The sequence below is a fragment of the Podarcis pityusensis genome, assembly GCF_964106645.2.
Source record: "Podarcis pityusensis genome assembly, chromosome: 11".
Lineage (NCBI taxonomy): Eukaryota > Metazoa > Chordata > Lepidosauria > Squamata > Lacertidae > Podarcis > Podarcis pityusensis.
Genome location: NC_138036.1, coordinates 5,076,666 through 5,148,754, shown reverse-complemented (window position 1 = coordinate 5,148,754; position 72,089 = coordinate 5,076,666).

Sequence of the window (72,089 nt, the reverse complement as noted above, 5' to 3'; positions counted from 1 at the left end):
TGACACCAATTGGTCTCTCAACCTAAGGCACCTCACAGTGATGTTGAAAGGATAAAATGGAAAGGAGGACCACGTATGATACCTTGAGCTCCTTGTAGAGTATATATGTAAAATTATTATTATTACTATTATTATTTGGTAGCTGATGGGTCTCAAACCCTTGGTGAGTTAGGGACTTCCCCTGTATGTAAAGACAGACTCTGGTAGATTGAGTAGAGTTCACCTCCAGAGGCACACTCCATTGTCTCTCCAGATGCCATCACAAGCCATTCACCTTAAGGTCCCTGGGCAGATTACAATACTAAAACACATTATTAAAAACAGTTCAAAATAACTAAATTGCATGGAATGCTTTCCACAGGATGGGATGGACAGAATAGGACTGGCCAGACCTATGATTGAATGCTAATAGGTCACAACAGGACAGACAGGTGTCCAGCTCACCTCTGCACACTTTCACTTCCAGCTCTCATCCTTAAATTTACACCAAAGGCACACAGAAATGTGTGGACCCTTTTCCTTAGATCAGCTTTCTCAACCTGTGGGTCCCCAGATGTTGTTGAACTACAACTCCCATCACCCCTACCTAGCAAGGCCAGAGCTCAGGGATGATGGGAGTTGTAGTCCAACAACATCTGGGGACCCACAGGTTGAGAACCACTGCCTTAGATGAAGGAATGAGTGGAACAGGCTGGGGTGTGGAACACAGGAAGCAGCCTTATGCCTAGTCAAACCATTGGTCCATGTTGCTCAACAGAGTCTGCACTGACAATCAGCAGCTCTCCAAAGAGTCAGGCAGATTATTTCCCCATCCCAGCTGGAAATATTAGGGCTTAAACCTGTGGCCTTCTTTGTGGACAATATATTCCCTGCTACAGAGCCGCTGCCCCTCTTGGCCACAGCACCTGGTTGGCAGTATTGTTATCTGAAACTTAGGAACCCTTTCCTATATGCACAAACATCTCTGCAAAACTATCTTTCTCTATCTCTATTCTATGTTTCAAAGTTGGAAACTCTAGTAAAATATTTAGGGACTCTGCCATTGTACCGACACATCCCAGCTCTGAGAATCTGACGGATAGCATCTAAATACATCAGTGTCAAACTTCCCGATACTTTCCCTTTCTTTATCTTGCTAGAACAACTTTCACTTCAGTTGGCCCATCTGGCAGTGCCACATCCTGTACCTTCTGTGATGGAAAGTTTTCCTTATCATTCAGGGTGGGGAGCAGGCACAAGGGGGATTTCTCTACAGACGTAGCATTTGGCTTTTCATTTCCTTCCTTCATTAGGAAAATTAAATGAGTATGAAAGAGTGATGTATAAAGACTCTGTGACAGATCAGAAACCTCTGATGAAATATGAGCACCCGTAATGACCTACACACATGGAAATCTGGCAGAACTGTCAATCACGGGGAGACAAAGGAATTCTTCATCCACCTAATCATGTATCTCTCGTCTAAATAAGGAGGAGGCAAAACAGAAAAAATATGATTAAGAGTCACTTTCACTCCTCCCTCCCACAAAAAATGTAGCTTTATCAAAGGTAAAAAAAATCAAGAATATACAATATATGCATTATTCAACACAGATATAAACTATATAAGTTTGGTAGTGAAATAATAATAATAAAGGTTTCTTACCTGATGACAGTTCTTCTGAAGTTGACAACTTTTGTATTCTGGCAGATCTTTGACTTGCCAGAGGTATGAGCTTTATTTTCCTGGTTGACTTTTGCTCATGGGTGATACCCGACCCTTAAAAAAATGCTATTCTATATATCTATTTTTTTTCATGGCATCCTTATGGCCATGCCTATTGAATATGTTTTTAACTCTTCTTGTTAGTTGATTGTTTAAATATTTTCTGTAAGTTGCCTTGGACATCTTTCAGGTGGAAAAAAATATTGAGCATTAATACCTAAAATATCTAAAAAAATAAACAACAACTTGGTGATTAAAAATGAGCTGTTTTCCACAAGTGTTGACTTTGTGTCGTCATTTTTGGCTTATAGCACCCAAGTTTTCAAATAATTAGACATTTGCTATTTGTGGCTGCTATTGTCTGTTTCTTTCTCACCTTATCCTATTTCTTATTATTTATTATATTTTCAAATCATATTACAGAAGCCAAAGTACAGAAGCTGTATATACATTACTGCAAGAGTTCAATATTCATATACATATTTATAAGCATTTGACTTAACTCAGTGGATATATTTCATTTCCCCCTATAAAGCCTCAAGAAAGAAAAGATACAGAAGAGAAATCAGAGGAAGTAAGAAGATAAAATGTATGGAGAATCGTTATGCTATCCCTGGATGCAGACAATGGAAGGATTTGACAATATGCAGCCGAAAGCCAAGGAGCAGCAGTTATGAGGTTGGAGCGAGGAACTGTCCATGGTGCTGTGGGATTGTGTTGAAAAGCTGGAAGGCGATAATGACAGAAGGAAGTATAAACTAGACCTCTAAGAATCTAGAGAGGTATTATGGATGAAAGCCAGATTATCTGAATAGTTCTACAGGTGTTTATAAGATGGCATTTCTCCTACTTGTAACATTTGGCAGGTTGAATGATCGTGGAGGTCTGAGTACAGATTCTGTGGGCAAAACGGCAAATTACAAAATAGTTAGGACTGGAAAAGATGCGCTGTTAACAAATATAAACATCACATGCTTCAAGCTTCGGTAGGTAGAAGCAGTTCTGGGGGCAATGCTAGCTGGGATTTGGCTTCTTAAAGACATTTTTTGTAATGCTCTACCTACAAATCGGGGCAGGGGGAGTTTATGTAAAAACAAGCAGAATTCTCACTCCAGGCAGAATGTCTTCATGAAACCTTCACACTACATCAGCCCTCTTCTATCAGACAGCAGGGGTGTGGGTGTGGGTGTGTTTGCAGAAGTGTCACCTGCCCAAATACTAACAACTTACCCATTCCCAACATTCCATAGACACCTCTGCATCAAGAAAACATCTTCAAACAAGTAGATTTCCAAATGGGTATTCACTGGCTATCCTAACCCATTAAAGGACACCAGCATCCTTTTGACAAATTCCAGGTTTAAGACCAGCCATAGCTGTAAGGTGAAACCACAGTGACAAACTGATTCACTGTAATCGGATAGCAGGCTCACAACTGTGTTTCAGGTACAGAATAAATGCCAACCATTGATTTGTACAGGCTGCCAAGCTCAGTTGGTTCTGAATTCCTTTAGCACTGATCAGCACTCGTCTCCAGGTTACAAAGAGCAGGTACATAGGACCATAGAGACCTGTCTTATGCTGAGTCAGAACTTTGGTCCATTTCACTCTGTGTTGTCTACAATGACTGGCAGAGGCTCTCCAAGCTTTCAGACTGGGATGGATCCCAGGCTTACCTGGAAATGCCAGGGACTGAACCTGGGACCAACTGCGTGCAAAACAAACACTCTATGGCAGTGTTGGCCAAACTTGGGTCTCCAGCTGCTTTTGGACTACAACTCCCATCATCCCTAGCTTACAGGACCAGTGGTCAGTGATGATGGGAATTGTAGTCCCAAAACAGCTGGAGACCCAAGTTTGGCCAACCCTGCTCTATGGGCATTCCCTAGCAGGCAAAGCTGATGTTTGTAGGACCTTGCAGAGCTTCCTTGTGTAAGATAGATAATACTTTGTCGGTGGTCTGACTTCAGCTGATCATCTAGACAGGGAAAGAGGCCTACCTAGTGCCCCAAGCCCCCCTCTCTTAGCTTGCTAGCATTTTAAGGGCTCAAAGTTTGAAAAATCTCCAGCACTTCTGCAATACTTCAGGTTCACCTCTACATTTTCCACATACCAGACAGATGTGATGAAGGTATGTAGCTAAAGCTCACATCTCCCTCCCCCACACCACCAGCATGAAACCTGCCTGTGCTAGAGGAATCGTTTCTCGGGGCAGGAAGGTCAGTCTGTCTCCAAGCTCATTTGGTCTTCAGCCTCTCTGCTGAGCCTGCCAACAAAGGTGCCAATTAGTGCCAGTTTTCTGATCTGAGCTGTGTTCAGTGGACTGAGACCAGCAAGGCAGTGCAAGGAGATCATGGAGCAGCCATCACAACAGGAAAGTAGAACACTTAAAAAAAGAAGAAAAAAAATCACAACTCAACAGAGGGCTCCAAGTAAAGCTGAAAGAGGTACCAGCAAAACTTTTTTTAAAAAAAATCCCACATTGAAGTAGTAGGAATGCCTGAAGAATTTGATCTCTGTGAATTCAAAGATGAACTGGCCTGATCCACATCTCCTGGACTAATGCAGACATGGCTAAGAATTTGTTTATTAATACATTTTTTTGCTATTAAAAAAAATGTATTGCAATGCATTATTTTGAGATAAAACTTATCTGGAAATACATACCTAATATGCATTTTTGCGTTTTGCTTTTGCTCATTAACTTTTGGGGACTTAGTCAATATTAGATTAATGCAGAAATGGGATGGAATAAACTTGTGGATAAACACATGCAAAAGCGAAAGGAACAGATGTAGAACCGATTGTCCATGCTAGTCCTTATTTTGGAATACTGCAGCCTTCTACAAACTTGGGTCACCAGATCTTGTTCAACTACAGCTCCTATCATCTCCAATAATTGGCCAAGCTGGCTGGGTATGATATGAGTTGTAGCTCAACAATATCTGGTGACTCAAGTTTGAAGAACTCTGGCATACATGACTCCTTGACCCTCTGTACTCCTTGAAGAGTAGTCCCGAGCTATGTACCTGCTCCTTTAGAGGGAGTGCAACCCTCACCCCCAGAACTGGCAACTGGCCAATTATCTGAACACAGGAACCATGCGCCCACAGATCTGCCATCTTCCCAGGATTCAAACATGCCCTCATCGATGTCTTCACATAGTGAAACTGTATTGTCTCTATAGCTGTATGATGTCCTCACATTTACTGTGTGATGACCCCTGAGACCATGTAATGAAGGAGAAAGAGGAAGCCCTGTTAAAGTTGCTGGGTGTTTCTTTTTAAGCCCTGCCATAGTTCAGGAGAACAATTATTGTAAACAGGCATAAGAGGCAAAATAATTAAAATAAAATAAAGACAGGCAGACTAGAGAGAGGATCCCAACTTTTTACCTAAAATATTTGGCTCTAGTCTTAACATATGCAGGCAGGCAGGCACACACATTTCCCTATAGAAACCACTCTAGAATGAAGCCTTTAAAGTTTAATGTAAGTTTTGCATTGCTGACCAGCACAAAAATACCAAATAAAACATGCTGCATTACTAGGCTATGCTGTAACATCTTATTTTGCTCCTGCGGGGATAAGACATAATTCATAATATCTGTAAATAGTGCATGCGTTTACTCATTTGTTCCAGCAAGAAGGTAAAACCTTTATGGAATTATAGCAATAGGATCCTTAGGGATCCTAATCTAATACTGTTTTTTACTTCTTTTTTTTCTTTTTACTGCCCTGTCACTGCATGCCAAACACTTTCCCCTCTCCTTTCTCCGTTATGACATATGCAATGCTTTGCACTGTTATCTGACAGATTAGGGACTGCACTGGCTTTCAGATGAGCATTTCCGAGTAAGGGCCCTTCCAGCCTTCCACCCAGCTCTCTCTTGCATTGATTATGCACAATTACACCCCAGAGTCATGTGCCACAGCTGTCCCCACCCCCCAGGTGATTTATTACCAACAAGATGGTTCTAAGCAGCAACCTGTTTATCACTGTCAGAGGCGCACGCAGCTGATATGCGAATCTTTGCGATATCTGTATGTATGGATGCTCTAGCGCATGAGCATGCATAATCTTAGAACCCCACCAGGGAGTGGTGAGCATCATAGGAATGTCATGCCATGCTCACTCCACAGAGCAGGCCTAAGCAGTGCTGTGCCCAAGTCACCTTATTTCACCTTAAAAGGTAAAGGTAAAGGACCCCTGACAGTTAAGTCCAGTCGCTAATGAGAGGTCAACCAGGATCTACCAGGAACACCCTGCGATCTACGAATAGATCACAATCTACCTGTTGGACATGCCTGCCGTAGGGCAATCCTAACCCAAAATCAACCCCCTGACTGATTTGGAAATCCCCCAATGCCTGGGCCCAAACTCACTTGCATCTGTAATCAATAAAGTTGTGGCCAGTTTTGAGCCAATAACCTTGTCCTGTGATCCCTTCGTCTTTACCCGGCACTCCGGTGGTGGGCTCACTGTGCCTGGGCATGCAAATAAACCACCTCTATCATCTAACTTCCATTGTGTTTGTGCAATACTAATATAAAACTGAATCAGGAGAGGTAACTGGGTTATGCTGTTAGCAGAATGTATTACTTACAGAGTTAAACATTGCCTGTACATTGCAGACTAGTAACAAATCGGATCAGTATAGATAACTGCATTATGGTGTTAGGACAATATATTACTTACAAAGTTAAACCAAGAAAAGCATTAGCTGCATTGAAAGATGTTACCTCTGGAGGGGACTAGGTCAGAGCAATCCTATACCCAGTACAGAGCAATCAGTAGTAAGCCACCTTAAGTCCAGTGGGACATACTCCCAAGAGACCTCATAGAAGATTGCTGATATCCTGTAGATTTTCATACCAATAATGTCCCAGCAGTTTTGTACTGCTTTTTCTTGCACTATAGTGCAAGGGTGCCTCTCCAGCCAGCTGTGATGCAGCAATGTTAGGAGAGCATCACAGAACAACTTTTGAATATGGGGGGGTGCATTTTTGTGTCGCCCTTGTTCTTGTTTTTATTATCTACTTCGTGATTTTATTCTGTACTTTTTATGCTGTGAACCACCCTGGCATCTTCAGATGAAGGGTGGTATTCAAATTTAATAATAACAAAATAATAAAAGGTAAAGGTAAAGGAGCCCTGACAGTTCAGTCCAGTCACAGACAACTCTGGGGTTGCAGCGCTCATCTCGCTTTACTGGCCAAGGGAGCTGGCATTTGTCCGCAGACAGTTTTCCAGGTCATGTGGCCAGCATGACTAAGCTGCTTCTGGCAAAACCAGAGCAGCTCATGGAAACACCATTTACCTTCCCGCTGGAACAGTACCTATTTATCTACTTGCACTTTGATGTGCTTTTGAACTGCTAGGTTGGCAGGAGCAGGGACCGAGTAATAAGAGCTCACCCCGTCGCGGGGATTCAAACCACTGACCTTCTGATCAGCAAGCCCTAGGCTCAGTGGTTTAGACCACAGCACCACCTGTGTCCCTAATAAAATAATAATAATATATAAAATAGAAAATAGAATGTTGTGTGGATGGTCCAGTATAAATCCATCACTAATACACTATTGTTGCAACAGTGGCATTTTACAGAATACAACCATAAAAAAATGTTTGAAAGGTCTGGAGGGGACCATAGTTTTAATTTATTTATTTCTTAAAATTTCTTTAGATATATTGATAGATTGATAGATCAATATAGATCAATATAGATAGATAGATATAGATAGAGAGATGACAGATAGATGATAGTAAGAGATAGATAGACAGATAGATGACAGATAGATGATATTAAGAGATGATAGATAGATAGATAGATAGATAGATAGATAGATAGATAGATTAGATAGATAGATAGATAGATGATAGATAGATAGATAGATAGATAGATAGATAGATAGATAGATAGATAGATAGATGATAGATGATAGATAGATAGATAGATAGATAGATAGATAGATAGATAGATAGATAGATGATAGATAGATAGATAGATAGATAGATGATAGATAAAAGTGCTCAACTGCTGTCGTTACTTGGCCAATTTCATTTAAGCATTTTGGGCTGCTGAAGCAGGCAAATCTTTGCTAATTTCATTATGAACTGACATGATCCACAGTTCCCAAACCATTGCATAGATCAGAATGAAGATTTTGCACTTCACTGAATTTGGCGATGTCCTCATCAACTCAAAAGACATATGAAATAATAAGTTTAAAAATGCATATTCATGTGATAAAATACATTTAGAAACGTATTCAAAAAAATGCTTTCAAAACTTATCTATATGCAAATTTAAATTAAACTAATTCTAAATTATACATTGATGTGGAAATGGGGGGGGGGAACCAACTTATGAATGATCACGTGTGAAATAGACACAGACAATAAAAAAATCTTAAGATTTGTCCATCTCTATCAAAAACACACTCCAGAGTTTACTGTTATCTTCTGAGGCTGGGATAAATGATTTTGTTTGTGTGGGTGGGGGGAGTACTTACCATGATAGATATAAAGCAGTCATGGGCTGCGACGAGTAAAACCGTATTGAGAATATTGCCCTATGGGAACAATGCATTGCAATGATCTGCTGTTGATCCCAGAGGGAGGCAAAGATAGCTGCCCCCACCATAGAGCAGTGCTACCAGCAAGACATTGGATAATATATTGTGCCCTTTCATTACTGTATGAGTAAATAAAATATGTCATTGAAATTGTCTTGTCTACATCAACAAAAGGTTTTGGAAACCAATGAGATAAAGTGAGTTAACCTTACATAGGGTCCAGAAGGAGAAAAGACCATATTTTTTTTTGCTGAGGAAGGATACATAGGGCAATGCATTTTTTGAAAATATCTAGTTCGTGTTTTTTTAAAAACAGATTACCAATGGGGTATGCATATATTTTTATGAGAAAGCCCAGAAAAAGAACCTTGTTGGTAAGTTGCCTTCATGTCAGGAGGTTGGCCCATTAGCTGAGAGCCAGTGTGGTATAGCAGTTAAGAGCGGTAGACTCGTAGTCTGGTGAACCGGGTTCGCGTCTCTGCTCCTCCACATGCAGCTGCTGGGTGACCTTGGGCTAGTCACACTTCTCTGAAGTCTCTCAGCCCCACTCACGTCACAGAGTGTTTGTTGTGGGGGAAGAAGGGAAAGGAGAATGTTAGCCGCTTTGAGACTCCTTAGGGTAGTGATAAAGCGGGATATCAAATCCAAACTCCTCCTCCTCCTCCTCCTCCTCCTCCTCCTCCTCCTCTTCTTCTTCTTTTTCCTCTTCTTCTTCTTCTTCTTCTCAAGTGGGGCACTGCCCATTAACCTTAACAGCTCTCACGTACCTGCCTTCTAACTTGCATCCATTCACTGATGGCCACCAGTCTATATCACTATAAATGAGAATTAGAAGAATTCATGGACGAGAGGACAACCAGTGGCTGCCAGCCATGGTGGTGATACTCTGCCTCCACAGTTGGAGGTAGCAATGCCTCTGAGTAACAGTTGCTGGAAACTGCTCCTGCTCGCAAGACCTGCTTGTGGGTTCCCTGTAGGTTTCTGGTTGGCCACTGTGAGGACAGAATGCTGGACTAGATGGGTCTTAGACCTGATTTAGCACACTCTTCTTATGTTCTCATGTAGAGGGTGGCACTGGCTTTCTGCTTCCTCTTCCTTAATCTCAGTGTTGCTCTTATGAGAAATTAGTGGGGAGAAGGATGAATAGATTGGTTTTGCCTCTGACTCCACCTAATGTTCTTCTGTGCCTTCTGTATTAGTTCCCTCCTCCCTCTTCCAAGCAATATTTCCCTCATTGAGGGGTGCAGGGATAACGACAGCCAATATATTCACTGTCACTGAATTAATTTAATCAGGATGCACAGATGATGACAGAAACTATGGACCCCGGCTAGAAACAACATTTCTGAATATGTTCAACAGTATTCATGCAATAGGACAGCGGTTCTCAACCTGTGGGTCCCCAAATGTTGTTGGACTACAACTCCCATCATCCCTGAGCTCTGGCCTTGTAGGTAGGGGTGATGGGAGTTGTAGTTCAACAACATCTGGGGACCCACAGGTTGAGAAAGGCTGCCATAGGAGACAACAACAAGAGCAAAGCTTTACCTGGCTCCATTTCCTGTCAGTCTCAAGATGCATTCACAAGGGTTAGTTTTATCTTAAAGGGAGTAAGTAGCAGGGAAGGCTACAATTATGAATGGTTGAAGGAGATGGGTATGTTTAGAGAGAAAAAGAGAAGACTTGGAGGTTATATGATAGCCATCTTCAAATATTGAAAAGGCTGTAATGTAGAAGATGGAGCAAGCTTGTTTTTGGCTACTCCAGAGGGGAGGACGAAAACTATTGGATTTTAATGACAAGAAATGAGAATCCAATATAGTGCCCCAATCAAGGGAAGTAATAGTACCACTCTGTTCTGACTTGGTCATACCACAACTGGAATACTGAGTCCAGTTCTGGGTACCACAGTTTAATAAGAATGTTGACAAGCAGGAATGTGAGCAAAGGAGGGTGACCAAGTGGATCAAAGATCTGGAAACTAAGCTTTATGAGGAGTGGTTGATGGAGCTGACTGTGTTCAGCCTGGAAAAGAGGAGACTGAGAGGAGTTATGATAGCCATCTGAAAATATCTAAATGACTGTCACATGGAAGAGGGAGCAAGCCTGTTTTCCACTGCTCAGGAGGGTAGGACCCAAACCAATGGATTGAAGTTACAAGAAAAGAGATTCTGACTAAATATTGAGGAGAAGAACCTTCTTACAATAAGAGCTGTTTGATGGTAGAATGGATTCCCTTGGAAAGTGGTGGATTCTAATTCATTGGCGTTTTTAAAGCAGAAGTTGGATGGCCATCTGTCAGGGATTGTTTAGCTGTGATTCATACATTGCAGGGGGTTGGATAAGATGACCTTTAGGGCCCTTTCCAGTTCTGTGGTTCAATGGTTTTATGAACTGTGCCCAAATGCAAAGTTTCTGGAATCTAGCTCATAATGGATGGTTATTTCTGCTCTCTGAGAATCTGCCTCCTGTGCGGCCCCAAGCCCAAATTTGCCCTATGACATATTGCTTCAGAATAACCACTTACGCCTTTGCCCGCTTGCTTCTCCTAAGAATATATTTCCATATGTTTAGGGAGTGCAATCTGTGGGGTGGATCATCAAGCTAGGAAATGCTTTTAAAATGGGATTGAACAGAGCTGACTCGGAAAGTGTAGCTGTTCTGAAAGAATCAATAGGTCTTATGGAGCCCATTATCATAACATCATGTCCCCGGTACGAGAGTGGGGGATAAGTGTGCTATTGTTAAATTAGGTGGTGCCATCTTAGCGAGGAAAACAGAAATGTAATGTTTGCTAATTGAACTATAAAAATAATAATTACCTTTGATGTAGGGGAATGCGATGTCTCTCGGCGCTGAGCCCTGATTGTATAAATTGAAGCCGTTATCATCAGAGCCTAAACTAGATTAGATGAGAACCTCTCAAATTACATTCAGATGATACTGAATGTAAACAAAGTGCTGAATGGTTTCTCTAGCAGCAAGAGGGCTTCTCCTCACCCAGCCCTTTCTTCTTTCCGCATCACTTTATGGCCAGAGCATAGCCATTTGGGCTTGTTCAGTCATTAGCCTGAAATGTTAGCCTGCTAGAAATGCTGGTTTCCCATCATGGATGAAAGTAGTCAACCATGAATGCACCACATACCTAGAAGAAATGTTGATAGCTTAGTAAAACACTGGAGAGCCATCACCCTGCAAATACAGAGGAGTTATGAGTTCTCCCCATAGTGGTTCTCAACCTGTGGGTCCCCAAATATTGCTAGACTACAACTCCCATCATCCCTGAGCTCTGGCCTTGCTAGATAGGGGTGATGGGAGTTGTAGTTCAAAAACATCTGGGGGCCCACAGGCTGAGAAAGGCTGCCCTAGAAGAAGACAAGGCTCCAAGAAGACATCTGGATCAAATATATAAAGGGCTGTCACATAGAAGATGGAGCAAGCTTATTTTCTCCTGCTCCAGAGGGTAGGACCCAGTCCTATACCTTCAAGTTAAAAGAAAGGAGATTCCAACTAAACATCAGGAAGAACTTTCTGAAAGTAAGAGCTGTTCGATAGTGGAACGTCTCTCTCGGGACGTGGTGGACTCTCCTTCCTTGGAGGATTTTAAGCAGAGGTTGGGTGGCCCTCTGCCATGGTTGCTTTAGTTCAGATCGTTGCTTTGCAGTAGATTAAACTAGATGATCCTCAGGGTCCCTTCCAACTCTACAATTCTGTGATTCTATTATCGACAGAGACAGGAAGTGATGGGGCCACTGGTTGCAAGTTAAGGGTGACTATAATGGTAAAAGATTCAGGAAGTACAGTGGTACCTCAGGTTAAGAACTTAATTCGTTCTGGAGGTCCGTTCTTAACCTGAAACTGTTCTTAACCTGAAGTACCACTTTAGCTAATGGGACCTCCCACTGCCACCACGCCGCTGAAGCGCGATTTCTGTTCTCATCCTGAAGCAAAGTTCTTAACCCAAGGTACTATTTCTGGGTTAGCAGAGTCTGTAACCTGAAGCGTCTGTAACCCGAGGTACCACTGTACCGTACTTATTCATGCAGCTCTTATTTAAATTAGAGGGGCCCCCAACCTTCTCTCAGTGACAGTGAAAAATAATAAATGAATAGAAAGAGAACCTACCCATGTGACTCTGATGCAAAAACCTCACACATACACTATGTAAAAGAATGAAAGTTTACTACAGTCATACCTTGGGTTACAGATGCTTCAGGTTGCTTTTTTTGGGGTTACAGACCGCCAGAATGGGTTACTTCTGGTTCTGGCAGTCGCACATGCGCAGAAGCGCTAAATTGCGCTTTGCACATGCACAGAAGTGCCGAATCTCAACCCGCGTGTGCGCAGAAGCGGGTTGCGAATGCTGCTGGTTGCGAACGTGCATCCCGCAAGGAACACGTTCGCAACCCAAGCGTCCACTGTACCTCCCTTCTTCTCCCCTAACCTTATACTGCATACAACATTAAATTCTCACATTGGCAATTACTGACCTGTAGAAAGGGCTTCACAATCTGAAAATAGAGACAATGTATGAACTTTTGCAACCTTGGAAAATCTTTCATAAAGAAAAAAAAAATGCTAGCGGACTTTCTGTGGGTGACAAGGATTAAGAGCTACCTTTGAGTCAGAATTCTGTGCTTTCTTTTCTCTTTCTCTGCCTTTGTTTTTATTTAGATTAGCTTCTTTTATCGTTTTGTATTTTGAAAAGCCTTTAATAAAAGCTTATGGGGGGGGGGGAGTAGGGAAAGTGAGTAGAAAGAACTTCATCAGTAACGTAAAAGTAGAATTTCAGGAAACAAGTGGGTATGCAAAGGCAAATAGGTTAACTTTGGGGGTTATTTTATTTCCTATCATGGTAAACACACATGAAAATTATATTTCTCACATTTTTAAGATAGTCCAGTTAAACAATGGATGTTCTCAGAGGTGTCTCCGTTTGAGCTTCAAAGTTTATATGATGAACAAATCATCCCAGTGATGTTGAACAAGATTATCAAATATTCCTAGTGCAGAGATGGAGGTTCCTAGATGAGTGGTGGAGAACCTGTGTGGTCCTCCAGATGTAGCTTGACTACAACTCCCATAATCACTGACCATTGGACACAATGTCTGTGGTTGATGGGAGTTGTAGTCCAACAACCTCTTGAGGGCCACAGCTTTTCCATCTCCAAACAAGATCATTGCTGCTGTCAGGATCTGGCAGGCTGCCGGCTTAGATAATCATCACACAGTCGTTCTTATTACAAGTAGATTTATTGTACACAGTGATTAACCTTAGAGCTGCTCACACTAGCGACCGTCCATCAAGATGGAGTTGAGGCATCTGAATTCAAAGTGGGTCTCCGACAGGAAACACGACAGTGCCCCCCTTCTTTGATTGACACCTTTCTCTGGCCTTTGTTCACCTGCGTGCCCTGGGACTCTCATGGTCATCTGCCCCCTCTTCCGATGATGAAGAGTATCCCCTCCCCTGTGCTTGGACTAGAGGCTGCTCCTCAGAGAATTGGCTTCCGTCCAGCCCACTTTCGCTGTCCTGATAATTTACATGCTCTTCTCCTCTAGATAAGGGGGGTTGTGGCCCACTTCCTTCAGATGGCTGGGAAAGAGGCAAGTCCCCTTCTCCCTCTTCTGACTGACTGCCCCACCCCACTCAGAATCCTCATCGTGGCTGTGGGAAGTCATGTCCATGACAGCTGCCTTTACTGCCAATACCCATCTCTGTCATATTCCTGACATATTTTAATGCAGGGTTAGGAAATGCATGCCCCCTCCCCTGAAGCTGCTGAACTACAACACCCATCATCCCTTGCCATTGGTTTTGTTGACTGGAGGTGATGGGAGATGGAGGCAACAAGATCTAGAGAACTGCGGGTTACTCATCCCCTGCCTTTGGGGGTTTCCACATATCCCTATGTCAGATTCCATCACCTGCAGGTTCAACCCTGCATTTCCATTTCAGCAGTTCATATGAAAGGAGCATTCGTCACCAAGCCCTAGCAAAGGCTTCACACAGCATGTGGTTTCTCAACACCACAGCTGCAAAACTGCTAAGCATCAGCCTCAACTCCCATCTTGGAGTGTGACAGCCCTAACGGTCCTTGTTTTCCCTTTGTCTGTTTTAATTTATAATCATCAACATGCCTCTGATGGTTCCCCTCCTCCCAACCCCGACGCCATGTAATGTACAGGAGGTGGAGAGCAGGGTGGGGGGTGGGGGAAAGAGAGAAGAAGAAGAAGAAAGAAAGAAAGAAATTGCCACCTTGAAATTAGTCGAGGCAATTGCAGATGGCATAATGACACCACATAATCGTTGCAATTTAAGTCACAGAGAATCAAAGCTCGCTCACTCCAAATGTTTCTTCCCTCCCAAGCTCCGTCCCCAAAATTAAAGTATCTAAAAACAGGAGATTGCAAACAACGTTTGACTCCTTAAGGAGGATCCATTTTGAGAACGGGGTGATTGGGACAGCCAGCAAGCATTCCAACTGAATGCATTGGCTGACAGTAGATGACTTCAGTAGAGGAGTGACACTTGAATTTACCCCACAGGGGGTAAGGAAGGAGGGAGGGAGGAGGAACGCAGCTGCTCCATCTGTTCAGACAATGCCACGTTCCTCTCTCCACTCAATAATGAAGGCTCTTGAGCGATCTTTCATCAGAATGACTCTGCGGCATTAAAAATGCATTTCAATACATAGCTTGTTTAAATATTTAACCCTCCTCGGCTTTGAACGATTGATTCAGATCGGTGCTTGTTTAGATGTGTGGGAAACATCGATTTTCATAGAAACGGGTGTATAAATCTTGGATGGCTGCATAGGCATGGAGAAAACTGGCTTACTCTTCACCAACCCAGTGCCCTCCAGGCGTGGTGGGTCTCCCAACTCCTGTGAGCCCCATCAGGGCTGATGGAAGTTGGAGTTCAACAACATCTGGACAGCACCAAACTGGACTAGGCTAACAGGTCTCCATCTGCAAACATGGGGTGTATGGACTAAGAAGAACTTGTCTCCCACATTTGTTTTTGGACATGAGTTCACCCTTCTTCACTACAATAGTACCAGTACTCCAGATGAAAAGAACCAGCTAAGGCATCTGTCTGATTTATCTCTCAGATTTTTTGCTTTTATGGATGAAAGGGCTTGACCACCATTGTCCATGTCCAGGTATCTTCCAGGTTGGATTACTATGATATGTTCTATGTGGGGCTGGCCTTGAGGCTTTGTTTTGAATCTGCAGCTAGTGCAAAATGCCATGGTTTACTCACTGAAGCAGCATATCAACACTATATTATGCTGTTGAAAGAATTCCATGGTCTACCAAGCTAATTTCAAAGTGCTGGTTTTGGTGCATAAAGCTCTGTATAACTTTGGACCATATTACCTGAAAGATCATCTCACCATACCAAATTGGTCACAGCAGTCTGCAGAAGAGGGCCTCCTGTAGATACCAACTTATTCGGAAGTCTGTTACACGTGATATAGGAAGCAGACCTTGGGTGGTGTGGCAGCTACCTTGACCTACCTTCAGCTAGATGTTGTCTCTGATTCCTTTTTTGCAACTACTGAATACCTTCATCTTCCAGCTAGCATTTTCAAGAGGAATCTTTCCCAGTCTACATCTGTACTGGAATTGTTTTTGATATGTTTTAATTATTGTTCTATGTAATTTTTTCCCCATTCCTGGCCTCCTTTGGGATGAAGGGCAAGAAATCATCATCATCATCATCATCATCACCATCATGGTATAGCTGGTGACTAATGGGGAGGCCTGCAGGCTGGGAGGCTCACACCACTCCTTTCAGCTAGAGCAAGGTGACAACTGAGATACCAGCCTGGTTTCATACATCATGGAGCACTTCAAACTCAAACCCTAGATTTGTATTTTGAACATGAATTTCTATGTCTGAGCTAATGCTATCTTCTGGAGTTCCTCAAATAGGGTGTCTCATCCTCCTCCAGCACAGCCAATGATCAGGGATAATGTGTTAATGGGAGTTGCAGTCCAGCAGCCTCTGGGGGAACATACAGGTTCTCCACGGTCAAGGAAAACCTGGGTTCAGGCCTCTATTCACCCATGGGTCTTCTTTTCACAGCAATGAGGAGTGCATCACAACAAATCAGAAAGGAACATTGAGTCTGTATGCCAAGAGGGGAAACAGAATTCCAAACAGGATGCTGGAAGTTGTAGTCCAACATCATCCAAAATGCCCTCATTGGATATAAACTATATCAAATACAAATGCCATTGTGTCTCATACACTGTCAAATACAACATAGTGTAAGTACATACCAATTAGTCAATACGGTGAAATATTCAAAGACTGGCATCAAATATCACAATATATCAAATCCGAAGGGTTCCCTGTGGCAAAAATATGGGTATTCTGAGAATATCTGACATCATTTTAAGGAGGATTTCCAGGAGCAAATTCCTTTCAGCTCTGCTTCACATGGAGAAGCCGCTTTGCTTTCTTCCTCAGATGTTTCCTTGGAGAAATATGTTGCATTTTAATTGAGCTTCTGCTATGAGATCGTCTTCACTTGGCCTTTTTCTTCACTGTGATGTATAAGGGCTAATAATAATAATCATTCAAATTAATATCATCAATCCTTGCAAAACAGTCAAGCTCATCCACTCTTGAAGGGCACTGAACTCGTCATGTTCTGCACTTGCCGCTTCTTTATTACACTTGAGGTGTCCTCGTAAACTACGATGTCCCCCATACCTTGTCAGAAAAGGGCATGTCCAACATTGTGGAAAGGAGCTAAGAACAATTTATCCTTGAACGATTCCACTATGCCTTTCCTGGTTTACTTCCTGGAGCTTTTTCCAATTCATCCTTAATGATTTGGCTTTTAAAATAAGTTGCTGAGATTTTGGAATGGAGGTAGGGGTGGAGATGGACCCTGATGTCTATGAGCATGGCTTAGCAGCCTGAAAATTAATACACAAAGGTCCCTGAAGACCCATTTCCTGCCTTGCAGGACTTTTTGCCACCTGGTGTGGGAAGGTGAGACCCTCATTGACTCCAGCTACAAAAGCTGAGGTTGCTGAACAGACTCTTGGTCTGAGGTTGTTTAGGATGGGTTGGGGGGAGGTTGTTGCTGCTATTAATTTCCTGTATCTTTTTTTTATATCTTATTATGCTTTATGTTCAAATTGTTTAATTTGATTGTGTACATTTGGATGTGTTTTATTGATTGTCTATGCCTGCTTTCGGCGTTTCCATGTGCTGCTCTGGTTCACCAGAAGCGGCTTAGTCATGCTGGCCACATGACCCTGAAGCTGTACGCCGGCTCCCTCGGCCAATAAAGCGAGATGAGCGCCGCAACCCCAGAGTCGGCCACGACTGGACCTAATGGTCAGGGGTCCCTTTACCTTTACCTTTATGCCTGCTTTTCTTACGTTTGTCATCATAGCAGCCAACTCCTAGGGGCCAAAGTCCCTTCGCTCCCCCCTTAAAATATTTGAGGGACCAGAACCCCCCAAAGGTTATGGGTATTGTCATTCAAATAGAATGTCTGTGCTGCATCTTGTGATCAATTATGTGGGAAGAGGCTTACCTGCCCCCCATAAAAATAATAATAATCAAGTTGGCACCCTTGTTTGTAATTAAGTATCCCCCCCCCCAATGTTGTAAGATGCCTTGATCATGGAAATTATGGAAAGGCAGCAAACAACTAAAACTAGGTATGTATTTATGTATGTAACACCCCCCCCCCTTCTTAGCAAGCACACTAAAGGATGTAATAGCTTGCCTTTCTAACACATGACAATAAGAATGTAAGAAGAGCTCTTCTGGATAGGACATCTAGTCCAGCATCCTGTTCTCACATTGACCAATGAGGTAGAAATTCTGCAAAATCCATTATGGTTTGGGAGCTGCACGGTCAGGGGAAAAACAATGCTGTCCAGGGTTGTAAAGACTGCGGAGAAAATAATTGGGTGCACTCTTCCCCCCTTGGATCAAATCTATGCTTCCAGGTGCTATAAGAAAGCTGCAGAGATAGCGCAGGATAGTGCGCACCCTGGAAATGATCTCTTTCAGCTTCTGCCTTCTGGAAGAAGGTACAGGGTTATAAAGACTAGGACTAGCCACCTGAGAAACAATTTCTATTCAAATGCGATTTTGGTTTTAAACGCAGTGTAAGGTTGCCTCTACGGGAGTATATTGTATTTAATTATGGGGTATCAGAGTTTTTAGGGGGCTAACCAGGCTGGGATAGCAGGCTTGTGGGTTTTTTAATGTCTGATGTAGATTTTTTCAATTTCATTGCTCTGTATGGGACAATGACAATAAAGATTATCGTATCAGTGAGGCCAGATTCCTGTATGCAAAGCTACAGCCTTTCACCAGCTCTCAGCCTGACCTACCTCACAGAATAATTGTGAGGAGGAAGGGGGAGAACCAGGTAAGCTATTTATTTAACTCATTAATACATTTGTTAAGTTGCAAATAGACTAGTGACAATAATTGAGGAGAGTTATTTGTCTAACTCCCCCCTAATTGTGACACCATGGACACACAGTTGGCCTTGAGTACAGCAGGCACACATTTGTGTGGTGCTAAGTTAGGAGACCCACTGCCCATGCCACCAATCCACCACACCCTCTGGCAAGGCTGTTGGGTTGCCATCCACTCTGAATGCCAATCATTGGCAGAAGCCTAAAAGTTTCCAGTGAACTCTCTCCTTGCTGTCTATGGTCTGTTCATTAGGTGAGAAAAACAACAACAAGAGAAGAAGAGGAGGAGGAGGAGGAGGAGGAGGAGGAGTTTGGATTTGATACCCCACTTTATCACTACCCTAAGGAGTCTTCTGTGGGTTAAACCACAGAGCCTAGGACTTGCCAATAAGAAGGTTGGTGGTTCGAATCCCCACGATGGGGTGAGCTCCCGTTGCTCGGTCCCAGCTCCTGCCAACCTAGCAGTTCGAAAGCACGTCAAAGTGCAAGTAGATAAATAGGTACCGTTCTGGTGGGAAGGTAAACGGCGTTTCCGTGAGCTGCTCTGGTTCGCCAGAAGTGGCTTAGTCATGCTGGCCACATGACCCGGAAGCTGTACGCCGACTCCCTCGGCCAATAAAGTGAGATGAGCGCCGCAACCCCAGAGTCGGTCACGACTGGACCTAATGGTCAGGGGTCCCTTTACCTTTAAGGAGTCTCAAAGCGGCTCACAATCTCCTTTCCCTTCCTCGCCCACAACAAACACTCTGTGAGGTGAGTGAAGCTGAGAGACTTCAGAGAAGTGTGACTAGCCCAAGGTCACCCAGCAGCTGCAAATGGAGGAGCGGGGAATTGAACCCAGTTCGCCAGATTACGAGTCCACCGCTCTTAACCACTACACCACACTGGCTCACAACAGCATGCAGGTTCATCACTTCATGACTGCAGATCAACCACAGTTAAGATATGAAACTTGCTTCCATGGGAAGAAGTGACAGCCACCAATTTAAAAGAGGATTAGACTAATTCTTGGAGGAGAGTGCTATCAACGACTCTGCTTCCACATTTGAGGGCAGGAATGCTTCTGAATACCAGTTTCTGGAAACCACAGGAGGGAAGAGAGTGCTCTTGTGCTCAAAACCCGCTTGTGGGTTTCCCACAGTCATCAGGTTGGCCGCTGTGAGAACAGGATGCTGGATTAGATGGGGATATTGGCCGGATCCAGCAGGTGCATCTTCTGTCAACTACAAACACAGTTCACACATTCCGTTGTGGATGACTAAGGGCTGAAATCAAGTGATAAGAAATGCAGGCATGTGTGAACTGGCCCAAAGACACTACCAACCCCTTCTGCTCTTACCTTCAACCAGTCTGGCGAAGGCGACCCTGAATTTTGTACCACCAGCCAAGAAAGTGGTAACAGGAAGTAAGCCGATTCATTATTGAAATGGTGGGTTTCTAAGCACAACGGACCAATATATGCTTGCTGATTCATGGCAGACCACATCCTCCAAATAGCCATCTCAAACCAGCAGGCCCTTCAATATTAAGCAAAACCTTATATTTATTGTACCCATTGTTGAATATTTTTTCTTTCTCTTTTCTCCCCCCCCCTTTTTTTTTGCATAAAATATCTGCTATTTGCAGGTAGTTGATTGAATTTCCAGCAGATGCTTAGCAGGCCATTTCAGTTGTCAGCCCGAAGCAGGTAATGAGAATTTATCAGCACCTCGTTCACATTTGCAGCTGATCTCTCACCCGTGCATTTCAATAAATATTCGTTTTATTTATCGAGATGCATTTGGAATTAGCAGCTTATTTTGTTCCATTGTATTTCAGGTTGGCGCTCAGACATTATTTATTTATTTATTTATATATATTTATTTTTTTGGGGGGGGAAATAAAATAAAAATAAAATAACGGGCTGGCTAAACAAGGCGGCAAAGTGTTTATTATTACCGCGTTTCGCAGATGCCGGGGCTCGAATTGAGATGTCGGCTGCGCCGACACCTCCTTTGACGTCAATAGCGATAATTGCATTAATGGCGAGACGAGGCACTCATTTCTGAAAGTCTCTGGGAGGGGAGGGGGAAAACATGCGATGTGGGGAGACGAGAGCCATTGTTCCATGAAAAATAAAGAAACCTATCATTTTTATTGAATGCAAAAGGGTGAAAAAAAATGATATTGTTTCGAACTACTAGAAGTAATAGCAGACGTATCATAAGCCTTGTCAACCATCATCTCAGCTGTGGTAAGCTGAGGGTGACTGGGGGAAAATAGGAATATGTAAGTGTTCCGGCAATTAGAACGCTAGAGTTTAGTTGTTTCTCCACATGGTGTGAAGGATCTTAAACATTGTAGTTTTGCCATTGTACTTCCCGTGCAAAGTATATAAGTCTAGTTCCTGCAGTGAGGTGGAACAGGAAGAAATTGGTTAAGAGTAGAACTGCCACAAATTCTGCCTGCTGTTAGTGGAGTCTTGGATCACCATTTGTGTTTCCCCCAGGGCCATGCTGAAAAACTCTTTTGTGTGTGTGTGTTTGTCTACGCCTCCCTCTCTGTGTGCTGTTGTTGCCATTGCACCATTCTCCAACAATTTATGAGAAGAGGATGTTAAAATTTTGAATTGGAAGAGAAAGTTTTGGAGACCTTATCATGTGTGGGTTGCAAGGCTTTTAATTCATTTCTCTTGCCTTCACGGTGGTCAATGGATGCTTGCGAATGTCCTTTCCTTCATTCTGCAAATCAGTGGTCTGGACTTCTCTTAAGAACAAAAATCAGTAATGGTAACACGGGCTTGATCACTAGCTTCAAAGGCTTCCCATGTCTCAAATAAGTGTCAGGGAAAGATATCATGAGATTTCGACTAAAAGGCTAATGCTATTCTAAACTGTATCAACAGAAGTATAGTGTCCAGATCAATGGAAGTAATAGTACTACTTTATTCTGCATTGGTCAGACCCCACCTGGAGTACGATGTGCAATTCCGGCACCACAGTTTGAAATGGATCTTGACAAGCTGGAACATGTTCAAAAATGCTAAGGGACCTGAAAACAACACCATATACGGTACCATTGAAAGACCTGAGTATGTTTAGCCTACAGAAGAGAAGACTTGAGTGGTGATATGATAGCTATGTTCAAATATCTGAATTAGTGCAAGGAACACCTTGGAGCAAACTTGGAGCAAAATTACAAGAAATGAGATTCTGACTCAATATTAGGAAGAATGTATTGATGGTGGGAGCTGTTTGATAATGGAATAGACTGCCTTGTAAGGTGATGGACTCTCCTTCATTGGAGGTTTTTAAAGAAGATGTTCAAAGGCAATCTGCCATTGTTTCTTTAGCTGTGTTTTCTTTATTTCAGAGGGTTGCACTAGATGAGCTTTGGAGTTCCTTCCATCTCTACAATTGTATGGATCTAACTTCTGCCATCTGGGACATGGGTGGCACTGTGGGTTAAACCACAGAGCCTAGGACTTGCCGATCAGAAGGTCGGCGGTTTGAATCCCCGCAATGGGGTGAGCTCCCATTGCTTGGTCCCTGCTCCTGCCAACCTAGCAGTTCGAAAGCACGTCAAAGTGCAAGTAGATAAATAGGTACCACTCCGGCGGGAAGGTAAACGGCGTTTCCGTGCGTTGCTCTGGTTCGCCAGAAGTGGCTTAGTCATGCTGGCCACATGACCCGGAAGCTGTGCGCCGGCTCCCTCGGCCAATAAAGCGAGATGAGCGCCGCAACCCCAGAGTTGGCCACGACTGGACCTAATGGTCAGGGGTCCCTTTACCTTTAACTTCTGCCATGAGACTTTTCTCACAAGGATAAAATGAGCTCAAGCCTGTACCCACCAAATTTTGGAGGCTTTAGAGGTCAAAACTAGCACTTTAGTTTGGGACCAGAAACAAATCAGCAGCCAGTGCCGTTGGGCCAGAACCACTGTCATGGATTCACACCTTCTTGTCCCAGTAAACCATCTGGAAATCATGTTGGGTGCTAGGTGTAGTTTCTGAACCATCTTCAAGTACCATGCATTGCAGTAGTCTGTCCTGGTAGTAACAACAGCATGAACTTTTACATCCACTCCATTCTATTTCCGCATGAGAATCAAGTATGAATGGGCTCCCCCCCTTTTCAAAATACACATTTTGGGGGGAAATAATAATTTCAAAATTTGACCCACCACTTTCCCCCAGGGAAATTCAGTCTGTAACACTGAATCAAAGCAAATAAGGTTTCCTGCAGATTGTGATTTATTCTGATTTAGTACTAAAGAGCAGGTTTTATGGGGGTGGTGAGCAAAGGCAAAACTGCTCAGACCTGTGCTTAGAAAGCATGGGGCAAACAGAAAACCACTTGGACCTGTGCTTTTGACACACAGGACAAGAGTGTCAAAACAAAATAAAAACATTCCTTCCAGTAGCACCTTAAAGACCAACTAAGTTTGTTATTGGTATGAGCTTTTGTACCAATAACAAACTTAGTTGCTCTCTAAGGTGCTACTGGAAGGATATTTTATTATTATTTTGTTTTGAGTACAGCAGACCAACACGGCTACCTACCTGTAACTAGGACAAGAGTGTGTGTACGAGCCCCTAGTCAGCAAAGCCAATGGTCAGGGTAGACTGGGTCAGGCAGTCCATAGAGTCTGGACAGTTGTATGCACTCACCTAGGCTGATAAGACCTGCAGCTTCAACCCCCACTAAACTTTCCCTTGCATGAAATTTTGAGTCGAATTAGCAAATTTGGAAATACCTGAACATTGTTAAAGGAATTGCACACACAGAGAGAAATAGCTCTATCTGCATTAGGCTTAATAAAAAAAATCCTTCCAGTAGCACCTTTAAGACCAACTAAGTTAGTTCTTGGTATGAGCTTTCGTGTGCAAGCACACTTCTTCAGATACACTGAAACAGAAGTTGCCAGATCCTTCTATATAGTGAGAAGGTGGGGAGGGGTATTACTCAGAAGGGTGGTGGGAATGGGAGATTGGCAGATAGCTGAGATGAGCCTGCTGACGACTCTTAACGACTGTAATAGGTCTTACAGGAAAAGGCAAGGGGTGAGAAGGTGAGAAATGGCTTAGTCATGTATAATGGGATAAGAATCCAATGTCTTTGTTCAAACCAGGTCTCTCCATGGTTTTAAGTTTGGTAATGAGTTGCAATTCAGCAGCTTCTCTTTCCAGTCTATTTCTGAAATTCCTTTGTAGTAAAACAGCTACTTTGAGATCTTGTATAGAATGTCCTGGGAGATTGAAGTGTTCTCCTACTGGTTTCTCTGTTTTGTGATTCTTGATGTCAGATTTATGTCCATTTATTCTTTGGCGTAAGGTTTGGCCTGTTTGTCCAATATAGAGAGCTGAAGGACACTGTTGGCATTTGATGCCATACACAATGTTAGATGATGAGCAATTGAATAGTCCCGAGATGGTATGTGTGATGTTGTTGGGGCCAGTAATGGTGTTGTCCGGGTGTATGTGGCAGCAAAGTTGGCATCTGGGTTTATTGCAGGCTCTGGTGCCAGTGTCCGTGTTAAGTCTGGTTGTAGTATTATTGTGGGTTAGGAGTTGTTTAAGATTGGGTGGCTGTCTGTAGGCAATGAAAGGTCTTCCTCCCAGAGCTTGAGAAAGAGAACTGTCATTGTCCAGGAGAGGTTGTAGATCTCTGATGATGCGTTGTACTGTTTTAACTTGGGAGCTGTATGTGATGACTAGAGGTGTTCTGTTATTTTCTTTTTTGGGTCTGTCTTGCAGCAAGTTCTCTCTGGGTATAAGTCTGGCTCTGTTGATCTGTTGTCTAACTTCATCTGCTGGGTATTTTAGTTCTGAAAAGGTTTGCTGTAGATCTCTTAGGTGAGAGTCTCTGTCTGTAGAATTGGAACAGATGCGGCTGTAACGTAGTGCCTGGCTATATACAATGGACTGTTTGGTATGTTTGGGATGGTAGCTAGAGGCATGTAGATATGTTTGTCGGTCAGTTGGTTTACGGTATAAGGTGGTGTCTATGCGCCCATCCTGTATTTTTATAGTAGTGTCCAAAAAATGTATTTCTTGCATAGATTGATTCATTGTAAGGTTGATTGTGGGGTGAAAATCATTAAATTTCTGGTGAAAGGTGTCCAGGGTCTGTTGACTATGTGTCCAGATGATAAAAATATCGTCAATGTATCGCAGGTACAAGAGAGGTTTGAGTGGGTAGGAGTTTAGGAAACGTGTGTTAGGCTTGAAATTGTTTGTATATATGAAAATGTTGAATGATGAAATCAGTCATGATGGCTATGCTCTGCCTCCATGCTCAGAGGCAGCAATGCGCCTGAATACCAGTTGCTGAGTATTCCAGATGAACACAGTGCTTGGACCCTGCTTGTGGGTTTCCCATAGGCCTCTGGTTGGCCACTGTGAGGAAGCCAGACAAGATGGGCTTGATGCAAAAGGTTCTGCTTACGTTCTTAAGTTGTATGTACGTTTTCATTGTTAAATCACTTCAAGGTGTTCCCTGGGAATTGATTCATAAATGTAATGGAAATGAATGAATGAATGAAGGCAAAATTTGCCAAGTGGTTTCCGCCCACACCTATAAATCATAACAACACATACTGATCTCTCAACGTGTCCCAGGCCTGTCTGATTTCACTACTTTGCAAATATTTGAGGATACATTTCTTCCCGTGTCCTAATATGTGTGGGCCCAGAAACACGCAGCCAAGGAGAGAACGAAAGCAAAGTGGATTCCTGGCCATAATTCAGAGTCAGCATTGACAGCCATAATGAGATGTCATTCCCCGTCTTTTGTTATTAGAGCCATGTCACCGCAATGGCTAAAGCCACCCTCAGGCTACCCGTGCCATCGCGAGCTTGCTGCTAATTCCATCTTGTCATAAAACTGGGAGAAGTTTAATGACTCAAGAAGATGTGAATGACAATGTTTTTCATCTGAAAGCCAAGGGCATGGAATGTCGTGTGGCATAGACTTAAGGGCTTCATAGATAACCATACCAATTTCAATGGCTTATATTGTCTCTCTCCTACCCCCAGACCTAGGTTTAAGAATTGGAATGAAGTGCCTGCATGATTAGGCCAATGACTCATCTAGTCCAGCATCTTGTCCTCACAGTGACCAACCAGCTGCCCCAATGGGAATCCCACAAGCAAGACCCAAGCCCAAGAGTACTCTCTGCTCTTGTGGCTTCCAGCAACTGGTATTCAAAAGAATTGCTTCCATCAACTGTGAACCTGCAAGTTCTGCTGCTCCCACTTCTGCAATGAGCACCTTTCAGCAGGAATACATAGCAGATCATAACAGGAAGGATACACGTGTGCAAGAGAGTTGAGCTGGAATGTTCTGTCTCTATGAAGCAGAAATGGGGGAGCTCTTTGGATGTGTCAGGGAACTGACATCGGAGCTAGAGGCGGAGGGAAGGCTCTCAAATGATGCTGGAGAAGGGCCCAGCAGGGAGAGAGGCAGCTCAGCAGATGGGGAAGCAATTCAGCGCAACACCAGGAATAAGGAGGGGCAGATGGGGGAATCGGCCAGAGGGCTCCCAGACTCTTCACCGGACACCAGCGGGGAGAGCACGGGTCCTCCGCTACCCACGCCCTCCCTGCGCAGAAGACTTCCACGCAGAGAGAGTAGGAGGAGACAACTTCAAACAACTTTTATGTTGGAAAAGGTTTAAGAAACGCCCACTGACGGATTCTGCTAGTGACTGAGGCAGCCACGAAGTGAAGGGCTTTCCAGACTGAAAGGTTTAACAAAGCAACAAAGCCAGGAGAGGCGGCAACTTACGCACGAGCAACCCATACTCTTTACAGGATGTTATGGAATATTGCTTCCATCAACATCCCTGACCCTAGCTAGGGCTGAAGTTGGACTCTGACGACATCCAGAAGATTAGATTTGTTTGATTGTGTTTCTATGCCACTTTTCATTCAAATCAATCTCAAAGTGGCTTGCACACAACAAATAACAGTAACAGAACATCACAAATACAGGACCAATAATATAAAATAATTAGCACATCATCAATAAAACAATAAACTATAAAACACTATTAAATCTATAAAACAGAAATTTAAAAATTAGCTACACATCGCAGTTACAGCAAAAGTCGTTTAATATGATTAATAAACCAAGATAGCATTTATAATCTATAAAACAATATTAACAACATTTGCAAAATAGCAACTAAAAAAATTAGCTAAGCCTTGTTAAGTTCATATACTCTCCATGCCCTATGACTCATAATCTTTCGCTCTATTCAGTTCATTAAAATACACATATAATGCCCATTGCTAAGCCAGCTCAGCCAGATGCTACACTGCCTAGGGTCCTCAGGTAGTGGGCTATGATGGAGATGGTGGGGCTCTCAGACCTACCACCAGTTGTAAGGTGGGTGTTGACTCTAGGTAGCCTGCCCAGATGTCATTGATGAGGAACTTGCTCACATTACTCTCAATAATCAGAAGGTTCATTCTCACTCAAGGAAGTCTGAAATGAGCCTCCAGAGTGGTGAGTCAAGGTTGCACTTGCTGTAGAGGCCAACCAGGAGGTCCAGCAGCGCTTCCATGCTCAGGATGATTTTGCTGCACCACTGCCCATCCATCTACAGGTTCACCAGATTCTTCAGTCACACCTGACCCGGTCACTGCCCAATACATTCTCCAAACAGTCATCTCTCCTGTCAGAACTAGGCATGCTTTAGTGGATATTAAATGGTTGAATCCTGACAAGACAGAAGTACTGTTTTGGGGGGAAAGGAGGCAGGCAGTTGTGGAGGATAACTGTGAATAGGGTAACTGTGCCCCCGAAGGACCAGGTGCGCAGCCTGGGAGTCATTTTGGATTCACAGCTGTCCATGGAGGCACAGGTCAATTCTGTGTCCAGAGCAGCTGTCTACCAGCTCCATCTGGTATGCAGGCTGAGACCCTACTTACCCGTGGACTGTCTCGCTAGAGTGGTGCATGCCCTGCTTATCTCCCGCTTGGACTACTGCAATGCACTCTACCTGGGACTACCTTTGAAGGTGACCCAGAAACTACAATTAATCCAGAATGCAGCAGCTAGACTGGTGACTGGGAGCGGCCGCCAAGACCACATAATACCGGTCTTGAAAGACCTACATTGGTTCCCAGTACGTTTCCGAGCACAATTAAAAGTGTTGGTGCTGACCTTTAAAGCCCTAAATGGCCTCTGTCCAGTATACCTGAAGGAGCGTCTCCACGCCCATCATTCTACCAGGACACTGAGGTCCAGCTCCGAGGGCCTTCTGGTGGTTCCCTCACTGCGAGAAGCCAAGTTACAGGGAACCAGGCAGAGGGCCTTCTCGGTAGTGGCACCCGTCCTGTGGAACGCCCTCCCACCAGATGTCAAAGAGAACAACAACTACCAGACTTTGAGATGACATCTGAAGGCAGCCCTGTTTAGGGAAGCTTTTAATGTTTGATGCATTACTGTATTTTAATATTTTGTTGGAAGCCGCCCAGAGTGGCTGGGGGAACTCAGCCAGATGGGTGGTGTATAAAGAATAATCATAATAATCATAATAATCATAATAATCATAATAATCATAATAATCATAATAATCATAATAATCATAATAATCATAATAATCATAATTTGTGCTGTACAAGGAGAGCCCAGTACCCCTGTTTCCCTGCTGTAAAGACTCATCTCTGCTGCACCTGTGATTGTGATTGTTTCTGGTTCTACATTCCCATAGCCAGGGCCAAACCTCTGAATCTGGCCATGGAGACTCTGCTTCTCTGAAATGGCTTGGCTTGTCAAAGTTTTGAGGTCCACAAGAGTTTTGGAGGCATCTAGAGTCTGTGTTGCAAACAAAGACAGACACCCTGGGCCTAATGGAGAATGAAGACACCACCTGGCATACACTAAGCAATTCTGCATCTCATCAGTGGCTGGATCAGCAACTACTTGGGCGCCACATGTACATTGAAATAGGAACATAGGAAGCAGCCTTATGCTGAGTCAGACAATTGGCTCATCTAGCTCTGTATTGTCTGCAGTGATTGGTAGAGGCACTCTATGTCAGGTTTAGCGCTTCTTCCACACAAGACACAGAACGCTGGCAGTTTAAGTAGCTGAGGTTTATTTCTTAATAACAGTCCAAGCTTCCACAACTCATCCTTCGCCATCAGAGTCAGTTGACTCGACTGGCTTCTGACCCCTCCCAAGGCCAGATATATGCCACATCCTCCCCCACCTCCTGCTGGCCCACCTCTGCTCTAATCACTTGCTCCGCCTCCTACTTCTTGGAGACTCAGGTGCAGCCAATTCCTCTTCCTCTGGAGATTCCTCTCTGCTGGGCTTGTCCCTGAAATCCTAGTACAGCCTTTCTCAACCTGTGGGTCCCCAGATGTTGTTGGACTACAACTCCCATCATCCCTAGCTAGCAAGGCCAGAGCTCAGGGATGGTGGGATTTGTAGTCCAACAACATCTGGGGACCCACAGGTTGAGAACTGCTGCTCTAGGATTTCAGGCAGGAGCCTCTCCCAACCATAACTGGAGATACTATTGCAGACTGAACATGGGGTGCCCTGTGACTCTTCCCTTTTTGATGAATCCATGCTTCTGAAAGCCAAAAGGTTGTGCGAAGGGGAAAGAAATCAACTTTCAGCCCTTGTTCATGGAAACTTTTGATACATCAATATCAAGTCCCAGCATCTCTGCAGCGAAGAGGCAGGAATGTAATTTAGCACGTTATCATTTCCCAGGAAAGCAAATGAGTGAAATCTAATTGGCTTTCCCATTACAGAGAACCTCAGTGATTGTAGCAGTGACGCTTTCACACTGGGGGGAAGAAGAAAAACATGCTCAAGACAAACATTATTTGCAGCATGTGGAAATCATAATAACAATGATAACATGGAGCATTTTCATTCTTGCCAATCTTCTTGATGGAGCTCAATCTATCTGTCCATCCAATGCGGCAGCCTGCGTCATTCGTCTATTAGGATCGTAAACGGCAATTGATTGCTTTCAACTGGCAACACAGTAAGTGGTTCTTCTTTGTTAACCCATCTTCTGTGTCTCCTAAGTAGGGATGGGAGGGATGCGATTTGGTTCACATTGCAAGGTGACCCAACACAAGTCACACACTTTCTGAAGCACTGTATGAACCAGTACAGAGCTATCTTTCAAAACATGCAGTTCTCTGAATTTTGCAGTTTAGTGCCCCAGACAAGTAATGTGCACAGAAATGCATATCCAAGGGTAAAGTGGGTGTAAAAATGATTTATTTTTATTTATTTATTTGCAAAAACAAGATACAGAAATGTTACATTCAAAAAATGTGCTGTAGTAGGGGGAAATGTTGCAAAAAATGTGTATATTAGTCAAAATTACATACAAATATGTGTATGTTGGGAGAAATCAGCAATAACATGCTGATGAATTTAAATGAGGGTTTCTGTTTTTGTGAATCAGAAGCTGATGCAGAAATGTGGATAACTGAAGTTCAGAAACCGAAATGGACAGATTCAGCCATCCTTACTCCTAAGTAACCTCTCCCTTCTTTTGTTCAAAACTATCGCTTCTCATCATGTTTCCAAGAACTATAAACCCACTTGAACTGAAATGGATGTGCACATTCATCATTTGGCAAGCTGTGAAATTCTGAAATTTCGTTCACATATTGCAAGTGAAATAAAGACTGGTAGCAGGGCATGATTGCTTTGAATTAAGCGGGAAGCAATTATGAAATGTGATGTGCTGACAACTGCTAAATGTTAGCTATGATATGCTACCAATTGTTATTATCTATTGTGGATCAGTAATACAATTATCAGCATTGCACTGAGGTACAATTTCCAATAACCCTCCTCCTCTTCCTCTTCCCCCTCTGTTCCCTAGTTCTGGTCTGTGTTTGGATATCTATTTGATGCCCTTTTGAATGAAGTTGGTGGACCAAACCTGTCAAAAATGCACTGCTTGGGACTCCTTTTAAGACTTCATAATCCAATTTTGCCTGATGGTTCCTGAGATCAAGGAACAACTTTTGCCACATGTTCGAATAAAATAGGACACGGTTTTGAATCCATATGGTGGACTGAAAATTTCAAAGCTGCATTGATTTTAACCACTGATTTCAAAACTGCTCTTATTTTTTTTTTTTTTTTTTGCTTTTCTTAGAATTCCTGAACAACACCAAGAACAAAGCTGTGTTTTATATAGTTAGGCTATCCCTGTCCAGATAGGGGCACAGCTGGGCCACCAGCCGAAGCAGGTGGAAAGCATTCAGTGCTGCCGAGGCTACCTGAGCCTCAAGCAATAACAAAGAAGAAGAAGAAGAGGAGGAGGAGTTTGGATTTGATATCCTAGAATCATAGAATCATAGAGTTGGAAGAGACCACAAGGGCCATCGAGTCCAACCCCCTGCCAAGCAGGAAACACCATCAGAGCACTCCTGACATATGGTTGTCAAGCCTCTGCTTAAAGACCTCCAAAGGAGACTCCACCTGCTTTATCATTACCCAAAGGAGTCTCAAAGCAGCTGACATTCTCCTTTCCCTTCCTCCCCCACAACAAACACTCTGTGAGGTGAGTGGGGCTGAGAGACTTCAGAGAAGTGTGACTAGCCCAAGGTCACCCAGCAGCTGCATGTGGAGGAGCAGGGAAGTGAACCCGGTCCACCAGATTATGAGACTACCGTTCTTAACCACTACACCACACTGGCTCCAGAAGTACCCCCAAGCTATGTACCCGCTCTTTCAGAGGGAGGACAACCCCATAAACAGCAGGCAACCTCACATCCATCTGGTCTGGGGAACTGCCCACTAACAGTGCCTCAGTTTTGCCTGAATTGAGCTTCTGTTTGTTACCTCTCACCCAGCCCATTACTGAGGCAGTACATTGGCCCAGCACATCCACTGCTACAGCAGCTACTACTATGCTATAAGATCCACTGTCCTGTGATATTGTATATGAGTTTGTACGACAGATGAAGCTTAGGACGGCGAAACAAGGCTAATATTCCGGAAATCCTTGTCTTAGACTCTGTGAAAGATTCTGCAGAACTGCAAGAACCTTTCGTGTGGCTTGTTGGACTCTATGAACAGACAGGTGGAATAGATACTTTTACATATATGGACCTTATGCGTAAACTGATTAGAGAATGAACTGATCCACTGGGTCGTCTACTTTTTTCATTGAACTTTATGAGCTACTTCTGTTGAAATCTACAATTCAATACAATGAATAGTATATATTATTTTTTCAAATGTACAGCCGGTTACGTCTTGTGTGTTTATTGATCATGTTATTGCTGACAATGTACTCCAAAACTCTGGATAACCCAGATGTTAAACAACGTAAGATGTTAAGCAACATAAGGGATAAAACTGAATCCTGAGGAACCCCAAATTGAAGACTCCTCAGTGCTGAAGTGCACTCCACAAGGAACACCCTCTGGAAATGACCATCCGAGTAGGATTGGAAGCACCTCAAGATGGTGCCACCCACCTTTAACTCAGAGAGCTGCTGAGAGGTTGAGGAGTATTAACAGGGACACATTTTTCCCGTCTCTCATGTGACAGACGTTATCATACAGGATAACCAAAGTAGTTTTCTTTTTTTAAAAAAATGATATTTATTAAAATTTCAGAGAAAAAAAGAATTACACAAAAACAAAAAGTAAAAATACAAGAATACAAAATAAAAGAATAAAAGACACTTAAAAAGAAAAAAAAGAAAAATGGATCAATCTTTCCATAGCTTACATTCATATCCTTGTTTCCCTGACCTCCTCATGCCTCCCTTTTTTGTATTCCAGTTCAATTAGTTAAGTCAGCAATTTCTTTCCCTCTTTGTTTTCTCATGATCCTTTAACTTAATATACTATAACTTTAAATTTTCATCTGTTATCAATCCTTTTTTACATACACCTTTATAGCATTACTGCTTAAACCACCTAGCTTCATTCCAACATCTAACCAAAGTAGTTTTCGTGCCAAACCTGGGCACTAAATCCTGCTTGAAATGGATCTGGAAATGGATCTAGAAAAGTATACAAAACATGCATTTATCACATCCTCCTCCATTATATACTTGCAAGGATGTATATATTAAGAAAATGCACATGAAAAACATGCAGATTTTTGTGTAGACAGTTGTTTTTTGATATGTAAACAGTTTGGAAGAATCTAGAAACTGAGAGAAGCAAACTGAGGATTTTACCCATCCCTAGTTCCTGAGTAGTGTTTGCTACTAAGAATAAAACCTTCTTTTGTGCTCCCCCCCCTCTGGTAAAGTGGAGGGGGTGAATTTACTGTTTCCCAACTCGAAGAAAAAGTACATGCTGGAACAAACCATTAAAAAGAGCTCTGCTTTCCAGATCTCTCCCAAGAAAGCTTTTAGGAACAGTAGGGAATAAACAAATTAATACATATTTTAAAATAATTTTGACTGGAAAGAAGCATTTGGAGAGGGGCGGGGGTGGGGGCGAATCCATTAAGCAGTCTCTCACACTTAACCTGACAGTTTTCGGTTTCCAAATTTCACTTAAAGATGTTATTGTAATAGTTTTTTGGACTTGACTGTGAAACGTACAATTTGGTCTAGTTAAGTGTTCTGAAGCCCTTTTCATCACTGCCAAGGATATGAATGAAATTAGCAAGCACATGCTAAAAGGATCCATCTTATGATTCAGCAGTTGCTGCAGACGAGCGCAGGGCAGGTGGTGAGAGCTGGCGGGGCGAGGGGGTGAGGAATGACAGCTAAGTTGGGTTTCGGTGCTCACAGATGTTTGTTGCTTCTTTGAAAAGAGAATGGGGGGAATTTGATGCTGGGCTGTTGTGATTGTTGCATCAACACACCCATTTCTGCTTGCAGGACAAAATGACCTCCCCTCTAATCCCTGACATATGCTGCCACTGTGGTGTAGTGGTTAAGAGCAGAAGACTCGTAATCTGGTGAACTGGGTTCGCTTCCCTGCTCCTCTGCATGCAGCTGCTAGGTGACCTTGGGCTAGTCACACTTCTGTGAAGTCTCTCAGCCCCACTCACCTCACAGAGTGTTTGTTGTGGGGAGGAAGGGAAAGGAGAATGTTAGCCGCTTTGAGACTCCTTCGGGTAGTGATAAAGCGGGATATCAAATCCAAACTCCTCCTCCTCTTCTTCTTCTTCTCGGGGGGCGGGTCTTCTAGCTCTCTAGATTGTTGTTCCTGTCTCACCACCAGGGGCGGCTGTCTCTTGGGGGCAGACAGAGGCGGAGCTAGCTGCTCTGGAACCCGGAGCGGCGCACATACTGTACACCCGGGATCGGGGCTAGTCGCCTGCAGCGAGCATCCCAGTGGGGTGCGCCACCCACGGAAAGCCTCCTGGGGGGGTGGGGCAGTGTCACCCCCCTCAGGAATGACACCCAGAGCGAGCCGCATCAACCCCACCCCATTCCTCTGCCACTGGGGGCAGAGGCACTTTGCCCCCCTCTCCAAGTTTGTAAGGAGGGGGCTGAGCCCCCTCAATATCCAGCAACATTGTGCGCATGAGGTCAGGGCATCACACGATGTGGGATGCTGGCCCCCTCAAGCCAGTGCCAATGCTTATCACCACCCAGGAGGATAGGAGACATAACTAGATCTCAACTAGGGCCAGGGCCTTTTCAGTACTGGCCCCGACTTGGTGAAACACTCTGTCACAAGAGACTAGGGCCCTGCGGGACTTGACATCTTTCCGCAGGGCCTGCAAGACAGAGCTATTCCGCCTGGCCTTTGGTTTGGGCTCAGTCTGACCCTTATGTTTCCCTCCCCTTATGGTTTTGATCTATGGGCTACTTTTAAAATGAGACTGCATTTTAAATTGCATTTTAACCTGTATCTTAAATTCGGTCCCCCCCCCATTATGTTTTTACTGTCATTTTACTGGTGTTAGCTGCCCTGAGCCCTGAGGCTCTGGCCGCGGAGGGTGGGGTATAAATATTATTATTATTGTTGTTGTTGTTGTTGTTGTTGTTGTTGTTGTCTCTTCCTCTGTGGGTGGCTAGGAAGCCTCATGGTTCTGAGAGCCATTTGGCTATTTAAAGTTGCTCTGCCCCCCTTCTCCTTCTCCTTTTGTTTCTCTTTGTCAGACCAACCCTCCCTTTTGTGGGTATGAACTTTGGCTGGTTGCCTTTCTGGAAGACTGAGCAGAAATTTCAGGGGACCACCTGTTTGGCTGTTGGGACACCCTGTTTTTGCCGACTTCACAGTGTAGAGCATCTTCTCTTGATTTTGGAATTATTTGGCTCTTTGGCATTCACTGACAGCTGGTAAGGAAAGGTACAACCTGACTCTACTGCCACTCTGAGGCATTATGTGGATGAGCAGTGCTCTCGAGTATCACCCAGCAATGGAAGCTTGGGGGTACATGGAGGTTCCCTTGGGACCTGGCCTGTGCGTTATGGGGGATGTTGTACAGTGGGACCAGGATGCATAGGTTTTGACTTCACTTACCCAAGACTTCACTTAGCAAGCAGGGAGACATCGCTCCCCATTCTTGGCTGAGGAGCACATAACCAGTTGGTTTACATGCCAAGGGGTGAGGGAATGCATCCTTCATATGCAAGCATTGCTTCCCCTTGCTGTATTTATTTATATATCTATTTAAATAAATAAATACCACCCAACAAACTGTATTGAAGAAGAAGAAGAGTTTGGATTTGATATCCCGCTTTATCACTACCCTAAGGAGTCTCAAAGTGGCTAACATTCTCCTTTCCCTTCCTCCCCCACAACAAACACACTTTGAGGTGAGTGGGGCTCATAGACTTCAGAGACGTGTGACTGGCCCAAGATCACCCAGCGGCTGCATGTGGAGGAACAGAGACGCGAACCTGGTTCACCAGATTACAAGTCTACCGCTCTTAACCACTACACCACGCTGGCTCTTGAGTGATGAAATTGATAGAATGGATAGAGAAAGGTGTTTTCTCACTCTCTCATAACACCAGAACTCATGGGCATCCAATGAAGTTGAATGTTGGGAGATTTGGGACAAATAAAAGACAGCATCCCTTTACTGTACAGTGGTACCTCGCAAGACGAATGCCTCACAAGACGAAAAACGTGCAAGATGAATGCCTCGCAAGACGAAAAACGCGCAAGACGAAAGAGTTTTCCGTTTTTTGAGTCGTTCCGCAAGACGAATTTCCCTATGGGCTTGCTTCGCAAGACAAAACGTCTTGCGAGTTCTTGCGAGTTTGTTTCCTTTTTCTTAAAGCCGCTAAGCCGCTAATAGCCGTGCTTCGCAAGACGAAAAAACCGCAAGACGAAGAGACTCGCAGAACGGATTAATTTCGTCTTGCGAGGCACCACTGTATGTAGCACTCAGCTAAACTGTGGAACTCTCCCCCAAAGCAGTCAGTGCTGGACACCAACCCAGTTGACTTTAAAAGAGGATTAGAAAAATTAATGGAGAAGGCTGTTGATGACTACCAGCTACCATAGTTGGAGGTCGCAATGCTTCTGAACACCAGTTGCTGGAAACCACAGGTGGGGAGGGTGTTCTTGTGCTCAAATAATGCTTGGTGGCATAAAGGATGGCCACTGTGAGAACAGGATACAGGACTACATGGGCCTGATTCAGCAGTCTCTTCTTAGGTCAATATTCTCTCCCGAAGATGGTCATATTGCAAGACTTATATGAATAGGAGCCATGGCTCAATGCAAGAGCATCTACTTTGCATGTTGAAGTTTTAATGATCAATCACCAGCATTAGATCGATCACTAGTATCCTGGAAGGTCTGGGAATAACCCCTGATTAAAAAATTGGGGGCCCCCCAATTGTACACACAACACTGAGGCAGAGGGACCAATGGTTTGACTCAGTATACGGTGGCATGTTGTGTTTTTATATATCCAATAAACCCTGCTCAGCTTGAGCAGGGTTAATTTTAAGAAGCAAATGCATAAATGTGTCACCCAGTTAGAGCTGTGTATGTGTGTGTGTGTGTGTGTGTGTGTGTGTGTGTGTGCATGTTTAGCAATTTAAGGGATAAATATACACCTCTTCCGTGCATATGTTTGCACAAAGTAAGTTCAGGTGGTCTTTGCCAACTTGAAAAATGGACATCCCTGGGATTCGGGGCGAAAAAAGAGAGATCTCAGGTGAGCTAAATTTGTCTGCTTTCCTTTCCCCCCACCTCGAACGAGAGAAATGGATTCTCAGCTTAATAAGGTTTGACAAGACCCGGCTCAGGAGGCAGGTGCCAAAGAATCCAACTAGTCGAAAGCATTAGAGACACTGTGGGCACCCGAGGATAGAGATGTTGCCATGGGAACAGAGTGAAAGGTGGCTGGTTAGGAGGCTGGAGTTCTTGTTGAAGACAGACCTAGGCAGCTGCAGCCGCGCTATCAGCCCACCACTTTAGCAACAGTAGGTAAATCCACCCTCCCTTCCTTTCCCCGTTGGGAGCTGAGGAATTTAATCCTCTTCCTTTGTACATCAGGAACAAGAGGGCTTGCGGCATACTTCCCGAAAGTATTTGCAAAAAGAAGAGAGCCGGGCCAAGTTGGCTGCCGAGGAGAGGGAAAGGGTGCTCAGGGGTGTCGCTGGCATTTTTCTAAAGACGGCCAGGGGTGCTTTTTTAAAGTTACAAAGCCCTAATAATCCTTTCGCTTACACAATCCTTTCTATTCACGGGGCCATAAATGCACACAGTTTGCTCCCGAGGTGCAAAGACATCCCAAGCAGAGCTTATTAGGAGGAAAACAAGTAGAAGAATCAAAATTGCTACAAGAGAGGATTTAATACTAAAAAGGAACATTGTCCGTTCACTAGGACAAAAACAAGGGTAGTTTGCTGGGGTTTCTGGGGTCTCTCTCCTGATTTGATTAATATACTAACCAATTCCCATTTTTATTTTTATTTCATTCTGCTGCTGAGTTTTATAAATGTGATGTGCCATACTCCTTGTACTGAGCTTAGAGTTGTACCTCAGCATATGCAGAAGGTCATGGAGTGTGTTTCAGGTGTATGACAGAGGCTGGAGAGTTCCTTCAGGCATGGATCTAAGACAGGCTTCTTCAACCTCGCCCCTCCAGATGTTTTTGGCCTACAACTCCCATGATCACTAGCTAGCAGGACCAGTGGCCAGGGAGGATGGGAATTGTAGTCTCAAAACATCTGGAGGGCCAAGATTGAGGAAGCCTGATCTAAGGTTTAGTCCAAACCCCTGTCAATGCCCAAAACTCAGTGGTATAGCTTCTGTGATAGGTGACAAGTGCAGCCTCTGCTTCAAAGCCACGGCTGCCACATTCTGCCTCCACTGTTGGAGACATCAAGCTTTTGAGTACCAGTCGCTGGGAACCACAGGTGGAGAGAAGGCTGCTATTGCACTCCTGCCCAACTTGCAGACTTTGCACAGGCAGCTGGTCAACAATTGCAAATACAATATGCTGGACATGGTGGGTCATTGGCCTGATCCAGTTCTTATTGTCTACATTGGCTGGCAGCATCTCTACAGGCTTGCAGGTATTGATTCTCTCCCAGTCTCACCTGGAGATGCTGGGGATTGAACCTGGGACCTTCTGAGCTATAGCCCTACCGATTCTCCTCCCACTGAGATTTATGATGAGCATGACAGCTCCAAAGGGTGAAATTTCTGGCCATAAATCATGAGTATGAGCAGCGGTTTGATTACAAGCAACATTACTATTACAAGATCAACCTTTGTCACCACTCAAATGGTAGCCAATGTTGGTGCTTCACAGAGGTTCGACATGGACTTGGGATAAAATGCCTAGCCTACTTTGAAGCTCAAAGGATTTATCTGTGCAGGTCCTGAACAGCTTAAGCTACCTTAGAGGTAGGGATGAGGAGAAATTCATTTTTGGTTATATTTTAATGATAAACTACCAAGTTCACACTTCTTTCACAAGCCAAAGCATGGCCATCCTTTGAAGTTCACACTTCTTAAAATTTTGCTGTCCAAACAAAGTGGACATAAATGCACATATTTTTGATGATGGAATAGGGGAAATCGCTTTGCAGAAATCTGCATTGTGCTAAATTTCCTTGCAAATATTTGGAGAATTGCATCCCAAATGGAAAATGACAGATTTATCTGTTCCCTACTCCGATGGTTGTTGTGACAATAAAAATGGTCACTAAAGAAAAATGCTGGCTATGTCAGCCTAATTTTATTTGGAGGAAAGGGCATGATGCCCAACACAGGACATTTTCATAGATCCATACTCTTGGAAGAGTTGATGAAAGGTGCTTCAATGTGCCATTGTACTCTTCAGCCGGCATAATTGGATATAGGAGCACTCTCTGGCTGCAAACTTGAGTAACCAAGGGCAGCTGAAGACCCCATTCCCTTAGTCACAAGTCCTGCTAACAGCTATTATTTCAGTCTATAATGTGACAGCTTATGGCAATAGTTGTATACTGTATTTTGTCTTTATTAGGGAAGGGACAGTCATTTTCAACTCAGCTCTGGAGTATAAGAATGACAAAATAGGCAGGGCGACATCTTTTCCGTATCACCTTTTGTGCCAAGAAGCATTCACAGTGCATGCAGGCATTGCAATAATTCTGGAGTACAGCTAGGCAGAAATCTCCTCTTCAAATTTTCCATCCCATGTGCAGGCAGAGCAAATTTGGAGAGACCAGAAGTGGTTTGCTAGGTGGGATGGAGACACTAGCCTAGCTTCCAGACAGGTGAATATAAGGACACAATGCCCTGAGAAGAGCCTGCTGGATCAGGCCAATGACCCATCTACTCCAGTATCTTCTTCTCACAGTGGCCAACCAGATGCTTGTGGGGAACATGCAAACAAGATAATAGCACAGTCTTTCTCAACCTGTGGGTCCCCAGATGTTGTTGAACTACAACTCCCATCACCCCTAGCTAGCAAGGCCAGAGCTCACAGATGATGGGAGTTGTAGTCCAACAACATCTGGGGACCAATGGGTTGAGAACCGCTGTTCTAGCACAAGATCACTCTCCCATGTTGTGGTTTCCAACAATAGGCATTCAGAAGCATCAACGCCTCCATCTGTGGAGGAGAGCACAGCCATCATGGCTATTACACATCAGTGGTCCTCTCCTCCATGAATTTGAATTTTAAAGGTGGACCGCTGTTGCTTACCAGCAGCAGGTCCAGATTGGCTGTGCCCGTGAGTTTGTATCAACCCTTCACCTTCTTCCTCTCTGTAAGCAACAATAACCCTTCTGCTGAGAACCTAACATTGTGGCTTCACCCCATGCAGCAAGCTACTCTTTGAGGTAACCACTTCATTGAGCTTCAGTAGGAGGAGAGATTCTCCATGGCTGTCTAGATCAAGGGAAATAATAGTACCACTTGGCCCCACCTAGAATACTGAATCCAGTTCTGGGCACCATGGTTTAAGAAAGATATTGACAAGCTGGAACGTGTACAGAGGAGGGCAACCAAGACAATAAAGTATCTGGATACCAAGCCATATGAGGAATGGTTGAGGGAGTTAGATATGTTAGCCTGATGAAGAGAAGACAGAGGTGATATTATCATTATTAATATTTAGTAAATGTGTAGAGCACCCTTCATCAGAAGATTACAGGGTGCTTTACAACATAAAAATGGAAAATTTGATAGCCATATTCAAATATTTGAAGGGCTGTCAAAGAGAAGGTGGAGCCAGCTGTTCCAGAGGGTAGGCTATGAACCCATTGATTCAGATTACAAGAAAGGAGAATCAATTTAACTTTAGGAATATCTTTCTGAGGGCAATAGCTGTTTAGCAATGGGAATTATTACCTTGGAAGGTGGAGGTTTTCATTGGAGCTATGATTCCTTTGCTGCAGGGGGTAAGTCTAGATCAGTGGTTCTCAACCTGTGGGTCCCCAGCTGTTGTTCAACTTCCATCATCCCTAACCACTGGTCCTGCTGGGTAGGAATGACGGGAGTTGTAGTCCAACAACATCTGGGGACCCACAGGTTGAGAACCACTGGTCTAGAAGATGCTTGGGGTCCCTCCCATCCTCTGCAGAACCTTTGATTATACCCGTGCAGTTTCTCAGGGTTGAAGTTCATAATGAGCAGTGACCTTTTCCCACAAAATGCAAATGGAGGCAATAACCTGGCCACCATTTTGAAGGCTTCACAATGATCCGGACCTAGCATATATTTTTTGGGTGGGGAGGCCTGGACATACTACCACAAATGGTTGGAAATATTCAAACAAAATTCTTCGAAGTAGCCTTTCCCCCCTATTTTCTTTTGGAGGTGGGTGGGGAAAAATAAAAATTACACACACAAACACACACAGAGAGAGTTTTTTTGATAAATTGAGGATCTGCTCTGCAGAGAAGCATGCGGGATGGAATGTTCAAGGCTGGTCAATTATTTCCTTCATTCATGCATAGAAGGTTTTATTATACCCCCTGCTGGTCAATGCATTATATTTTTTGTGGATTTAAACATTATTAAAAACAAAAACAAAAACAAACCAACAACTGATGTGCTAGAACCCGGAACTGGAGTATTCTACACATCAGTGTCTCTGCTGTAATTCTCACTTCTGTATGCAGGCTATTAGGTTATGGTACTGTGTGTCATATTATTTGTCCCTAAATGTAATAAACTTGAGAGGTCCAGACAGTTGGTTATTCTCTCCCCACTAAAAAAAAAAAAAAAATCATTTACAAACTGCAGCCCAGTTCCTTCCACATGGTTATCACTTTGCAAATTGAGACACCCTCAATCCTGAAAACGTTGCCAACCATCCTGCCCCACCTGATCAGGATCCCTTTGATGAAAACTCATGGGCATCAGGATAAATGGGCACAGGGAGACATTCTAATGCAGCTTCTCCCAGGATTGGTGTTGGTAATTACAGCCTCAGCAGGTAGCTTAATGGGTTTTTCGAATGCTAGATATTCTACCGGGAATAATGTGACCCAGCAAGCTCTGGTTCCCAAAGCCACTAGTTCTGCTTGAGGGCGCTTGAATGAAATGGATTTGGCATGTGTAGGCCAAGCCACTTTTGAGAATCAGTGCTCTCCACAAAAGCAATCACGACGAGAGGGAAAGAAGTATCTTCTTCTCCCCCCAGATTCTCACATCTCCAAGGCTCCTTGTCCAATTAACCTCAAACTTCACTGAGAATATATATAGAAATCCTCTCCTTGGCTATGGAACGTACCCGAGTCTTTCTGCAAGCAAGGCAGAGGCTCTACCACTGACTCACAGTCCTTGCCCCCCAAATAAAGCAAGACTCCAGTCCTCATGAGTCTGAAAAAGGGCTGATATAACAGGGCCATTGGAAGATGTATTGCAGACCATTGGTCTATATGGTTCAATGCCAACTGCCCAGACTCTACTTTCAGGTGGGAGTCTCTCATCTCCTACCTGGGGGTGTCCAGGATTGAACCTGGGACCTTCTGCATTCAAAGCAGATGCTCTTACCACAGAGCCACGGTCCTTCCCTAAATGGGATGATATGGAGCCTGAGGGTGTCCTAGCAAGCTATGTTCCCTCCATCACATCCCCCCGTTGCTCCACCACTCTCTGCATGCTGGGCAGCAGTTTTCTGCAGTGACAAGCTTGTGTTTCTGGAAGGTCCCCATGTGATTTAGAACACCAAACTTATTGGAGGAAAATCACAAATTGTCAGGGAGTGACCTGAGCAGTGACCACTGAAAACCATTTAATTCTGGTTTTCAGCAGCAACACTTACGTCAGCAGGACTCCATGACGAATCCTCAAGTGAAATAAACTCTGTATTGCATAGCTAATAGTAAAAGCAATCATCAATATCATTTTTGTGGTGTTGACCTCTTTATGGAGAAGGGAAGAGGGATGTAACTGCTTAGAGAAGCTTACTATAAACAGAGTTTGTGGGACAAGAATGTGTAAATGTATCAAGCAATGGGCATGTGCAAATGTACTTAGTTTCCTGTCAGGATAAGGCCAATTGAGATAAGCCAAAGTCTTCACAGAAGAGTTGAGTTTTGAGGAGGGATTTGGAGAAAGATACATGAGAGAGAAATGGTTCTTTATTGGAAGTTGTCTGAACTACTGTTTTGCTATATGTTGTGACAAAGAGTCAAATGCTGTAGGGAAACCCAGCAGAGAGGTGGGTCAGGGTTCAGAGCTGACTACAGCAGAAAGGGAGTCCATTGTGTTTCTGGTGGTTGGACATCAACTCTCAGGGGAATCTCCCAGACCACCAAAACCTCTGGGCCAGAGCCTGGACTCTGACAGACAGCTTTCTCTGAGCTAAAATATGGTTCTGTTGTGGAATTTCTGTTAAACTTATTATCAGTTAACCCAGCACCGTGTATGCAAGAGGTTCTGACCACAAAACTGGTAAGAACAAGTCAAGGGGGAACCCAACAGTTGACTTTTCAAGTGGAAAAAGCCTCCATATAAAGTATGAGGAAGGTTCTGTATGTACAGTTTAAAAAATGGGTTGAGTAAGACTTATGAAGGGCTGTAATTGGATGAGAGATGGTGAAATGATGAAACAATGGAATATGTTTGGTTAGGGGGTCAACAGTTAAGAGGATGCATTGTATTGGGAAGATGGGAGCAACATAACTCTGCCCATGCAGTACGGCCTGCTGTTGCTGCAAGGTCTACTTACTTTGGATAAATACTGCTAAGTATTATTGTTTAATAATTTCACACTGAAATTGAGAATGATAATGTCTGTTGCTTTCATTGAAGCTAAAGAAAAGCAAGAAGAGCTCTCAGAGTTCCTAGATGGGTTGATAATTAACTGTTGTTATTCTCTGCTATGAGTAAACAAACTAACCCCTGTGTTGCAAAATATGAGTCAGCAATCTCAAAAGCAACACAATGGCCAGAAACAATAACAATGTGAAAAACTTTCTGGAATAATTCAAAACATCAAAACTAACAAACTGAAGTCTCTGAAAGTCCTTAAATGAATCATGGTGCCAGACTTTACCCACCGGAGAGCAAGCTGTGAAGCTTTGTATAATCAGCAAATGTCCAATTCTGATGTCCAACTCTGAACTCTGCTGAACAGTTTTTCTGGATAACAACTACTGTTTCGTTGAATTCTTCATCAGTCAATTAGTACAACACTCGTAAGTAGAAAGATATACAATTTCTTCATTAACCAATCTTTTTTGGTTCAGACTTGGACATCAGAATTGGACATTTGCTGACTTTCAGAGACTTTCAGAGACTTCAGTTTGTTAGTCTTGATGTTTTGAATTATTGTTATTTTTCACATTGTTATTGTTTCTGGCCATCGTGTTTCTTTTGTTATTCTCTGCTAGCCAGCACATGAGTGATTAACCTTGGATCACATGGGAGGCTATTGAATTGAAAATTTGCCATCTTGGAAGGGTCTGGCTAGAGATCTTTGTTCCTGGGCTCTGTGGGAGTAAGGATGTGTAGAAGAGACTCTCCCGAAGGGAAAGATAACACCTCCTGGCAAAATGGAGGCTGTAGGAAGAGAAACACCTCTCTTTCTAGGTCTGTTTGGAATTATTTTTGATTTCTAAGTTGCTGAGCCTGTACTGGACAGCGCAAGATATTGTATGTAACTAGTTGGATGTACCTTTGACATTTTTTGTTCTGTTTTGAATAAAGTTCTACAAGTTAAGCTGTGAACAATCTAATGGGTCTGGACAATGCTTCATGTCAAAGGAGATGGTTTTTATGCATCCAGTTGCTTCAAGCTGTGCAATATTAATATCTGCAATAAAGACTGTCCCCAGTATCAGAGACAGTGTGCCTCTGTTTGCCAATTTCTGGGGAGAATGAGTGGGAGAGAAAAGACTATGGGGGACAGTGTTTTTGTGTTTGACTCATGCTTGCTGATCTCCCACAGGCATCTGATTGGCCACTGTGGATACAGGACTAGAGAGGCCTTTGGTCTGATCCAGCAGAGCTCTTCTTATATTTGTTTGTTTATTTCAGTTTATAGAAGAGATGTTACAATGAAATTATCAGAAAGAAGAATTAGCAATAATAATTTATGGCTTTCAGAAAGTTAAAACAACAATAAGCTAAAAGCAGATTAATACACTCGTCAACTTTCTAAATATTTAGGTAGGCTTGGCAGAAGAAGAAAAAGAAGAAGAAGAAGAAGAAGAAGAAGAAGAAGAAGAAGAAGAAGAAGTTTCCAGCAAGCCCCAAAAAGAATACAGTGAAGGCAACTGCCTGATTTCAATAGGCCGGGAGTTCCAAAGTACAGGTGTTCCTATGTCCATTGCATCAAGTACAGTGGTACCTCTGGTTAAGAACTTAATTCGTTCTGGAGGTCCGTTCTTAACCTGAAACTGTTCTTAGCCTGAGGTACCACTTTAGCTAATGAGGCCTCCCGCTGTCGCCATGCTGCTGCCACACGATTTCTGTTCTCATCCTGAAGTAAAGTTCTTAACCCAAGGTACTATTTCTAGGTTAGCGGAGTCTGTAACCTGGTGTCTGTAACCTGAAGCGTCTGTAATCTGAGGTACCACTGTATCTCAAAGGCTCCTCTCAGACAAATTAATTCAGTTTGACCGCAGGAATTTGAGGTAGTCAAACAAGAACCAAAGCAAAAAATGAAATCAGAGAAACTCAAGTTTCAATGGGGAGACTCCTGAATTTTTGTCTCAGTATAAACCCGATGGAAGATATGAATGTGTATTGCTTTATAATGAAGATTCCACTGAGGTGTTCCTTTTTAAAAATTCAATGAACTGCCCTTATTGTGAGCATGTTGTTCAATCCCTTTCCGCATCTATCCAAGTGGACAGTAGCCAACAAAAGCTCGTGCCCTTGAAATAAAATGAGCCAGTCTTTCAGTTCTGACAAAGACCAAATCTTTTTTCTTCTTTAATAACCTTAGCTATAGAATCACTTCTGCGGCTCCACAGCTCCGTAGGGACTGAGCTTTCTGACAAAGTCTTTTGCTGTTTAATAATGGACAGAGAAGTGGATGGCTGGTAATATGGAGAGGGCCGCATCCAGTTTCCATTCATGTATTTCTTCCACCTTTGGTGGTCCGGGGTCATTAAAAATTCACCCCCCTTTTATGTAGCCATTATTCAAGGAATAACAGGGAATTTTGTACCATTTTAAAAAAAGCAAACAGGTTAGGGCCAAAACTAACAAGGATGGAAGCTGTTTCTGCAACAAATAATGTTGGTACAATGAGGTGAAGGTGCAAGGGAGAAAAAGTGTCAGCACCCATAACTATTGTACAGTTTGCTGTTACTTAAATCTCTTTGAAAGGTGCCTGCTCTCTGCTGCTGTTATTTATTCATCACCTTCCACATATATGTCTCAAGGCGATGCACACAATCTAATAAAAAGAGCTAAAAAGGTTGTTGTTTTTTTTAAAAAAGCACAAAAAATAACAGTCAATGAATTGAAAAACAATAAAAACATGGCAGAAAACTTTTCATAGATTAATGGCAGCAGCACATTTATTATTTAATACTATTTATTTGTTCTGCTTTTTTCTCTCCAAGGAACTCAATGTGTTGTACATGGTTTCCCCCCTCCGCATTTAATCCTCGCAACAACCCTGTGAGGTAGGTTAGGCTGAGAGATGGCTGAAGGTCACCCAGTGAGCTTCATAACTGAGTGGGGATTTGAACCCTGGTTTCCCAGGTCCTAGACCAACACGCTAACCACTGCACTACACTGGCTTAATTCTGATTGATTCATATTACTGACCCGAGAAATAAGTGAAAGCGCTGAGTTTTAGGTGCTGGATTTTGTGTAGCTATTGCTGTTGTTGTTTGGGAGGGTCAGTATGGATAAAGCCCTGGGTTCTCTTATGAACCTGTGTCCCTGTGTATCTGGTGGGCCAACCCAACTTGTTCTTTTGTTCAGGTGATGACCTTAGTTGCTCAGCTGAGGACCCAACATGCACATCTAAACGACAGAGTTGCATCATAAATGGGTGAGCACCTAGGAACCAATGGGTGGGTATTCCCCCACACACCCACTTTCACCCCCACACCCACTTTCACCTGGTGTGCAGGTAGAAGAACAACAATCATAGTGGTCATATGTATGACCTTGAAGTAGGAGGACACAGAGACATGCCTTGCCATGTGCTCAGCCAAAGCTGGACTTCGGGGCTTCTCTGGAAAACTAACAGAGAAGTAAGATCTGTTAGGTGTTAATCACACCTGGTAGCCAAATTTGCTTGGGCAGCTAAGAAGCTCCTTTTCAGATACGTTAATACTTTCTAATTTTAAAATTTTATGCTGTAAACTTGCGCGTATGTCTTGCAATTTCAGAGGAAAGCCTTGCCTTGCCCTCTGTAGTACATTGTAAAGACCTTTGTCTGTGCACAACAAATTGATTGATTGGGTGTTAATCAGCACTATTTTCCCTAGAAAAAGAGGTGCTGGAACTCACCATGAACACCTCCATCGTTCTCTTAGAATGGCAATTGTGCCCACCTGAGAGGTGCTAGAACTGAGTTCCGGCTGAAAAACCCCCAGGTGTTAATCCTCTGAGCCTTCTCCATCCTATGCTCAGGTTGTATATGTGTGCAAATAAAGCCATATATCTTTAAAGATATTGCAGTCTCCTTTGACCTTCGTTCCAAAGAAACCCAACCTTGGGCAAAACACAGGCACCTGTGGAGTCTTCCACCACTCACTGGTCCATAACACTAGTATGAACTGCCATTCAACAGAAGGACCAAAAAAAGGTGGGTCACCCATATGGTGACTACAGAGATCATCCCAGACACTTACAGGGATTCCTGTAGTATCTCGCCCCCAGCTGAAATTAGTACTGAAAGAAGTCTTGTCATGTGACCAGTATAATAGTTTGTAAAGGTGTCTGTGGGCCCCCAAACATTGACAGCCCCTAAGATAAGACAATGCAATAAAACCTCACCCCCAAATACTGTAGAATACATATCAACAAATCAGATAGTTCATAGGGTGGCAGCAACAACAATAGTTCCATTTTCAAAGGGGAGGAAGAAGACATGTGTCTTCAGTTACCGCCCAGAGCTGTAAAGTGACAACATCTGACAATTCCCTATGTCCCCATCCACATTTCTCTATGGAGTTGGAAGTTCTGAATTACCTCATCTAGTTTCTGGAAGTGATTAAATGCACCAGCAACTTTCCATTGTGCCACTTTTTGATTTTCCAAGCTGTGTGCAGGACACCACATGTGCAGTTTGCCACATCCTTTAGTTCCTTCACATCTCTCTCTTCGCTCAGAATGACCAATAAACACAGGTATTGATAAAACAATGTTGAGGGGAAAAACACACACATCTTGATGTGATTCTAGACATGATTGCATTAGCATCCCTTTGTGCAGTGTTCAGCAAAAGAACTGAAACACCTGCTGTAAACTGCAGTAGTTAATTTCAGAACCTCTGAAGTTAAGCTGGAATTTAGGTGGAGAGATATGTAAAGCAACGTGAATCTACGAAACAAAGATGGAGTGGCATATCTAGCCATCTTGAACCCATCTCTTTCTGGATCTCTGTCTTTTCTTCCTTCTGTTCCTTCTTTTGATTCTGTTGTTGCCGGTATGAGAAAGAGAAAGAGAAAGAGAAAGAGAAAGAGAAAGAGAAAGAGAAAGAGAAAGAGAAAGAGAAAGAGAAAGAGAGAGAGGTGTAGCGGTTAGAGCAGGCATAGGCAAACTCAGCCCTCCAGATGTTTTGGGACTACAACTCCCATCATCCCTAGCTAATAGGACCAGTGGTCAGGGATGATGGGAATTGTAGTCTCAAAACATCTGGAGGGCCGAGTTTGCTTATGCCTGGGTTAGAGTGTTGGACTAGGACCTGGGAGACCAGGGTTCAAATCCCTGCTCAGCAATGTGAAGCCCACTGGATGATCTTCGGCCAGTCACAGTCTCTCAGCCTGACTTCCTCACAGGGCTGTTGTGAGGATAAAATAGAGAGCAAGAGAACCATGTATGCCACCTTCAGCTCCCTGGAGAAAACCTGGGACATAAGCACAATGAATCCATCAATTGACCTAACACAATGACTCTCATACTGCATCTGATTGGCCACTAGGCGGAACTTGGTCTTCCCCAGAAGAGCTGCTGTTACTGAAAAAAATTCCAGGGCTAAACCTTCTCCCAGATTTAGCTCGCCAGCTCGCCACAGAATATACATCTATTCCATGCAACGTTAAGTTGATTGGATGTTATTTTTGTCATCCTTGAATAGCTATTCAGGTTTTTTGCGGGTTTGCTAAGGATCACCACATTCATTAGCGGAAGGTTACAGAGGTTGGCTCCCTCTTCAGCTAAAAGCAATCTACTCCTATGAACTTTGAGAAGCTTTAAGAGATTTCCTTTTCCTTTTCTTTCTTTCTCTCTCTCTCTCTCTTTTTTTTACAAGAGCTTTTAAAACTTCCAGGATATTGTCCTCCTTAACCATGCTGGTCTACCACAATCTACAGGATGTTCTTTATAAATTGGGAGGGGGTGTCGCATTACAGATGGTGTTTTTGTAGACTCGGCACCTTTTCATGGCCCACATGCCATGAATCTTATATAAACTGAGGGTTGTTAGATCCTCTATGAAGGAAGCACTAGTTTTGTGGCGACCTGACAGAAGTTGTGCAAGTGTTACAATGGTATGCTGCCTTTTCAAGAGGGCTGAAAATGAGGACAACCAGTATACTACAGAAAGAGAATGCACAGCCCACCCTGCGAAGAGAAATATTGACGAGTCCCCTGGAAGTTTCAACTGCTTTGAGTTGATGTTCCAAAGAACCAGGTACAACCATAAGAAAATAAGAAAAGCCTGGTGGATCAGGCCCATAGTTCAGCATCCTAAAATCCTGTCAAAGCTACCAACATGAGTTTGACCAAACTGCGGGATGCAGTGGAAGACAGGAGTGCCTGGTCCATGGGGTCAAGAAGAGTCGGACATGACTAAACAACTAAACAACAAAGGACAAAGGACATGGGACCAACATCAGTCTCCACTCCTGTGCGTTCCAGCAACTGGTATTCAGAAACATACAGCTAGTAGACAATGATAATCTTATCCTCCATGAATCTTTTAAAACTATCTAGGTTCGTGGCCATCATTGCCTCCCATGGGAACAAATTCCACAGTTTATCTGTCCTCTGTGTGAAGAAATACATTCTCTGTCCTGGTTCTTCCAGCATTCAGCTTTCTTGCATGTCTGTGAGCTCTAGTGTTGTGACAGAGGGAGAAAAACTTTTCTCTATCCTCTCTCTCCATGCCAGGCAAGCTGGGCATGCATGCAACAGTCCTCTGCTCACCTGAAGTTCCTAGCAATTGGTATTCAGAAGCATAATTAGAATCCAACACATTTGTTAGAATAAAAAGGTAAAGGTAAAGGACCCCTGACAGTTAAGTCCAGTCACAGACGACTCTGGGGTTGCAGCGCTGATCTTGCTTTAGAGGTCAAGGGAGCTGGCGTTTGTCCACAGACAGTTTTTGCGGGTCATGTGGCCAGCATTCTGGCGCAACAGAACACCGAAAACAGAGCAGCGCACAGAAACACCGTTTACCTTCCCTATTTATCTACTTGCACTATTTGGCGTGCTTTCAAACTGCTAGGTTGGCAGGAGCTGGGACCGAGCAACAGGAGCTCATCCCATCGTGGGGATTCGAACCTCCGACCTTCTGATCAGCAAGCCCAAGAGGCTCAGTGGTTTAGACCACAGCACCGCCACTACCAGCATCCCTTACAGGTAAATTGCAGTTGCACACTCAGATGAATTTCCCTTTTCCCCATGCCCTTCTTGCAGAATCCATCAAGCATTCTTCCCTCTGTGACCCCTGAATCCAGGTTTTTTGTTAACTGAAAACACACACACACACACACACGAGTAAATAGAAGGCTATATAATTTAATCCTTTAAGATGATACCAAGAACCATCTGACCCAGGGACAGATAAAATTTCTCAGAATATAACTTCCTGAGAATAGCTGTTAGGAAATTTCTCCATCCTTCCCAGCTCACAGATATTTCACCAAATCCCCCCTCCCAATACAGAGTAGATACATATTTGGAGGGGTTTTTTTACTCAACCCTAGATATTAGCCCAGGATCAGGTTGCAGGCAAATTGGAGCCCTGCTTGCAAACTGCAAAGAAATTGGGAACTTCTGTAAGTTTCTAACATTTGGGGATATTTTGCTTAAAACCCTACTGAGCCCTTCAGGATGAAGAGACCCCCTCACTATTTTGAAAGACACAAGATTGCAGACAGAAGGCAAGAGAATTAACATGGTTTGGCGTTGAAGCTGGTGACCCAAGCCTCTCACATGAAACTGACAAACATTCAAACACTGTTGTTATGCAAGACCCTCAGAATTAAAAGGATGAGCATGAGGATCTGAGCACTTGATATAATTTGCCTTGCATGCTTTAACTTCAGTTAATGGTGATATCCGGAGTCATCCAAAGGTGATACCAGGGTGAATGAATGCAAAACGGGCCTCCCTTCTTCTCTCGCCTCTCACTGATGCTTCCTGGATCTTTCAAAGTTGAAAAGCTGCTAATTTAGCAGTGTCAAATAAAATTTCTAAACTGTATGCCTATAAAAGAACATCTTTGCAATACGGCACAGCAAATATGCTTGCAAAACAGTTCAGTCAGCAAACCTGCTTTAGGTTTTGAAATATCTGGGAATGACATTTATTAGAAGCAAATGCTCATATATCAGCGATATAAAGGACTGCCTCTTCATCACTGCGCCTTTTATTATAGGCACTAATTTCATGGAAAATCCTTTCAATTCTTTGCAAAACACCTGCTGAACTTCAAGAAATATGGTTACTGCTTGTGCCGAGACAGATGTAGCTTAATCACATAATACTGACTTTGACTTTCCAGTTCCTCACAATAAATGAAGTGAAGGTGCTATTGCGGTAGGTTTAAATCTTGCTCCAATTTGTACTCACTTCATGGCTGTGCAGCTTGAAATGAAGAGAGCATCTGAAGAAAATAAACCCAGAGTAGTTACTGGAACAGTATTGACTTGCTTCACTCAAGACATATTTCCTACTGTAGATGCTTATGAAATTCTCCCCATCAAAACTTTCCCCAGATTTGAAGGTTTTGAATTACTCGCTTATTTTGAGAGGGGCTTTTATGCAATAGCAATACACAGCATCTTTGAAATCAAACATTTTTTATTTTCAGGCTTTGTTCAGGTCACTACAAATGTGCACTGTTTGCATGGGTCCTAAAGGACCTTCACTGGCTCCCAGTATGTTTCTGAGCACAATTCAAAGTGCTGGTGCTGACCTTTAATGCCCTAAACAGCTTTGGACCAGTAAACCTGAAGGAGGCTCTCCACTCCCATCGTTCGGCCCGGACACTGAGATCCAGCTCCGAGGGCCTTCTGGCAGTTCCGTCACTGCAAGAAGTGAAGCTACAGGGAACCAGAGAGAGGGCCTTCTAGGTAGTGGTGCTCTCCCTCAGATGTCAAGGAGATAAAGAACTACAAAACTTTTAGATAACGTCTGAAGGCAGCACTGTATCAGGAAATGTTTAATGTTTGATGTTTTTCTATGTTTTATATATGCTGTAAGCCGCCCAGAGCAGCTGGGGAAACCCAGACAGATGGGTGGGGTTTTTATTACAGTGGTACCTCGGGTTACATACGCTTCAGGATACATACGCTTCAGGCTACAGATTCTGTTAACCCAGAAATAGTACCTCGGGTTAAGAACTTTGCTTCAGGATGAGAACAGAAATCGTGCTCCGGTGGCGCGGCAGCAGCAGGAGGCCCCATTAGCTAAAGTGCTGCTTCAGGTTAAGAATAGTTTCAGGTTAAGAATAGATCTCCAGAATGAATTAAGTACTTAACCCAAGGTACCACTTTATTTATTTATTTATTTATTTATTTACTTACTTACTTACTTACTTACTTACTTACTTACTTATTTGATGTGCATTAATTAGATTAGAACCCTGGAAGGAATCCTGAGTGAATTGAGAAATCACACAAGATTCCTTCTTGCACCAACTTAATCCTTGTACATATGTGTTGCTGAACACATCAGTAACATCTAGGGGAGGGGAGAGTGAAATTCAATGGCAACAAAAAGAATATGGACCATTTCCAGACGACACCAGTGATTTCTCCAGGTTTTAGGCAGGCAGAGCAGAACATATGGCAAAGCAAACAATGAAGAAGAGGGAAAGGCAAACCTGTTTTCTATTTCTGACGGAGGTTATAAGAACATAAGAATGGCAGCTCTTGGATCAGGCCAGTGGTCCACCTTGTCCATCATTGAGAAGCCAACCAGATGCCTATGGAAAGCCTCAAAGTAGGACCTGGACACAGCATCTCACTTGTGGTTAAGTTTGTGGTCTACTAAGACCCCTAGATCCTTCTCACATATACTGCTGTCAAGTGACGTGTCCTCCAGCTGTTCACGGCAGGGATGTTTTCCCCAGCTTAAAGGCCCTAAGACCATAAGAAGATGCTGCTAAACTAGGTCAGTGGCCCATAAGCATCCTGTTCTCATAGTGGGCAACCAGATGCCTGTGAGATTCGAGCACAAAAGCACTCTCCCCTCCAATGATTTCTAGCAACTAGCAGACAGAAGTGTTGCAGTTCTAACTATGAAGGCAGAGCATAGACATCATGGCTAGTAGCCATCAATTGCCATCTATGCATTTGTCAAACCTCTTTCAAAGCCATCTAGGTTTGGTGGTCATTACTGCCTCTTGTGGGAGTGAGTTCCATAGACCTGATTGCAGTAAGGGAAGTCTCTCTCCAAGGAAGTGGCCTGAACCTCATCTTCATCAGGGTCCTCTGCTGCACACTTCGGAGTCCCTGGTTTGTGGGTCACAAGAACACTTCTCAGCACCCAACTTCCAAGCCACCATTATCTCTGATAAAGTTGTGCTGAATTGTGTCTTCTTCTTCTTCTTCTTCTTCTTCTTCTTCTTCTTCTTCTTCTTCTTCTTCTTCTTGGAAGAGAAGCACCAGTTAAGGAAGAATGCCCAGAAATAGGAATATGTCCTGCACCTCCTTCCCATGTAGATGTGGCAGGGCTACTCTCCCCTATTGATTCTTATTTATGCTCCTACGTAAAATAATGGCCCTTTAATTTTACTTCTGCCGATAAGGCAAGTGCTTGAGAAGGGAGGGGGGAACCCATAAAACAATGAAACCTCATGAATATTTATATCAACGACTACATAGCATTATAGTAATAATCTTCAGAACTAGTTTTTACCGGTTCAGAATTAATTATCAAGTTGAGTTTTAATTGCATTCTTCTAAATTACAATTAAAAAATACATAATGAATTAGTTTGAAAGTATGCTGCTTGGCCTACTGAGTCCAAAAGTTTCATGAAATCCCATTCTTAATGCTTAATAAGCAGCTGGGGGGGTGGCGGTGGATGGTATGCTAAGGCATAACTTTTGTGCTTGTTATTGAACATATTAAAACTGTGGGGGTTTTTTATTCCTTTATTTAAGTTCTCGAAGCTGATTCTCCTACTTTGGTCCATCTGTTGATCCACATTAATGTCATAGACAAAACACAGGAAAGATATCTGGGCTGTATCCAGGGCAAGGGGTCAATACACTGGCCCCATCCGCCATGTTCCCATTTTACTTGCAATGGTCCAACCTCTCTGGAATGAGCAATAAGATCTGAAAGGGACTTATAAAGGCATTGGATATAAGCAGTTCAGCAGCATCGGGCGGGGGGGGGGGGGGCAAAGGTTCCCCACACCTGCCTATGAGGACATTGACTTTGGGGAAGTGTTCCTTGCACACATGAACCTGCTTCTATTTGACATTGTTCATCTTGGATTTCTGAAGGGGGGATTTGTTTCCCATCAAAATTAACCCCAGAGATCCACTGAGAATTCTGTGGATCACCTTCAAAAGGTGATGCTCTCTCCAATGACTGAAAACCCTGTGGGCGTTGAAAACCAGCTTGATGAGATATGCTCCTAATTTATTTATTTTTTAAAAAATGAAAATGTCTTTTAATTTTCACTGTTCTATGGCATTCTGATAACTGGGCACCCCGTTCAAATTTTCATCAAGGATAAAAGAGAGTGGGAAAGGTGATTTCTACTTATGTATTTGAGAAACCAGTTCTAAGTATTTCTTCATAACCCAGTTATGGGATGAGCTGTAACTTTGGAAAGAGGGGAAAGGGAGGGGGGCGAATCAAAGACCAAGGTGTTGCTTAAAAAAAGAAGAAGAAGCTATCTATGAAGTTTGATGCTGGCAAAGTTGAGCCCAAGTAAGAATCAATAAAGCCAATCATGTACAATCAACACTTATGTGGATTTAAGTCACATGTCTCCAGGGCTTAAAATAGAGCCACGTTATTCCAAACAACCCCCATCAAGGACTTTACTTAAAGGAGATTTCACAGAAGTATCTCCAGAAAGGATTTTGTTGTTGTTACTTTCCTTTAGTAGTGGGAGATGCCAAACTGCCTGTATCACCAACCAAAGACAAAAAAGGGGTGGGAAGGTAGGGAATGTGTTTGAAGCAAGAAAATCCTGAGAAATTAACTGTTGTCCAGTTTGCGAGGGGTAGTGGGGTGAAGATTCATGTTTGGGAGGGGTTTTCTGCTGCTGCTTCCCTTTCACAGTCAATTTGCTGGGAGTGGGATCTTGGAAAGAACATGCTGACATCCAGCAAAAGGGCTAACCTTTCAGGAAGCTTTTCAATATTTATACATTGGAACACTTGTTAAGATTTCCTACATTTTTCCTAAGGGGCCTTTTACATCTTCAGTCTGCATTTATCTTACCCCCTTTCTGTTTCACCAGAGACACATGTCTAGGGATGAGGGGGGAAATTCGACTCACAGTTTGCATTTAAAGGTGAACCTACCTAATTCACACTTTCTGAAACAAGATGCAAAGCAGAGCGCAGAGCCGTCTTTCAAAATTTTGTAGTGCTGTTCTCCAGCCAAGCAATACGTTCCCCAAAAAATGCATATACAATATGGTAAAGCGTACATAAAAAATGCATATGTTCGTGAAAATGAGAGAGAAATTGCATCAGATTAGAAGGGATGGCTTTGCAAATATGTCAGCTAAGGAAGTCTACAGATAAAAGTGTGTCTATTAGGAGATATTTGTATTAAAATGCTGATGAAATTTCATGAGGATGTTTTCTTTTTAAAATAGTTTTAAAAATTGCAAACTGGTGTGGGAATGTGGAGAACTGAGTTGAAGATTGGTAAAATGAGAAAGGGATGGGAACCAAAATGAGCAAAGCGTGTTCTCCTTCATGGAGAGCACGTGTTGCGGTGGGGGCCGACAGGACACTCCAAAGTTGTGGGGCAGGCTAATTGATCGTTGGCCACTGTTGTGATTGGACGTCCCTTGTTGTTGGGAAGAAGTTAATGTTGCCATTTGTTGATTGACAGCCAGAAATGTTAAAACTCCCTGCACGAGGCGTAGAGCTTCCTCTTTTCGCCCCATGCATCGGATTGCCTATCCCGCCCTCCCTATATTTAGGGTTGTTCGCTTTGACCTTGCTATGCCTGTCATGGGGTCATCTGCTCTTGGGGCAGGGGCCTGGTAGGAATTTTGTCCATCTGGCTGATTGGCTGGGGCCATTTGGTTTTTACCTATTGCGTAGCAAATCATCACAACTTGTAAGGTTGCGGTTAGGCATTGGTTTATGATTTGGTTGGTTGAAGGGTAAGGGTTGGCTGTGCCTGCCCCTCTAATGCTGCTGCTGCAAGGGATTCCATTAAAGAAATACAGGGGCTCACTATTGCTTTTGTCCAAACCCTGTCAAGGGGCTAGGGCCACGCAAGAGCCCCTGGTTGCATTTGGGGAGGGCTGAGGGCAGGTTCCCTGCCTCGTCGCTACCCCCAGATGTATTCCCCTTTTCTGACTTTCACAGGCGTGCAGAATGTTAGTCTGTCCCCCACTGGGGGGCAGATAGTCGCAACCAATGCCTAAGCAACCACTCACATTTTTGTATTTTAATAAAGTTGTTGCCAAAATTATGCCAAAAACCTTAAACAAAATTTCTGTGTGATGTGTGAGTTATTTGGGGTGGCCCTGGGGACCTTGACACACAACTGTTTCAGCCTAGTGACATGAGCTGGGAGGGGCCTTTCTTCAGCCACAAACTCCTTAGGTGATAATGTCCAAGTGGAACAAGGAGGGGCATCTCCAAATGTCTCAAAGTCTGGAACATGTAGAGAGAAAATAACATAGTAGCCACCAGACCATGCGGCCTTGAGAGATCTTGCAGCAGACTCTCCCCACCAGTGGTAAATTGGATTTATTAAATGGAACCTTTAGGAAGATTGCACCCAGCATCTTAAGTAAGAGGCCATTGAAATGGACCAAATAAATGGGGAATTCTTTTCAGGTAGAAATAAGTCAAGGAATGAATATTGTGTTTCATTTTTTTTCATATGGATAAGCACATACTGTATACTTATTCTCTGCCTGTTCCTTCCATCCCTGAACTTCCTACATTGGTTTATTATGCACCTGAACTGTGTCTGTTTACTCTGAGGCAAATCCTAGCGGCTTATAAGCAAATTAAGGGATGCAGTTTGAGGATGCATATTTTATTTTGTCTGAGCCAATGGAGGCATCCTTCCTATTCATTCCTTCATCACTCTTCCCAACAACCTTCTCCAAAATGTTGCCACAGCCCTCTGAGGATGCCAGCTTCTATTGCCAACCTGAAATATTAAGGGGGGAAGCTATTAAACATTCCCTTTACATACTGTCTCCCTTTTATATCTGAATTATTAGTACGATGAATGCCGGTCATCAAAAGAAATAATGAGTTTGAGAAAGCGAAAATGAAACTCACAAAGACAAAAAGGAATCGCGGCCAGGCAGAAGGGTCCTCAGAGAAGGTGGAACAAAGAGGTAGAGGATAAAAAGAGAAAAATCAAGAATCAACAAAGAAGACGAGAAGAAAGAGAGAGGGAGGGGGAGCAAGAACTGTGTAAGAGGGAGAAGGTTTCTCTTCCCTTTACTGCAGAGTCAGGGATTATCCAGATGCTAAGTTCAAATTGCGCACCCTACGCAAATTTAGGCATCCTAAAACACCCCTCCAAGCCTTTCACAAAACCCAACGTTGTAATATCAAGTCCAAACACAACGTTAAATTCACAAAATATTTAGGGGTATGAATACCAATGCATCATCCCCACAAAAAAAGCACTGCCCTCCAACATTTCTGTGATTAAAATAGGGATGTCTTAATTAATTAATATAATAATACCCTGTCCATCTGACTGGGCTGCCCCAGCCACTCTGGGCGCTTCCAACAGATATAAAAACATAATAAAACAGTAAACAGTATTTTTTTAAAAAATAATTCCCTAATCAGGGCTGCCTTCAGATGTTTTCTAGAAGTTGTATAGTTACTTATCTCCTTGGCTTGGAGGTTGCATTACTCCATATCCACCAATATTTCTCTGATGAAAATAGGGACGTCCTAAGGAAAAGCGGGACATCCAGGGTCAAATCAGAAACCGGGATGGCTTCTATAAATCCAGGACTGTCCCTGGGAAATAGGGACACTTGGAGGATCCCTATATTTGTTTCAAATCTAGTTGCTGTAGATCAAAAGGATGCCAAAAAACTTCAAGTCCAAAGCAACTGCCAAGATGTGATGGTTCCACATACAATGCCAGCTGCAGTTCTGGAGAAGCACATGGATCAAAACAGCAGGCTCAGAATTCTGGATGCATTTGATAATAATACGGCAGGGACTGGGAAAACAAAACTTCCTGGATGCCACGCGAGGGCGGGGAAAATTTCCTTCCTCCCCTCCTGCTTCCTGATTGCCACTGCACTGCCCAAAAGCAGAAGGGAAGGAAGGAGGCAAGCTAGGAAGCTTTTGCGTGACCAGGCGGCATTCATAAGGAAGGAATAAAGACTCTGACAACATTATATGGAATTAAAATTAGGTCACAACTTTATTAAACTTCTGAATGTAGGAAGACCTTGGCTTAGGCCTTGGGCGTGTATCCTTCCCAGCCCCCCCAGCCGGGGGAAACTGGGGTTCATCAGGGTAAATGGGATGTGGGGGTGCTCTGCGAGATGGAAGTGTAGCAGGGAACCCAGCCCATATCCCCGTACACAGGGTAGTTCACTGATGACCTTTCAGTGTATGGCCAGTGACACCCATATATATAACCCCTTTAAGAGGGGATGCTGGAATTGCCTCTGCAGGGGGGTGAGTCACCACTTCAAGCCCCCCCATGGAATAAAAGACTAAATGATTCCACCCAAGGCCGTAACTGCCAAAGTAAGCGACAAATTGCTACGGGGAAGACAAAACCTGCCAATGGAGGGAAATTTCTTCCTGGTCCTTCAACAGCAACCAGTCAAGACCGCAGCAGCGTCTGCTAAACAGGAAGAAAATGTTAAGCTGCAAACAAGAAACATTAAACAAAAGGAGGGCAGGAAGGGTGAATCTCCAGAGCCTGGCTATTGTCAGCTCCACTCCCTATTTATAAATGGGGCTGGCCCCAACTCCCAGCAAGAAACTTGATTACTGAGGCTGGGCGTGAACCTCCAAATAATAACGCTGAGAGGAAAGCCAGCCCCTGTTTGCCAGTAAGCTCCCTGGGAACTGTAGCACCATGCGTGATCCCGCAAAGGGCACCCACAATGTAGAGTGTGAGTGCTCATTATATTGGGGTGAGAAAGTAGCCTTGGAAGTTCAAGGTGGCAACTTATATTTGAATTCAGATTGGTTCAAAAATAAGACAAGGTGCTGGAGGAGACTCTTGAGAGTCCCATGGACTGCAAGAAGATCAAACCTATCCATTCTTAAGGAAATCAGCCCTGAGTGCTCACTGGATAGACAGATCGTGAAGCTGAGGCTCCAATACTTTGGCCCACCTCATGAGAAGAGAAGACTCCCTGTAAAAGACCCTGATGTTGAGAAAGATTGAGAGCACAAGGAGAAGGGGACGACAGAAGACGAGATGGTTAGATAGTGTTCTCGAAGCTACCAGCATGAGTCTGACCAAACTGTGGGAGGCAGTGGAAGACAGAAGTGCCTGGCGTGCTCTGGTCCATGGGGTCACGAAGAATCGGACACAACTAAATGACTAAACAACAACAACAACACCTTAAACTTGACCCCATAGCAAATCAACAACCCGTGCAAATCATAGGTGTTATATGCTGACAAGGTCTCACTCTGTACCAACTGCATTCTGTACTAACTGCAGCCACAAGATCAAGTGCAAGAGAAGCCCCATATAGAGCACATTGCATTAATACGGTCTTGAAGTAACCAGTGCATGAACTACTGTGGCCAGGCTTCTTCCCAGTCCAGGAATGGCCAGAGCTGTCAAAGCAATTGCAATTGCATTATGGAATCAATTTTCAGAAGAAGTGGTGATGATGAGCATTAGCTCAAATAGCCTGCTTCCCTCCTTGGAGAACAGGTCTATCAAGGTGTATAATATATATATATATATATATATATATATATATATATATATATATATGGAGCAGGGATGAATGCAGGGGCAAGTTGAGCCCTTGACCCTATGCCTTTTGTAGAGATGAATTTGCTCATGTATTTTACAACCTTCAAGTTTCATACCAGAGTTTGACCCAGGTGTAATATGAGATTCCCTTCTTCGTGCAGTAGCTTCTGCTGCAAATCATGCAAGTGCCCCTCCTTACCCGTCAAAACTTGCTTCTGCTTTTGGTTGAGTATCAGGGGCTGTCACAGTGGAAAGAAATGTTAAGTTGAGACTGGGAGAGTATTTGAGGCAGAAACTGAGATTATGCCGAGAGATAAATGAGTAGGAGAGATTTATTGATGAAGCATAGAAAGTGCTGAGTGCGGAAGTTAAGATGGTAGAAAATGAGGTTCGGGGGATTAATTGAGGGAATAGGTTTGTGTGACTGCAAGTAAACAGGGGAAGAGACCTTGTCTAGGACCCTAGAAAGAGAAAGTATGACTCGTCGCATTACTTTCCCCAGTTTTCCTGCATAGCAATGTAGAAAGCTGCCCTAAACATCATTTGTCCATCCAGTTGTTGGCATCCGTGTCTCAAGAAACAATGGAGTGCACCTCTGGGAGTGTAGTCAAACCACTCTGTTAGCAGCACCAAAGCAAATTCCCTGGGATGCAAGCAATGTGTATAAAGGAAGGGGGTGAAGGAGCGAAACTGTTACAGAAGGAACAAGTGGGTGTAAATAGGTCCGGGGAGGAAAGATAAAGTAGCTTGAGTGTGAAAGGAGAATGAGAGAAGAAATTATAGGAAGTGGATAAAAGATAGTTTGGGAGATATGTGGAGCTGCAGATAAGATGGGAAAATATAAATGGGAAAAACCTTCTTTACTTAAAGCCTCTTGATCAACAGTTCTGCCTAAATGGTAATGGTGAAAGGTAAAGGACCCCTGGACGGTTAAGTCCAGTCAAAGGCGACTATGAGGTTGCGGCGCTCATCTCGCTTTCAGGCTGAGGGAGCCGGCGTTTGTCCACAGACAGTTTTCTGGGTCATGTGGCCAACATAACTAGACCGCCACTGGCGCACGGAGGATTGTGACAAGTGCCAGAGGGCATAGAAATGCTGTTTACCTTCCTGTCACAGCGGTACCTATTTATCTACTTGCACTGGTGTGCTTTCGAACTGCTAGGCTGGCAGGAGCTGGGACAGAGCAATGGGAGCTCACCCCATCACAGGGATTCGAACCACCAACCTTCTGATCGGCAAGCCCAAGAGGCTCAGTGGTTTAGACCACAGCGCCACCCGTGTCCCTAAAATGGGGAGGCTGAATCATATAAGACCTCCAGAGCAAATATCTATAGTTAGCTCTAGGAAAGCTGAGCAGTGGAACTCCTTGCCACAAAGCAAAAGTTCTGGCAAAGAGTTTAGCGATTCCCACAGATAGATTAGCTGGGCCAGTAGAGAGTGATGTCAGTAACTGACAGATAATTGTGCCCAACTGTCTGCCCCTATCACTATTTTGTGACTGATGGATCTCAGTAATTTTCAGCCTTCTCCAGTGGTCCCTGGGCGTAGAAAACCTGAGAACCCCTGGCATAGGCAGCACTGAGTGGCTCAGGCAAGTGAGACAAACCACACAGTACGAAGATGTGCACTCAACCTAAATCCCCAGGTGTGTGTATCTCAAGGCAGCACATCATGGGGACTTTATGGAGCTTTTCCGTGTCTCCCTTCTGTTTTGCTTTCCAAAAACATAGATGCATTCGACTTCCCATTAAGGATGCTGGGTAGGCAATTTCCTCTAATAGGAAGTACTGTAATTAAAGCAACACTCTGCATTCAATAAACCCATAGGGACAGATCCTCAGCTGGCATAAATCAATGTAGCTGCGGTGAAGTCAATGGAGGAACATCAGTTTAGACCAGCTGAAGGCTTGGTGCATGTTTGTTAATTGCTGTCAGTTCCACCCATACAGCTAAGATGAGCATGAGTGAATGGAAGGAGAATTAAGCCAAGAACATCCACATTACCACAGCAGAATTTTTGATCAGTAGTATGCATCCCCCAACAGGAACTCCTATCTCCACCACCCCAGTTCTTGGATGTTTCATCCAAGGATGAATTAAGTCTCAGATTCCCCCTGGAAAGCAAACGAATCAATCAAGTTTCTAGCTTTCATGAAGGTAAGTGTGAAGCAGTCACCAGCCCTTCCTAATGAAGTTTCTTTTTATTGAATGCATTTCCTAATATGATTCTTGACATAGGGTTGTATTCAACTAACTTTCACTCAGTGTGGGTTGATTGAAATAAAGGCTTGTGGCTAATTTAGGCCTATTAATTTCAGTGTGTCTCCTCTGATAGTAGCATGCAACTGGCATTTCCTGATACATCCTTAACCCAAATAATCTGCAGCCTCTGACTTTTCATGATTGTTGAAGTGTCACTTTGCTTGTTGAAACTTTCCACTTTCAACAAGCCATCTCTTTTATATCCCAGTTGGAATCTGAATGTATTTGACATTGTCTTATACATGCAAGTGTGCGTATGTGTGTCTTCTTTGGTGACCCCTCATAGCCGAGTAAGATTGTCTTCCATAAACACAGTTTTAACAGTGAGTCCGTAAGTGACTGTGGAGGCCAATTCTGGAACCACATGTCGTTCCACAGTGGGGACATTGGTTTCCGGGCAGGAACTGATCACAGTGTGGATCTGCCAAGCGTGCCTTCCTCTTAGCACATTTCTCCCTTGCATCCTGTCTTCAAAGCCCATGACACCTTTGTGTAAAGGCTGTTCTTTGTTAAAGGCTGTGTGTGTGTATAGGCACACAAACACACATATGGAATCAATCTGTATATGGTTTTTATTGTATTGTGAAATTGCTTCAAGATGCTGGATAGCAAGCAAATCATAAATGACATAAATAACACTGATAACACATCACTGCAGTGCTGGAGGTGGGCGAAGAAAGCAGAGAAGGAACTCCAGCACTCTGGAAGCAGAGACAGGGATTCTGTCAATTTCAGCTTCTCACACTTTCTCATTTCCCCCTGAGTCTTAAATTCAGTTCCACACATTTCCATGTCAATTTGCCTGTTTTGTGTGTGTGTGTGTGTGTGTGTGTGTGCATGCATGCCGTTTAGTGCAAGTTTATACTGATATTCACATTTTAAAATGTTGTTTTGTGCAATATAAACATTTTCACAAAGCAGATTTCCTTTATATAATGCATTTTTTTCGAATGCTGCTTTCACCAAAATATGCAGTTCTATGAACACTTGACCCTAGGACGTACACATTACTTTGCTGGGGAACCACATTGCAGACTTCAGAGAAGTGCAGGTTTTGCAAGAGGGTTGTGTTTTCATTCACATATTGTTTCAGACAGTGTGAATTAGGTAGGTCCACTCTAAATGTGAACTGAATCAATCCCCCCCCCCATCCCCTACTTAGGAGATGCAGACAATGGGTTAGCAAACAAGAACAACTTGCTGTGTTGCCGGTTAAAAGCACCACAAGATGCAGAGAACTGTGAAGTTCGAAGGCGTTTCGTTTTGTGAGTTGTTTTCGAAAGTTCAAATGGCTTTAATTGCCAACCAAACCAAACTGATCCCCTGTTCCTAGGCAGGTACAGAGCAGAGGTTCTCTACCTGTGTCTGTATATTATATCTGTGAAATGATTCATTAATTCTCTTTCCATTCACCTTACTGGGTTATTTATTTATTTATATTTTTTAAAGACTTAGTATTCCACCTGCACTTCCTTCCACCAGTCCACCAGCGAATCATTAGAACTGGGACAAGAGTTTGACTTGGTAGCCCAGTCCGTGCTCCTGTTTTTCAGTGGGGCTGAAATCATTTCCTTTAAGCCATTACCTCGAGACTGATGAGGGCTGTGCCCTTGAAAGCCGCAGAGCAGAAGTAGTTCTATGACCTCCCTTGGCAGCTTGTTCAGTGCCTATAACTGTCCTAATGGTTACAAAGTTTGTCTTAATCATTAACTTAAATTTCCCCTTTGCTGCTTCTTCATCCCATTCCTTCTTGTTCTGACCTTGGTGGCTAATTAGAATAATTGCCCCCTGCTTTCATTACCTCTCCTCTTTATGCATTTGGAGCAGACAGGAGCTCAGGACACGAGGTGTAATCTTAATTCCAATTATCTCCAGATTTGGGGGTGTGCTCCTTCGGTTGAGGTGCGGAGGGGAACTTCTCTAGAGCCACACATCAACAAAGCAGAGAGTGACAGAAAGTGCCGGGGCTTTCCGAAAATGATGTTTGGAATGAGCTGGCAATAATTTGACAAAATGAACTGATTAATGCCTGTAAGAGATTCATGCATAAATGACCCATTAATTATGAAGATGGAGAAAACCCTTATTGATTTCACCCTTTTGCCAATATTTAGGCCGGCTTGGAGGTTTCTGCTTCAGGTCAAATCTGAAGAATTTTCCAGGAAAGCAGTTTCAAAAGATTCTCTTCTTAAGACTGGAAGCTAAGGTAGTACAATGGCTAAACAAATGAGTTGCGCATCGTCTCTCACTTCTGCCATCAAGTCACCTGCAACAAGGAAAAAACAATGGCTACCTACCTCCAAGGATTGTTGTAAAGACTGCAATGAGATGAAGCAGATGAAATACTCTAACTGATCAAAGAACGCTAAGATGTCTCAGGGCAGGAGCATGTGAATTGAAACCATTTCAGACAATTTTTGAGGCATCTGCTCAGAAACATGATCCAGCAATTTCATTGTGGTTTGGTTTGACTAGCAATCCCCCCCCCCCCAGGTTGGCTCTGCATATTTTAGGCACTATAGTGATAATTGCATTGTTGCAAACATCTGCATATTCTGCCCCCTTCCCTAATATTTCCTAATTGTGTGTAATAGTACGAAGGTGTCTTACTCGCTCCCAGTTATTTATTTTTTTCATAAAGCACCAATGCTGCAGCAAGCAAAGGCTCCAGCAGCTCAGCCAGCTGCTTGTGGCTGGAAAGCCAGACAGGATGTTTGTGACTGTTGCCATGGGAACAAAGGGGCAGTCCATTCTGTACTGAGCACCGGATGTTAGCTCAGTGTGTGTGTGTGTGTCATATGACCCGTACTGGATGTACTTGGGAGGAGTTTTCTCCTTGCTGTTGTTGAGTGCAGACATGATTCTCTGTACTGATGTAAGAGGCAGAAATAAATGATGTAAATAGTTTTCTGTCTGCTTCTTTCCCCTCCCTGGGGACACCAAAGGGGAGAGAGGAAGAACGGTGTGTTCCTCTCATACATCTGAGAAGAATCGCCGGACCTCGCCTGCTTATCAGCAGATGTTGGGAGACGCGGGGAGGTCGACAGGAATATCTGCCGGTGCCTACGCTTGTGGCACATTCCTCTGACCCAGGCAGAATTCCAACAGTGGCAGCCTTCGGATGGTTGCGATTCATCGGACATCTGCATGAGAGGCTGGTGGATTGTCCTCCTCTGCTCCAAGGAGGGAGAGAAGCGTCTGAGAACAGCCAGAGGCTCCACAGACAGCTGGTGGAAAGAAGAGGTGTTTTCCAAGCAACGGAGCTCAAGGTATGCTGCATTTCGGGCTAAAAGTGTGAACGCAGGAAGATTAATTCCCTGGTTCACGGAGCTGCGTTTCAAAGAAAACAAAAGCTCCGGGAGAAGAGGCCTGCATTCCACAAATTTTTGTGGTAGATAAGAAGTCCCATTGAAATGCATTGTTGCTAGGTAACGGAAAGTTACTGGCAAAGGGGCTGGACTCTGAGTGTGAGCCTGGGAAAGCGAAACAAAATCAGAGAATGTTTTGGCTACAAGTTTACGTGCTCTTGGAAGGGACTTTTCAATAGCAGCCTGAGTTTAGCTGCCAGGTGCAAAAAGCACAAACAATTTGCAGTTTGCTGCGTGAGTAAGGAAAAAACAACTGTTGGATTTCACAGTTTGTTTGACATTGTGAGCTGGAGGCTTGGCTTCAAGATGGATGCCAAGAAAGGAGGAGGTTTGCCTTGCCCTCCTTGCTTAACCAATGACAATTATGCATCTTGGTCTGTAAAGATGAAGGCCCTGCTGCAGAATCAGAGGCTTTTTGATGTAATTGAAAACCCCATCCCTGCAGCACCAACCAGAGGTTGGGAGTCACAGAATGTAAGGGCCAGGACTGCTATAATTCTGTGTGTCTCAGATGATCAGTTGGTGCATGTTCAGCATTTAGAAAATGCGAAAGAGGTATGGGACACGCTGCGTACAACGCATCAGAGAGATGCTGGTTCTTCAGCGTTGCTGTATTTTGAGAAATTGACCAATCTGAGACTTGCGCCTGATGGAGATGTTCAAGCGCACCTGACAGAAATGAAGTTTCTGCGTCAACAGATGGTGGAACGCAATTTCCGTCTTCAGGAGGAAGTGTTTTGCTTCATGATGATAAACAGCCTTAGCCGCACCTACAAGGTTGTTGCCAGTCAGCTTGGTTCCCTACCGGCCGCGCAGCTGACCGCGGAGAGAGTTTGTGCTGTGGTCCTGAATGAACACGACAGACTTGCTGCACTGGAAGAAAAAGACAGGGGGAGGGAAGAACAGAGTTCTAATTCCCCCACTGCTGATGCTACTGGAGAGCATGGTGTAGCATTGAGTGCTGTCCGATGCTACAATTGTGGACAGACTGGGCATCTACAGCGAAACTGTAAGAAGCCGCGCCAGTCAAGAGGAGCAAAGAGCAGCTCTACGAAGCCTCAGGCGTCAGGCAAAAGCCGCACCAAGTGCCAGGTGAAACCTGCAAAGGCTATGATGGCGAAAGGAACCACGCCAGATGTTGGGAACTCGTTCATAATAGACACGGGCGCAACGGTTCACATGTGCCCGCACAGAGGACTATTTTCGACGTTGAAGAAGCAAAGCTTCACTGTGAAACAGGCCAACGGTCAAGAGTTGGAAGCGACTGGAATTGGGACTGTGTATCTTGAGAGTCTGAACTTGACTATAAATGATGTTTACCTGGTTCCAGAACTGAGATTTAATCTGCTGAGCGTGTCGCAGATTGCAAAGAAAGGACTGAAACTGTCCTATGATGCTAAAAGCTGCAAGATCTACAAAGATGGAGAACTGTTTCTTACTGCCAAAGAGAAAGATGGACTGTATTTGTTGACTTTTGATCAAAGTGATTACATGAAATGTAATTCTTCTGATTCTAAAGAAATCTCTCTTGCAGGCATGACCAGTGTGAGCACCAGGAAGGTGACGAAGAAGGTCGACAGAGCATTTCAGCGGGTGTATGCTGATGTGATTGGTCCTCTAGAACCATCTAGAGGCGGTGCACGATATTACCTTGTGTGTGTGGATTGTTTCACTAATTATTCTTGGGTTTATATGATGGAGAAACCGCAAGAAACTTTAGAAAAGTTTCAGGAGTTTTGTGACAAGGTTAAAAGTATGCATGATGCTAACATTGATTGTCTTTTCACAGATGAGAAGCAAATTTTTCTGTTACAGAAGTTTCAGAAGTTCCTGGATGGAAAAGGGATAGACCACAAAGTTGCAGTTTCGCAAGAAGCGTGGAACAGGGGGGTCTGTGAAAGAGTGAACAAAGAATTGCAAAAGGGGATGAATGCGCAATTGCTGAGTTCACATTTGCCACATGAATATTGGGCCGAATCGCTAGCGTCCTATCTTCATGTGTGGCTGAGAAAAGTCTCAACAGAGTTGGGATGTTCTCCTTTTGAGAAGCTGTTCAATAGAAAACCTTCTGTTGCCTATTTTAAGGTTTTCGGGTCTCATGTGAGAACAGAAGCTCCAGGTGCAGTAAAGAATGCCAGAGGCATTTTTGTGGGTTATGAAAAGGGTCTCTACAGAATAATTTTGTCTGAATCTGGTCAGGTGATTCTCACAAAGTTCCTAGAGAGTGCTCCAGAGCGAGAGCGGGTTGTAGAACAAACATTTCCCACAGGTGACAATTCAGATGATGATGATGATGAGTTTGATCTTATTGAGTTCAGTAGTACTGATGATGACAGCGATAGCTCAGACAGCTCAGTTGTCACAGTCATTGAGAGGAAATCTCACACAATGGATAGACCTTCACAGGTGAAGGAAGAACCACTGATTGCTACTGGTTCTCGACAGAGTCCAAAGGTTGAACCAGTGAGCACAGAGGATCAGAACCTCTTACGTAGGTCTGAGAGAGCAACGAAGGGTGTACCACCCAAGAGGTATTCAAAGGAGTTTGCTAACCTTGCATATGTTGCTATTGTAAACGACCAAGGACAGATTGAAGCTGTGTCTGAGTCAGAGACAAAGGCACAACAGAGAGTTGTTAACCGAGGTAATGCGAAGTCACACAACCAGAGAGGTACATTGGTTAAACCAGTGGCGGGTAGTTCCAAGGGTGGAACTGAAACAACAGGGGAATGTTATAAATATAACAACTGTTTGTTTTCTTCTCTGGATGACGCTTTGCTCGCAGCACACATTGATACTTTAGGGGGAGTATGTTACCATAAAGCACCAATGCTGCAGCAAGCAAAGGCTCCAGCAGCTCAGCCAGCTGCTTGTGGCTGGAAAGCCAGACAGGATGTTTGTGACTGTTGCCATGGGAACAAAGGGGCAGTCCATTCTGTACTGAGCACCGGATGTTAGCTCAGTGTGTGTGTGTGTCATATGACCCGTACTGGATGTACTTGGGAGGAGTTTTCTCCTTGCTGTTGTTGAGTGCAGACATGATTCTCTGTACTGATGTAAGAGGCAGAAATAAATGATGTAAATAGTTTTCTGTCTGCTTCTTTCCCCTCCCTGGGGACACCAAAGGGGAGAGAGGAAGAACGGTGTGTTCCTCTCATACATCTGAGAAGAATCGCCGGACCTCGCCTGCTTATCAGCAGATGTTGGGAGACGCGGGGAGGTCGACAGGAATATCTGCCGGTGCCTACGCTTGTGGCACATTCCTCTGACCCAGGCAGAATTCCAACATTTTACACACTGCATGATTGCAAAAAACAACGACACCCAAACAAAACTCTAAGTGGTTTGCAAAAAAGACAAAACAAGAAAAACAAGAAAAAAAATTAAACATACCAAAAGTTAAAATGCTAAAACGGGTTAAGATTTGCACCAACTTTCTCCTGGGCCTTTGCAGATTTGCAGAGGCCTTTCTCCTGGGCATGGTCGGCCAATTGGTGACAAAGAAGGATAGAACTTTCTTTATGTATGCAACAACAGCAGCAAGGATACTCATCGCAAAATATTGGAAGACACAAGATTTACCCACCCGGGAAGAATGGCAGATGAAGTTGATGGACTATATGGAATTGGCGGAAATGACTGGCAGAATCCGGGACCAGGGAGAAGAGTTGGTGGAAGAAGATTGGAAAAAATTTAAAGATTATTTACAGAAATATTGTAAAATCAATGAATGTTAGAAAAATGTTGGAATGAAGTTACATGGCTTTAGTAGAAATGTTATAAGGAATTAAGTACAATTAGATTAATAGAGTATTAAAGGGGAAAATAAGGTTAGAATGAGTTAAGATAATTATAGGATAGAAAACAGAGGAAGATGGAAAGGAATTGCTGAAATAATTAACAGAAGTGGAATACAAAAAGGGAGGTGTGAGGAGGTCATGGAAATAAGTGAATGAAAGATGGGTTAATGAAATTGTTTGATTTATTTTATTGTTTTTGTTGTGTTTTTGTTAGTTTAATGTATTGTATTGTATTCCCCCCCCCTTTTCCCCCCTCCTTTTTTCTTTTAGTGTTTAAATTTTTTGGAAAAGCAATAAATATTATTTTTTTAAAAAAAGATTTGCACCAACTTTCTAAGCAGCTGAGCAAGCTGGTCTCAGCAAGAATGTTTTTAGCTGGCACTGCAAAGAGTACAGTAAAGGTGCCTACTTAATATCAAGTGGCAAGGAGTTCCGGAGTGTAGGTGCTGCACTTTGAGGGCGTACTTGGGGCTAAGGCAACCTCCTTTAGCTCTCCAGCTCAGAACTCATACAGGCCAAGAAAGAGGTTTAAGGTAGAATGCCTTGCATATTTACTTTCACTATTCCCTCATTCCTGAACATGAGCTCCAGCATCTCAACTGCTCACTGGGGCAAGAAAATGTATTCATGTTACTCCACTGCCCAATAAGTGCCCTGGTAGCCAGGGCAAAGTTCAAGGTGCTGGTTCCAAGCCCTCTACAGCTTGGGACCAGGATACCTCAAAGACCATCTCACCTCTTATATATTCAGCCGATCACTGCTCTCAGTGGGAGATGGCCTCCTGCAGCTACCATCTCATCAGGAGGTCTGTTCTATATGCTGTAGGAATTGGGCATTAAGTGTGATGGCATTTACCCCGTGGAATTGCCTCCCCTTTCATTGAAGACAGACAGCTTCCCTATTGTCCTGTTGCCATTTATCAAAGGCCTTCCTTTTCCAACCAGCTTTTTAAGCAGAGATTTTTTTATTTAATCCCATTCAATATCTGATTTGGATTCAAAAATTGTTCTTCCTGTCATTTTTTTGTTGTTGTTGTTCATTGCTTCAGAATGTTTTCATGGGAAGTGATTCATGTATTGATTAAATGAATGAATAGTGCATTCTCCGTAAGAGGGATGGGCAATTTTGTTTTCTTGTTTCCACCATCTTAAGTCCATCTCTCCTAATTTCCACGTCCATCTGTGAATTTGCTTTTGAAAAATCCACTTGAAAATTCAAATTCAGGGGCCTCTCTCCTAATCCACACTTTTACAGAAAATGCAATGGTCCCCAATATAATAATAGAATTGTAGCATTGAAAAGGATCCAAGCGTTATCTCGCCCACCCTCTGAAATGCAGGAATCACAATACAAGGTCCCTCATCCACTCTGAAACCGTATTGGAGCCTAATTCACTTTGCAAATGTGCTAGAAGTTTTATTGCTGCACTACTAGTGTCTCTCTGTGCATTTTTTTTGGTCCTAATGTACATATTAGGGACGTGGGTGGCGCTGTGGTCTAAACCACGGAGCCTAGGGCTTGCCGATCAGAAGGTCAGCGGTTCGAATCCCCGCAACGGGGTGAGCTCCCATTGTTTGGTCCCAGCTCCTGCCTACCTAGCAGTCTGAAAGCACGTCAAGTGCAAGTAGATAAATAGGTACCTCTCCAGCGGGAAGGTAAACGGTGTTTCCGTGCACTGCTCTGGTTCGCCAGAGGCGGCTTAGTCATGCTGGCCACATGACCTGGAAGCTGTCTGGCTCCCTCGGCCTATAGAGCGAGATGAACATGCAACCCCAGAGTCGTCCACAACTGGACCTAACGGTCAGAGGTACCTTTTCCTCTAATGTACATATTGGTATGCATTTTGGGAGTGCTGGAGAACTAAATAGCAAATTTGAGAGAAGACTCATGGGGTGATCTTGGGCTAGTTAATGTCTAACCTGCCTTGCAGGGTTGCTGTGAAGATAAAATGTGATTAGAGAACCATGTAACCCCCTCTACACACACACACACAGAGAGAGAGAGAGAGAGAGAGAGAGATCAGGAAATGTTGTTGTTTAGTCGTTTAGTCGTGTCCGACTCTTTGTGACCCCATGGACTAGAGCATGTTTGTAGCTTCGAGAGCAAAGGTAAAAGGTAAAGGACCCCGAACGGTTACGTCCAGTCAAAGGTGACAATGGGGTTGTGGCGCCCATCTACGCTTTCAGGACTAGGGAGCCGGCATTTGTCCACAGATGGCTTTCCGGGTCATGTGGCCAGAAGGACTAAACCACTTCTGGTGCAATGGAACACTGTGATGGAAACCAGAGTGCATGGAAACACTGTTTACCTTCCCACTGCAGTGATACCTATTTACCTACTTACACTGGCATGCTTTCAAACTGCTAGGTGGGCAGGAGCTGGGATGGAGCAATGGGAGCTCACCCCGTCACAGAGATTCAAACCACCAACCTTACAATCAGCAAGGCCAAGAGGCTCAGTGGTTTAGACCACAGCGCCACCTGCGTTTCCTATTAGTATACAAAGCCAGTCTACAAAGCCCATATCAACTTGGGACCAGTTTAAGTACAAAATCACCTTGACACATATACACCCACTT